Source organism: Sinohyriopsis cumingii, unplaced genomic scaffold, assembly GCF_028554795.1.
Source record: "Sinohyriopsis cumingii isolate HCF-2022 unplaced genomic scaffold, ASM2855479v2 utg002136l, whole genome shotgun sequence".
NCBI classification, from domain to species: domain Eukaryota; kingdom Metazoa; phylum Mollusca; class Bivalvia; order Unionida; family Unionidae; genus Sinohyriopsis; species Sinohyriopsis cumingii.
The window spans coordinates 311,913-384,001 of NW_028316138.1; the positions used below are offsets into that span (position 1 = coordinate 311,913).

At 35.0% G+C, this 72,089-nt stretch overlaps 2 protein-coding genes and 1 long non-coding RNA gene across 3 annotated transcripts in view; all 3 read right to left on the bottom strand.

Moving 5' to 3' along the window:
- LOC149771043 (glutamate receptor ionotropic, kainate 3-like) overlaps positions 1–19,369 on the bottom strand; it is a 122,978-nt gene extending 103,609 nt beyond the window's left edge. Inside the window, exon 1 of the mRNA XM_089948888.1 lies at positions 19,240–19,369. Coding sequence (XP_089805014.1) covers positions 19,240–19,369 — 130 coding nt within the window. The remainder of the gene's footprint in view (positions 1–19,239) is intronic.
- Positions 19,370–25,705: 6,336 nt separating this feature from the next.
- Positions 25,706–48,173, bottom strand: LOC149771045 (putative glutamate receptor). The gene is made up of 12 exons (XM_089948891.1): positions 48,156–48,173; positions 46,655–46,895; positions 45,815–46,002; positions 45,206–45,385; positions 43,388–43,492; positions 40,530–40,727; positions 38,945–39,048; positions 36,832–36,922; positions 35,484–35,820; positions 33,150–33,373; positions 29,817–30,082; positions 25,706–26,761 (listed from the first exon to the last, which is right to left on the bottom strand). The coding sequence occupies exons 1-12, from the start codon at positions 48,171–48,173 to the stop codon at positions 26,521–26,523; spliced, it is 2,193 nt and encodes a 730-aa protein (XP_089805017.1). The 3' UTR covers positions 25,706–26,520.
- Positions 48,174–49,280: 1,107 nt separating this feature from the next.
- Positions 49,281–53,233, bottom strand: LOC149771046 (uncharacterized). Its single transcript, XR_016418410.1, has 3 exons — positions 52,947–53,233; positions 49,761–49,886; positions 49,281–49,417 (listed from the first exon to the last, which is right to left on the bottom strand). It is a non-coding gene; the product is annotated as an uncharacterized LOC149771046 (long non-coding RNA).
- Between the last annotated feature and the right edge of the window lie 18,856 nt (positions 53,234–72,089).

The window sequence follows — 72,089 nt, forward strand, 5'->3', positions numbered from 1 at the left end:
GCTAAGACCAACCGTAACATCGTGATAGGACATTATTATTTTAGAACGGAACTTGTCTAAATAGAATAAACCTGATTAGTTTCCACAGATACGCTAATGCTATTTATTTGAGCACCCGCGAATGTCAGAAGCTGAGTATTGTCGGAGACGATTATAACATAGCACCTGTAGCACTTACACATGCTAGAAAGTTAATGTCGATCACGGACTGCCTAAACAACTCTAGGTGTTGCAATGAAATGTAATAACTCGGATATAACGTAATGCATATCGTTGTCAGTGTTTTTATGCCTGTCGCAATTCGGGCGTACGTTGCCTCAGACATGTACGTTCAATACACTCAATCACAAATTCCCAAGAGAAATCTTTTATGTTAATGTTGACAGCTCAACTTTACCAGCAGTGGTATCTCCATCTTACCTAATCAAATTGCAATGTTGGCGTCGTTCTTACCGGTTAACGTAATTTTGTGTTGGGATCTGAATATAGCAAAACAAAACTATATGACTGAGACGAATTGCACACAAAAACTTCAATGATGTTGACGATATTGCTGCTCGATTCCACCACTGAAAGCATTATTAATGCCCATGGCTATAGCTTCTCCATCAGCGGTATTAGCCGGGTTATTGTGTGCGCATTGCGGCCTCATTGCACACGGTTGTCAATCAGAATTCTCTTTCATTAAAGTCCTAGTTGGACCATCATATTTCACGTAATCATCGCTGTATATGTCGTGTCCAGTACTCTTCGTGGCAATATCATCATCGCCACAGTTTACTTTATGTCGATGGAATATTGAGCGGTGTTGAACAGCCTGATAATGCCACTGATACCTAATCTAACTGTATTACAAAATAATCGGTCCTGGGGACTTCATTGTGTATACGTTTTCCCTCGGTTTCTAAGACATATTCGCATCGAAGGAAGCGACCTAGATACACACCCACACACAAACACACACGCATATATACATATACATTGCCTCGATTTAATATCACAAGGCAATACTTTATCTTACGTATTCTGAATTGGGTCCTTGTGACAAATATGCAATCACCGTGTCAACCTTGAATATCGAGAACGAATGGTCGTTGTCGACTTTGAGTAGCCGATATTAGGTCGATCGACAGCAACGTTTCTAATGATATCACGACTTACATTGCAACTACTTTAGCGATTGGTATAGAGCGCGGCGACAAGGTCACATAGTCTTTTGGTGCAATTGCAAATAATCAGCGAACAACAACACATCATTGGTACATTTATCGCATAGAGTCGCCTCGCTTGCTTCGTGCTAATTCAATAATGTTTCTTGAACTTTTCACGGTTGGTTACTTTGTATGCAATCGTAATGGTAATACTAAAAACATCAATCCAATTTATTTAGCTTTGACTACCATATTTGCTGGAATATCATCATTCACTTGATTCGTTCGTTTCGGATGGTTCAGTCAATAAAAGCAATTTAAAATGTTTTCTATACAATACCAAATAATGACTTTCATGTTCTTCTGACAATATTAAACAAGTTTACATTGTTGCTGTTCTCAGAAAATTCCTAAGTTGATTAATTTGTCAATAAGCTTCGGACATGAGTTCAAAGCGTCATAACAATTTGTTAGGCCTCCTTGACAAAATCTAAGTGATGCTTTCAAATGATGCATTTATACATACATAACCTTAGATAAGCCCCTTGCGTACCAAAATGCACAATAAATGGCCAAGAGGTTAGAATCCATTTGCTTCTCAAATTTCTTATATGTGCCTTTTCTTTGTAATTGAAATGAACCTGACATCATCAAATTAGACTGTATTTTTCATGTATAACTAAAAAACGTATCGACGTCACCTCAGTTATTAAGAAAAGTATTATTTTTCGAAAGGTTGACTTTACTGGTGATATTTGGTCATCAGGTTAAAGCTTTAACTAAATCTGCCTCAGTAAGCTTAGAATGGAAAGTGACCCCCTTATCCCCAAAACCAAACAAGCCTTCATACTTAAAGTTGAGGGGTTGATAGGAAACTATGAATGCTGTGTCCCTAAAACCGAGCCAATATAAAAGCTACGCTATTTTGAATGGCTCTTTCATGGTTTATTATAAACGCATCAACGAAAAGTTAGCATTGGAGTATTAAATTCATATCTCTCAAATATTTGTTAGCGCTTTGAATGGCCCACAATTAGAGAAGATTTATACTGGAGAGGGTCGATTTCAACAGGTTGTTGCCTAAGGACCATAATTTGCTTTGTTATGTATAGCTTGGTAAGATCATTAGTACTAGCAAATAACAGAGACGTAGCTAGCATTTGCAAATATTCATCAGTACAAGCATTGCACAAATATTGATAGGTCATAAGAACAATATATTGTCTATAATCATGTAATACATTCCCAGACTCATATCTAAAGACTTCTTTTTGTAATACATTCCCACACTCATATATAAAGTCTTCTTTTTGTAATACATTCCCATTCCCACACTCATAGCAAAAGACTGCGAACATGAATTGATGTATGTACTTGTCACAATCTAAAGATGTGTATACATAGTAGAGTGATAATAGCGGTTTCCTTGGTTACTGATATAGGTCAACAGTCTTTTACTACCCATGCCTAAATTCTTACGGGGACACATTTTGTAACTTTTACACGTCCATGGGTTCGAATGCATACATGTGATTTTTATCTTACCAGGGCAAAGGCATAGAAGGAGTGATGACTTTCATCAATACCAAAAATCAAAAACTCTCATTGTCATTCTACTTACTAAACATAGTATGATATTGCTAAGCGTCCAATATCACAAGTGATAATATAATGTTGTTATACAAAAACCTTTTATTTAAAGCTAATACAAGATATTATTTTGAAAGCTGTACCTTTCTATACCCTGGTGGTTTGATGGTCCAGCGAATGAGCGGTTTGTTCATATTGGCTGTAATGTTTGCAATGATAGAGTGCCTGCTGTCATACTTTTGTACAACCATGGCGTCAACATCAGACTGGATGTCAAAGTGTCGAACTGGTATTAAAAACGAAACCAATAAATGGATTCATAGACTGGATATCACAGTGTCGAAGTGGTATCAAAAACGAAACTATGAAATGAAGTCAAACAAAACAAACCAACCTACGACCCATCTAACTACCTCCACACATCCATACGTATACAACAGGTAGATGCTACATTTTCATGAGTGTAAATATTACATAACCGGAAACAAATTAATTCCGATTATTAAAGCCTTACACTACTCCTTTCCCCTTCATTAAACTCACCATCGTTTTATTCTTCTTTAAATGTGTCCTCTTTCGTTTTTGAAATATATTTGAGATTACTTAAGTATTTTCGAAAATTTTGCCCTACCTACTTTGAGAATTTCAAAAGCTTCGTTCATATCATTATGACGCCATTGAATGTTTAATCTATATATGTTCAATGAAAATGTCTCGTTCATGTCTTCCTATCTTGGGTCACCATTGGTTACCGCACCTGTAAGAGAGATACATCCTCTTTTATTTTTTAGCACATATACAGTTGTCTCAGGTTTTTATGTGTCTATATCAAGATCCAAGTATTTAGGATATAATTATGCCTTCTACTTGTTTTTGAACAGTTTATCTTTAATTGCACAGGGAAGGCATTGGCTGGTTATCTACCCATCTTTGTTTCGAAACGTATAAGAGTATTGCATGAGAGAGAGAAACAGAGATAGAGAGAGAGAGGGGGGATGAATCAGACATCTCTACGCAAAAACAATTATTTTATACATCCGAATAGAAGATGATTATTTGAAACTTCCTGAATATCGTGTAGTAGATGCTTTATTACTTTCAACCTGTCATTAAATTTAGTACCTATAAAAATAGACAAAATTACGTTGTATGAAAAGATCTGGAGCTATGAATGCAATTGTTCTGACATAGATATAGGCGTACGAAGCAACATATGTAATTGACAATGTCGGTAAAGAAGAAGTAATTATATTAATAATGAGCTGACAGTAAAATCTATGTGCTCTCAAGGTACTCTCCGAATAAAGCGAGTGCAAGTGATGATGTGAAATATCTAATGCAGGTACAAGTGCCATTTGCAAGGGTATTAGCAATATGCCTAAAATTGAATTCAAACATACATTTCAGGATTATGTGTGTGGACGTGCATCGGGAGTACCGTGAGGGAATGGACTAATTAACTGTTCACTAATAAAGAGCCTTGATTTACAGCGTCATAGCATTCAGAACCTTATTGATTCCCCTTGTGTTTGAGAAGAATTACGATTACCATTAATAAATGAAAGATGAACATTACGAAAGCAATAAATTTATATAATGAAACTTAATGATATAAACTCTAAAACGAAAACTGACATAGGAGATCAAGATTGTGTAGCCATGTATTTTCAGTTTATATGTATAGTGAAGGCAGAAGATTACATGACGACCGATGATTGTATCGAGTTGCTTTAAAGATGCATACACCAGTTGTTTTAGAACAGAAATCTGAGAGAGAGAGAGAGAGAGAGAGAGAGAGAAGAGAGAGAGAGGAGAGAGGAGAGAGAGAAGAAGAAGGGAGAGAGAGTATCACTTTTATAGGAAACATGTTATTTTATTTATTTATTGATTTTAAGAACAAGTAACGATTAATAACAATTTGACGAGGATTACTAACATAAAACAGTTGTTCTGTATAATTTATTTTGAATACTTGTTAATTTTTAATTCATTAGATGCAGTGGGCTATGTCAATCTGTATCTTGTAGATGTCATTGTCCAAAATCAATTTCATTGCATAGCTGACCTTGCCCAAAATCAATTTCATTGTTTAGCTGACCTTGTCCAAAATCAATTTAATTGTTTAGCTGAACAAACTCATTGATGTTTTTCATATTCTGTAAACATCTAATATATAGCTAATATTTTCTCCATCAGTATGGTTTAATATTAGGATCAGTATTAAAAGAAGTAAACATGTTATTTTAGTAACCGATTCTATCTCGTAAACGTTTGGAAAAGTGTTTTAATATATTCATTGAAAGAGAAATTAACCGGGAATAACAGCGAATTCAATTAAGGAAACCTTGTATTATAATACTGTGATTCAACAAAAGACTGTTGGCACATCTCCACGACACAGGCCATCACAGGCACATCAACATTTCCAGCGTTGGAGATTTTTGGAATACCACTAGTTGCTATTCAGACCTTTAAGCATATGAACATGCGCTAGTAATTTTAAGATTATTTGGAATTAGCTTCGCAATACCGTACGTTCTTTAACCTTTTAGCTTGGTATTCTAAGGAAATAGATTATTTTTTGTATTTTACAAAAGACTTGTTGGCTTGCACTTTGTTTAAGACCAAAGAGTCACAACACTATATGCTCGATATTGGAGATCTACGTCTTAAATCACGAAGAATGAAAAAGATATAGTTTCAAAACTAGAGATAAAGACCCAAGGAAGTCAAAGTCACGAAAGTATCGTTGATAAATGATACGGATGATAGGACAAGTACGGAGGCAATTATATGCTAAGAGAGATCTGGAATACAGTAACCGCATTTAGACCTTTTGAATGGAACACAAACAAATTTCATGCAGGTGTTTAAATAATTGCGTATTATCAATACAAATGAAGAAAACGTGTGCGAAAGTGTAGTATGAGTCTATTCAGCGCATTTATTTTCTGCTGAGCAGTATGAATTCAGTGCAAATGTAGCTAATTGGAAATAATTGTAAAACGATTCAGGAAGTAATAAAGGAACCAAAGGACGGATCATCACAAAGCGAAGATAGATAATCCCAATCATAATAACATTAATAATGACTTAGTACAACGCCAAATCTTTAAAAACTCTAAGATCAAACGACAATATTACAAGAAAGCAAACATCATGAAATTACAAAACAAAAACATGCTGACAGTAATTAAGGAATCAAACATGACTAAGTCTATAACTCTGCTCATTGTAGTCGAAATAGGTGAGTTTTAAGAGCGATAAGTAAATGCGATGGCCTTTATTGTAGAAAATGGGAAATAAGATCCGATAACCAAAACAAAAACTATTTTGATAAGAAAAAGAAATTTATGAAGATCCCAATGAATCACAAATGATATCTTTCCTTATGATGAATTTTAGACATTGAATTGTCATCTCTGTCGACCCCCATCTAGGTCAGTTGCCATGCAAAAGTTCATATATTCCCTTGTGAATTTGAAGACGGTATCTTATGAAACTGGCAGACACACATTCATATACATTATAGACACAATGTCCCTATGACATTTCCTTCTACTACACCAGAGAACGAGTACTTCAACAGTGGTCATTCTTCGTGGAACTCATAATTTCTAATGATTTTTCTGATTTAATTACCCTTGTTAACGTTCATATGCAAACCAAAATACACTCTCTGGCATGCATGCTTATTTCAAATACAATTGTTAAATCAACTGTAAAAGCTGTAACGAACAGGACTGAACTGTTTGACGGGTATTTTTTGCTTATTTACAATGCGTGCCAATGTTAAATAATATTTATTTTTATTTTATACTTCGCCAATGGAGTGAAAAGCGTACTGCCTTGGATCGTTCATTGAAAATTATTTTAATATTATTTTATAATTCGTGGCAAATATCTCCTTGCTTCCATTTTTCTTTAAAGTTGAATACTCATGATCTCTATAGATCTGGTATATTTTGATACCAAATGGATGTTAACAAATGAATTTAAATTACCTTTAAGCTAGCCTTGTATCAATCTCTTCAACCGTTTTCTTAGTACTTTTATATTCTATAGAATACAAATTATTTTAGTTTATATAAATTTTACAAATATGACCTTATATCTGTTTGTTTATAAATGCGTTTAAAATGCCATATCCTACAGCTTTGTAAGCCTCCGTCAAACACTGATTTGAGCTCGAGTTTAATGTAAGACCTAGATACTTGGTTTGTCAAGTGACATGCATTGCTATGTTTAAGACTTCACTGATAAAGTAAAAGTATTCTGATAAAGGATAATTCACTACATAATACAACTTTTAGCACAATTATCTCAAAAGCTGAAAACAATCCTTAGAAACACAAGAATAAATTACTTAATTTTACGGATTGGATGATACGCTCAGCGTCAAGATTTTGTAGAACGTTAATTCTCTAAATAGCTAAGTGACATTTGATATATTTATTTTAAACGATTGATTGATAACATACAATATTATAATAATGAACATTTAATAAAATACTATTTTTCATTTACTAAGTGTGAGGCGTGTCTTTGCTGATACATCCCTTAATTGGTAAGTATTTATTGTGTTTCATCAATATTTACACATGCTACCTGTATTGTACATTGCACTAACATTCCTATCGTTTGCAATACATCTCGCATTAAATTCTGATACAATGAAATCTCTTCTAAAATTATACCTGCAATTTTTTTTATTGAAATGCAATATTCAGCTCATTGTAAAGACAAAGCAGCAATGACGATAGACTTATGCCCTGAAGAAACCCCAGTGAGCAATCGAAATAATCCAAATGTTAGTTTAAGTGCTTTCCACATTGCTGTGTCGTCAGGAAATATAATTCATTGCCATTAACATTTCCCAGTCACTTCTTATGTCAACACTTTTGGCCATATATTTGTCTTTTTTACATATTCAAATGCTTATATCTATCTATATATCTATCTATCAATATATATATATATATATAATTTTTCTTATATTATCCCTGTGATTTGATGATCAGTGAAGAATGTTAGGAGAACGGAAATAAAATGTTTATCAAGATGAGGCTTTTGTTGAGGATGACAAAGCAAACATGTGTGATCTGCTCGATTCCAGAAAGGTCACGCGCACTAAAAATTCAGGTCATTTAATTCACATTAAACTAACTCCAGAAAATGAAACATGATCTATGCTGATGTTGTATGCTTTGTCCAGGTTAACATCCAATACAAGTTCGGTAGTTCTGATATATCTAATCTTATAACAGATGCTGTGAATATCATCAAAAATGTGACAAAATTAAAGAACTTATCTAGTGTGGCGGTGCATTGAACAGTTGAAATGGGTACATTCAAGGTGAACTATGTTGCTTTCATCATTAATCATCGAATCATGGCTAATTTTTATATGACTGTAAATTAATAGGTGAACAAATTAGTTGTCAAGAGAATGGACCCAGGTCGCATTCCCAAGGACCTGTTATATGGGGAGTTAGCAGAAGGTGCACGACCAACTGGACGACCACATCTGCGCTACAAAGATGTTTGCAAGAAGGATATGAAGACAGCAAACATCAATGTCAACGACTGGGAGAGCTGTGCAAACAACCGTTCCAGCTGGCGTCTAGATGTCAGGCAGGGAGTTCAAAACGCAGAGGAAAAGAGAAGAATAAAGCAAGCTGAAAAGAGAGCTAAAAAGAAGGATAAGCAAAAGCGTACTTTGGAGCTATGCCATCGTCTCTCGTAGACGGACGGATGCCAAGAAACAAATTAGTAATTTCATGCATATGTTAAGAATGTATTGTTCATAAACAACATCATTTCCTTTTTAGGCAATATCTTTTCTAACAAAGGCTTTCATGTCAGACACAGGCGAACTATACTAGGGAATATGTAACCAATCCTTAGGTATAAAGCAATATTCGTACAGATATATTAAAAGCAAATTCATGAAATGAACAGTTTTTCATCTCTTCACTCATTGAGAACGATCGTTAAAAAAGTGGACACTTAGAAATAGTAGATATCATAACTTATAAACACAACTGCTCTTTTGTAGGTACATAAATCATAGAAAATCTTCCCAATAAAATTTCCTTTTCTTATAAAAGACTGTAGCAAAATATTAGCGTATCTCCTCTTAAGTTGGTGACATATTTAGAATGCAATGCTCAGAAACTATCAGATAAAATAACGCGTAAACCTTTGCTCAATTCAATTTTTAATATAATAATGCACCTGATATTTAATGACTGAGTTTGGCCCTAGTGTGGAAATGTTTTTGAATGAAAGCAGGACTCAACATAAACTAAAGCAAAATAAAGGTCGAAAGTATAATACTAAGTTTTAAAACAATAGTTTTGGGAAACAAATTCTTACTCCAAACTCATTGTTAGTTTGCATGGTGTGCGAAGCAGAAATGAATAGTATTCATATATAAAATACAGGGGTGGAGAATATTGACTAAAAGCTCAATTCCGTATGGATGCCTATTCCAGATTTTCAAAACAAACTTAATTCACCTCCGGTTTTGAGTGATATACATGTATATATAGTATAATGTATCAATGACGTATCACGACATGTATAAAACGATGCTTTCCGAATTTTCTTTTAATGAAAGATTTATACTATGAGTTGTATATCATTGATACAGTGTACATATTATACATATATTTTACTTATATCACATACAAATACACATATTTGCCCTTCGAACGGAGTTAAGACTGACCACATGCAACAGTGTATTGACCGAGTGAATGAATTCCTCACATCCCTGCCGAGTGTGTCCGCTACAAAATGTAGTTCTTTCCATTTTATGGCTATTCACAAGCATCACTGGATATTGATCAGTTGTTTCGCTTATTTTTTTGAGTTTCTATTTTTATTCTTATTGATTAAATCAATATAAGGCACTTATGATGAAAACATGAAAGATAGTTTTAATGAAGAAAGGAGCGCACCACAATCATTGAAAGCTTAGCCATATACCCACCGGTGCATGGAAATAAGTGTGACGCAGAAACTACGCGAAATGATGAAACAACAAGCGGTAAATAAAATATCTGATATATATGCTTTTGATCTAAGTTCTTATTCTGCTTTAATTAACATTAACACCGACCATAATCCGATCGAAAATCCTCTCGTCTTTCCATGGATTTTCGCCCGCATCTTGCTACGACGTTCGATCGATGGATCAATGGAGAGAGAGGGGGGGGGGATCGGCCCTGGGTTATTGTCAAATTAAATAATAATAATTTATTTTTAGAACATTTAATAAATTTAATAAACAACAAGAACAATAAAGCCTTAAATACATTACAGTATGTTTGCCTTATAACCAAGAAATTTATCGTATAGGCTTTGACAACTTTGCATGATTGATTATATAAAAACTTACGATAAATCACAGGAAAGTGTATGTGTGGTGATAGTATTGTTTTGATGTTCTAGTTGGTTCGTTTTATTGGTGAGAGCTTTGATGATAAAATGTTTGGCTATTATTATTGACCTACACAAGGACAATCGGTAGCCCCCATTTTCTTCGTACTATGAGTGTAGTGGAACTGTAGATTGTATACCGAATGATTAATATGTCTTCAATAATAATAATAATAACAATATAATAATAATAACAAGAGATAAGCAGCAGGGAAGTTCTACAGACCAGGTGGCTCAGATAAAATAAACCTTCCTACGAGAACTTTCTCCGTAGAAGCCTCAGAAAGCAGAAATAAACCTTCCCACGAAAAACAATTTGCGTAAATTCGACCCAGAGTGCAATTTTTGTGTGCAAATTATATCATTCTGGACAAGGAAAAAATACAACTTTTCGGGGTGGGGGGTGGGAAAATGATCGGGTGTCGATGAAGTTTGCAAGGGAAAGGCTGCGGATGCTAATTTTATCTCGCATTAAAACAATATAGTTGAAAATAAGATGAGTCGAAAAGCTAGTACAGTTGGAGAACCTCATTCTGCTAGATTAGCGCGAGAACAATTAGCGGCAGTAAAGAAGCTTATTCCGACAAAACGATTATTTAAGAAAAAAGTTCGTGAGTACGATGATGTACAACATGGAATTTCTGAGGTATCGTCAAAATGGCTGAGTCCAGTCACTGGAGCGTTTGAAGAATTCGCATACGGTAAACAAGGGAAGAAAGATAAGGAACTTAGGGATATCGGGGCTATTCCTATGATGAGAGATATCGAGCAACACTCTCGAGTTGTTCCGGGTCAACTTGAACAAATTAAGCATGAGCAAGAACAAGCACGAACGCAAGCGCAAGTACGAGCACAAACGAAGGCGGCGGAGAAACGATTAATTCAAGCACAAACAAGAGCAAGAGAACGAACACAAGCAGGATCACCACAAATATCACGATCACCAACACCACAAACATCACGAGCGCCAACACCACAAGCAGAATTGCCACAAATACCAACATTACAAACATCACCAAAACATTGGCGAAAACAACTTTGGGAAGAATTAAAAGAAGAACAAACACAAGAACAAGAAGAACAACCAAGTGTGAAAGAAGAAGAACAAACACAAGAAGAAGAACAAGAAGAAGAAGAACAAGAAGAAGAACAACAACTGAAAAAAGAAGAAGAAGAACAACTAAAAAAAGAAGAAGAAGAACAATTAAGAAAGAAGAGAGAGGAGGGAGAGAAAAAAAGGAAAACAAAGCCCGATCCTCTCGAGAATATGAAAACTAAATATTTTAAAATAGAAGGTTTTATTTCGATAAGAAAAGATTTAGAAAGTATTAATCCTAATAATCTTGATGAACTTGGATACTATGCAGGAAAAAAATTTTATGATAGAGATCCGTATTTAACGAATGAGGGATTAAAATATTTTGACCGAGATAAATGGAATAAGGCAATATTTCGGATAAAGTTTAATTTACCTCGAGTTATGAGCAAAGATGAGAGATTCAAAGCATTTGATAAATTTGCAAATGAACCGGTTCCTACAGGACCAATGGAGTTTTTAAGAATCACTAGATTGTCTCCCAAGGACGATTTTACACCGCAAGGTTTTAAAAAATTATATCACGGCGAATTGACTGATATTGCAAGAAAATACAGTGAGAGAAGTAAATATTTACATATTGATAAAATAGATAAATATACCTCCGATGAATGGGTCCCTGTTGTGTATTTTGCTGCTAGGGGGGAAAAAATAGACCCTAATCATCCTGGTTTCAAATCTTTTCAAGAAAAAGTAAGAAAATTAGGTGAAAAAGAAGAAGTAAAAAAATTAGGTGAAGAAGAAGAAGAAGAAAAATTCGAGGATGTATTATCGCCGTCGTCATTTTCAAAACCAAAAAAAGGAAGTGGATATACAATTTGCCCCGACAGTGTTGTCAACGATGTATCTCGCCTTGAAGTATTAATCGGAGGAAAACGAGCTGGAAATAACTCCCGTGAAGTAGTCAACGAAGCATCAGATATTTGTCAGCGATTATTCCGTGGTGGTGTAATTGATTCTCACATTTACAAGGAACTCGTCGATGAACTCATCGATTAAATCAATACAATTGAAATAACATGATTGTTCACAAACATCAACGCAGACCTAAGCAGGTCCGCATAGTAAACTCTCGATTGCCAGTGTACAAATATATTCACGGTAATGGATTCGGCGATATCATTGGAAGTCTCGTAACACGAATAGTACCTAAAATCGGACCCGTGATTAAGCAACTAGGATTGAAAGCAATAGGAAAGATCGGCGAGACTGCCATTTCTGGTATTGGTAATTTGGCCAGTAAGGGATTCAACGCTGTCAAAAATAAAATATTAAATTTAATACGTAAAAAGCAACCCGTCAAATTACCTATCACCAGAGAAATGCCACCCGAAGTCAGTAAGGCCATAAATGATGCGGCAAATAAAAAAATAAATGATCTAGCGCAGGAAGTTGTTAAAACAAATATAGCGCAGGATGTTGCTAAGACAAATCTAGCGCAGGAAGTTGCTAATACAAATCTAGCAAATACAAGTTTCATTTCAGGTGATGGTCTTCGTTTTAGACGATATTATTAATAATAAATGTTCGCACAAGTGTCAAATGAAGTATTTGACATGGATGAACCCGTAGGTAGGGATACATCAGTGCGAGATTTCCAGTATTTCTCGTACGATGTAGTTGAGCCCGATTCAAGAAATCGAAAGGAAATTCAAGTCCACGATACAACAAGATATTTTCTTCCATCTGAGGCATATATCGAATTTGTTGGGAAAATTGTAAAGGCAGCTGATGGTACCAACTTTGGACAAAATTTTAAAATTGGATTTGTCAACAACGGTATTATGGCATTATTCAAGAGCGCCACTTACATGATCGATGGAAAAGAGATCGAATCAATCACGAACAACGTTGATTTAGCAACGACGATTGTGGGCCTAGCAAGATACTCGGATGATTTTACCAGATCAGCCGGCCCTAGTATGATGTTTGTCAAGGATAACACTGATGATGCTGAGCATCTTTCTTTTAATATCGGTGTACCGACAAATAACGCTGCTACTGCCGCCGCCGATACTTCACCTATAATGATCGCCCCTATGAACAATTACAACCTTGGATTTCACACACGAAGGAAAATGCTAAAAGATGACGATCGAAAATTTTCCTGTGCAATTCCATTATCTCACATTTTTGGATTTTGCAGACATTTTAGAAAAGTTATTTACGGAGCAAAACATACGATAATTTTCGTTCGAGATACCAATGATGATAGAGCCATCTGGCGAGAAATTGGTCCAGATGCTGGTAAAGTTGTCCTTGAAAAATTTACTTTGTGGATGCCTGCGATAACACCATCAATGATCATAGAAGAAAAATTATTATCATTCATGAATCAAGGAGGAAAGTCCATCATGTCCTGGTTGACAACGATGACCGACTCCCTCGATGTTAATATTAACGGAATATTTACCTGGCGAATTGCTTCACAGCAGGGCTCTTCCGCACCTAGACATATCTTTGTTGCTCTCCAAAACATGAATAGATACGATCAATTACATAGTCACATGATATTTGATCAATTCGAGGCAACAAACGTTTCGTTGAGAATAAATGGCCAACAGGAGCCATCCGAAGAAATAGCTATCAATTTTGAAAATTATTCCACGGCACGCGCGTATCATCGATTACTAAGTTTTATGGGTCGCGATCAAAATATTGATACTGGATTGCAAATATCACAACTGGATTTTAATAATCTCTATCCCATCTATTACTTTTCTTTGGAACATCTCGATTTGGTAAAGCAGTCGGTCGTCGATATTCATTTCAAAGCAAGAATTAACACAGGTGGAAATGCAAGGGCAATTGCAGTTATTCTCAGTGATAGAACAATGATCCTGGAAGGCATCAGTGGAAGAATGAGAGTCATCGACGCACCCGTAGAAAACATGTGATAAATTCTAAATTTAGATTAAGTGATTATTAATATGCCATACGATCACGTCAGCGTAACTCTGACCCCGGGTCAGATAAAAAAACTTCAATCAGCAACAACGGCGCGAAGAGGTTTGAATTTAATTTTGAAAAATAATCAGATTCACGGTGGGCCTAACAAACTATCGCTAACTAAAAATCAACATGGACATTTTAACAGAGCCAGATCAGCGAATACTGGTATTCACCTGAGTCTCTCAATAGGGGCAATCAGAGATATGGTAAAGGTAGGCGGATTTCTTCCTCTGTTATTGCCATTAATATCCGCGATTGCATCGCCTTTATTAGGATTTGCAGGTAAAAAAATAATAGAAAAAGCTACCGGAGGAGGATATCGTAAAAAAAAGGGAGGATTTATCACTCCCCTTCTAGCCATGGGATTGTTAAAGAGAGCAGCACAAAGAAGAGCAGAACAAAGACTACTGCAAGCACAAACACAAGGATCCGGTCTTTATCTGAGACGACCCCTATACGGATCCGGGTTAAGTCGAGCCTACCAGCCTCAAATTTAGATTTAATAAGTGAAGCAAAAAAAAGGAAAATAAAATTTTTCAGAGGCGTATTTATGCGAGATCAACTACCGGATAAACCGAATCGTACCGAGACAGGAATAATAAATCTCGATGATAATACCGGCCCTGGCACACACTGGGTTGCTTACGCGATTAATCCTCGCGAAGTTGTCTATTTTGACTCATACGGATTAGCACCACCAAACGAATTTATCAAATATGTATCCTCGTTGAAACTTCCGGTTTGGTATTCAACACTTCCAACACAAACGTTAACGGATCCACCAATATGCGGTCCAGAGTCAATTAATGTCCTTGATGCAATTTCAAAATCATCCAACCCTTATCGTAAAATTTTATTTGAATATACCGTAGATAAATATCATGGTTGACATTTACGGTAGATCTCTCTTTAGGAAAGAAAAAAGAGAAACAGTAGGCGACATCGATACATCAAAGTTTGCAACAAAGAGTGATATTAACAATCTTCTATCGTTATCAGAGGTGGATCCTGGCGAAGTTGCTGTTTTTCAAAATACCGAAGGGCGATTACAAACTAGCAATATCAAAATAGCTGATATAATTAAGCGAGAAGAATATAATGATCATATCAGTCAATTTACCCGTCAATCGAATTTGGTATTAAAATCTATATCTGATATTACCGATATCATTGCAGAGTTTCCACCAAAGGCCGATCTCGCGAATATAAAACAAAAAAATAATGAGTTATCAGCGGCGTTACTTCTAAAAACTGATAAAACATTACATGACGATCTTCAGGACAAAGTGACAAAAAGATTTAACAAATTAACTAACGACCTTAGAAGACTCGACGAAACATCAAGTAAACTTGGAAAAAAACTCGACGAGGACATAAAAAAATTCATTGATACTTCGTCAACTACACACAACGATCTCATCGAGAGAGTAAAATCCATCAACGAGGAAATTAACGTGGTACATGAATTGGCGCGTCAAAAGTTAGACACATCAACGTACGACGTAGAATCTCGAAATTTAAACACGAAACTTCTTGCTGCAACAGCAAAGATTGACCAATCCGTCGATAAAACTAGTCACGCCACTGACGTAAATAAATTAAGTAGGGAAATTGAAAAAAATCAACACAAAAACATCGTCAATGAACCTTGGAAAATTATCGCGAATTTCGATACCAGAGGAAGTAGAAACAAAAAATCTTACCTGTAATGTACCATTCGTGTTTAAGACATACAATTATGATTGGGAACCTGAAAACGGTAGTGTCGGATTTTATTTCACCGTACCAATTACCGGCATATATCGAGTATATGTTATTTCCAAGATAAAATTCAATATAATAATGGAACGTGGCAGTAGAATTCATGAATTCCACCCTGGATTTTTTATTATTTCACTAAACAAAGATGTCGGTACAGCATGCGATCTAGAACCGCCGGATAGAACCACCACAGGACCGATTCCCTATTTTGTAATTTTCGAATATTTATCGGGATTGGAAACAGTTGGTATTCCAGGATAAACAGTAATTCCGCAATTGTTATCGTAAGATACTAATAAATGACCGCATCGGATTACCGATACAATCAGGCGCGATCATGGCAGGATTCGTTAAAAAAACTCCTCGACGATTATCAGATAAAAATAAAGAAATACCAACGAAGGTTAGTTACCATTGATGTTGCTGTGTACGCGGTATCTGCGGTAGTCGCCGGCGCAGGAATAATTTTATCCGCAGTAACAACAATCGCGCCAATTGTAGCAACGATAATAATCTCGTCAACAACGACAATCGCGGGTGTTCTCAATATCATTGCGAAAAAAATATCTTCGTGCACAAGTGAGAAATTATCATCGTACAAAAGTAAACTAACTAAGGTCAATGACGCGTATTCGAAGTTATCATCGTTACTTTCGGAGAGTCTCAACGACGGTATTATATCCGATCTAGAATTTTGTACGATGATAAGAATCTACTCGGAGATTGAACAAATGAATATTAATAATGTCCGAGCTAGCCCAGATCGTGACAAACACGACGCCGCCGACAACAACGTTAATATCGTTAAGTTCAACGAAACCAGAATTTAGCATTAATTTCTCAACACCAATCAGCGTCAACGAAATTGCATTAACACAGTTGCGCGTCTACAACAGCTGGCCTAATGTTAGATCAAAATCATTCGGTAATTTGATGTCAAATAATTCACTTGTTTTTGCAAATAAAAATAAACCCGATGGAACACCTGATTGGATACCTGTCGGTATACCAACGGGTAGTTATGAAATTGATCAGCTGAATAATGAATTTACCACTAGAATATCAAATTTAACCGGCGATGCTACTCCGGGAATAAAGATATCTTCACATGATCCAACGTTGTCATCAATGATAGAAGTAAAATCACCGTATATTGTTGATATTTACCAATCATCGATTAGAAATATATTAGGTTGGCCCGAGGTCGCACCTCTGATAAAACCAAAAAAATCGGATGTTATTATTCCAGGTTGGTATGAGGAAGTCCTTCCAGAACTACCGGAACCAAAAAAAGAAGATTTTACCACCAACGAAGGATGGTATGGAGATATCAAACACAAGCCTCTGATCCACAGCGCCATCAATCTCATGAATAACCACAAATTTAACCTAGTAATGTTCGCTTTCACCACCTTTATTAACGACAATTTTCTCTCGTGGCTGCCTCTTCCTAAAATCCCCCCCGATGTGAAAATCTTCGACGCTACCCACATTAACAGGATAATAACCCCCATACACGGTTTTTGGTAGCAGGAACACTAGAGGAGTTTATTCAAGAACACAAATTACAATTAAATTTATTGCGGAGATTATTTCATGAATGCATCCTAAATAAATCTGGTTCATGTAACGAAATTATAAAGCACGTGAAAATTTTAAATCAGCTTGCGAATGATGTTGAATATTATCATGGTATGTTTATTCAGGCGATAGTCGACGATATATCAATTGCCGACTATGTTCTTCCTATCAGCAAATTCGAGTTGATCAGAAATTCAGGAGAAAAACAAAAATTCATGAAATTACTCGGACTAACCGAGGTAACATTACCAAAATTCAAATTTCCCGGTTATGATGTTGATGCGATGAGAAAATCCGTCACTGATACCATCGATGATTTATTTCCGAAGTTACATGCCGCGTGGACTAAAAAAATACAATCGGAATTGATTCTCAAACACAATAACGATCCTAACAAAGGTGGACGGCATATCTCGCCAGGTATCGTTAACATAACGGAGGTTATCGCGATTTATCTTCACGCGGATGTTGTCGAGGGTAGTTACAATGTTGATTCGTCAGAGTCAAGTCAAGCGCATCAGGGATTTGTCTTGTATTCGTTTTCACCTAGCGCATCTCCTGGTTATTTGATAATAAAGGAGCCAGTAAATCCGTTCTACCTGCGATGTCATAATCGATTTTTGTCAAGGATAAATTTCAAACTAACGGATCAGAAAGGAAATTTACTTGATATACGAGGAGAAACTGTTAGTATCAATCTCCTAGCAAGATCGTGAGTAAAATCAGAGATTTTTAAATCTATATCCCAGGGAAAAATGGGCGAAAAAAATAAATAAAAACCAGGGGAATTTTCAAAATTAATCTTTTTTTTTTTGTTTTGTGGAGATATTCAGGAATTGGAAGATTCCCTAATTTTACTCTCATCGACAAGTCTTTTCAACTGCCTGACACGCGAACTTGTAATTTTTCGTGATTCATATGCGTCAGATAAAATCAACCTAGCATTCTCCACCAACATCGATAATTTAACAAAATCCTCGACGCGATCATCACTGACTGTCGAAAGTGATTGATATATCGCAATCTGGATCTTTTTTATTAATTTATATTCTGACGGTAGCGTATATTTGTATTCAAGTTTTCCTTGAACAATCGTCTCGAATTCGGATCGAATTTTATTCGTGTCTAGATCCGATGAAAGATTTATCTTTTTCTTCAGATCATCAATCGCTCCAATGATGTCGTTTATAGTTTCCTCATTCATTATATTAATTTTGTAATATTCAATTATTCTTCGTCATTTTTCTGAATCAAATATTATTCGAGTATAGGAGAATTTAATCCACGCATCAGCATCATAAGAAAATGTTGCATTATATTTTCCTTCTGCTACAAATTGTATTGATCGTGATTTAATAACGAAATGTTTTGCTGCTGCAGACATCGACGTAAACACAAGTTCCTCACCTGTTACCTGATTTACTGATTTGACGGCCCTCGCATATTTCGGATAATTGCCAGTATTACCAAATCTATTATTATCACTCGGAGTTACAGCCCGGAGATTGGAAGGTTTGTTATTTAATTTATTTCCGTCGATATGATCGATGACAAGTCCAATTTCTATTGGTCCCTTGTAGCATTCGTATACGAATCTATGATTCAAGTACGCAATTTTTCTCTTTTCTGGACCGACTGTAAATTTGAAATATCCCGTATTACCAATACATCCAACACGATGTTTTGTTCTGGCATTTCTGACGTTACCATCTTCAGATGCCTCGTAAGCCTCAATAGTTGGATGAGATCTATATTTGTTCGTGATTTTCATTACAGGAATCGTCAATTTCATTTCCATATACAATATTCTGTTTGTTTAAATCGTAATTTGCTTTGAATCGATTAATATAATCTTCTTCGCATTTTATTATCGAGGAAGATTTCTTTTCATAATATCTGCGCAATTCTCGATATTTTTTCCCTCCACAGGAGAAACACAATCGTGTCTTTCCTCGAATGCCAATTTGGCAAACTAAACATCGCTGTGGTCCCTTGTTACCTCGTCGAATTGCATATATATGAGCGCCACAATAATCTCCTCTGCAGGATTTGTCACATGATTTTGTTGATCCAACCGTTATCCATTTGCATTGATTCATTATAATTTAGATATTTGTCTAAAATATAATAATGGATGCATTTGATCTCGACGAGGCAGAATATATCGTTCCAGAGGTAGATCGTGCAAAGAAAGAATTCTTCGATGATGGAGCGATTCATGTTTGGTCAACCTGGAAAACTAACTTTGTTGATGCTACGATGAATTTAGAGCGAGCGAAAAAGATAATCGAGCATATAAAATCTGAACACAAAGAAGAACGATTTATCTTCGGAATAAAATTTATTGCACAAATGCCTGATGATACTTGGATCATTCGCGATAAACGAGATCCAGTACGCGGCGGTAAGAAAAACGTTGTTCTTGATAAAAATTCGAAACCAGGATTGTTATTGGGGATAGACGGTCCTTATTATGCTAGAGCTTATCCTTCTAGTGCTGTTGTTTATGGAATTTATCGGCTGAATAATAATCCTGACATGAAAAATCTACCTGCGATGAAGGAATCACCGATGATAAATTGTGTTGCTGAGCGCGTCATCGAGCACATGAAAAATACCCGTCGAGGATCTGGTCTGACTCAATTGAGATTGGATAAAATTAACACGTGGGCAAAGACAGTTGTTGATGGTGCATCGATTGACGATGTTGCTGCGTTGAGCAAGAAACTTAAATTTCCTATCATGGTTAAAACACTATCGGGAGAAATATTATATTCATCGCCGTATAGTTCTCGAGGAACACCAATCGAAATTGTTGATCATAATTCGCACGCATGGGCACAGTCGGTTATGATATTTCCACGAGATCGTGTTGTTAAATTTTATCCCGTAGATAGCGCAAAAGACAATTCCGATGCCATGTTCAGGTATATCAAAATATTAGCCGCGTCTGATCCAATATCGGTCTGGTTATTTTCTAGCGAAGAAAAATACGATCAGTTTATCCTGCCGCGAGGAGATATTTACCGTGATGAAATATTACACGAATCGATGAAAAATATCGCGGTGAAATATTCGTCAAATCCAGATCAGTTATTAACGAACTGCTTTACTGTTCCATCTGTTGCTGCTCATGCTGCCAGAGAAAGAAATTCGTGGAAACCTACAAGGAACGAATTTCTCAATGATATTCAACTTAGTTGTATCGAATACGGTCATGGAGGATTATGGAATACCAAGTATTATTTCGAAGATATGATTTCCGTTGACATGAGCGCATGCTATCCTGGAAGTTTCCTCGGATATGGTGATTGTGCAGATTACTTTGCTAAATTTGGCCATCCAACCAGCGAGATGACGAGAGTTGCAATCAACGGACCGTTACCTGAATTTGTCATGACAGGATTCGCTTATGTTACTTCATTCGAGTTTGCTGAAAATTTACATAAGATTTGTTATATTTGGTTTGGTCGGCATTTATCTCAGCGAAGATGGGTCCCTACGGTATTGTTGAGATATATGTTGGATTCGTCGATGTTAATATCGTTGACGGTTAGCGAGGCGATTATATCGTATAGAAAACAAACCGAAGTGTGGTTGCCGACAGATTGTGAAAATGCGAAAGATATTGGAAGAAAAATTATTGGCAAATTTACTCAAGGAGGATCAGTTGATCATAAACATCGCCACGCTAGATTATTTATCAATGATGCCGAGATGGACTTTATTATTGCCGATACAGTATCGCGTGGAATATTCTGCAACAGAGAAAAAATTATTATTGATGGAACGAAGTTAGGTACCGTGATTAGTTATCTCGATGGAGAATCAGCGCAATATACGCATTTGAGGTCGTCAATGCTCGCCTATGTAAGTATAAATTTGTTATCGATGATAAATAAATTTTCTGATATCGCGGTAAGAGTTGCAACGGACTCGTTTTATATCGATAAGAAATATCAGTGTAGATTGGAAAATTTAATCACCGATGGTTCTTGGGGAACTTGGAGAATAAAAAACGAAGATATTCTAGATTACTGCGAAGACGCTGATGTCGAAGATTGCGATAAGTTTCATCGAGATAAATGCGATGAAGTATCAACGGCCGCATCTGCGTTCGATCCAATTTCGCGTAACAAATTCGTTTACATGAACGGTCCTGGCGGTAGCGGTAAAACAACACGAGTGATAAATTTATTTTCAAAATCCGATATGGTTGTGTTGACTCCAACTCACAGATTAGCGCGAGAAATAAGACAACGCGGCGTCAATTCTGGCACTTATCACAGTTATTTCAAATACAGCGGTGGATTGTGGGATTCGGCTCGCATGGGAAACAAATACATCAACAAGATTATAATATTTGATGAAATTTGTACGGTAAATTTAGTTGTATTAAAATCATTCCTGGGTTGGCTGGAAGAAAAAAATACCGCTGTGATAATGTGCGGAGATCATGGCCAACCTGATCCTATTGATGGCGAATCTCCTCATGAATGGCTTAGAAACTTCGTTGATTATTATGAAGAAATTGACGCTGATTATAGATCCAATGATAATTTACTGACTGAGTTTAAAAAAATAATTCGATTGCAACCTAATAAATTTCAATGCGATGTAATGAGAAAAATAATCGACGAGACTCCGATGGATATTTTTCTAAATTCGTGGCGTCCAGATCATCTGATTGTTGCTAGCAGAAAGATTGTTCGCGATGTTATTCAGGAAATGTTATTCAAACTTCATTGTGAGAAATTTTCAACGTTGCAAGTACCGTTGTGCTACAGGCCCGCTGATACCAGAAAACAAAATATTAATGTTATTTTACCATGCGGAGAAGAAAAAATATTAGTTTTGAATGATATTATTTTCGTTGATATTAATCTTGTCAATGATACGATAAACGCAGAAAGATCACCATGGAAACTTGGATACGCAGCAACGATACATTCATCGCAGGGATTAACAGTAGATGGCCAAGTTTGGATTATCGATGATAGAATTTCCTGGTCAAATTTAGTTTATTTAGCTGTGTCTCGAGTAAGAAAATTATCTCAGTTAGGTAGAATTAAATTTCACATTAACGACGATGGCGGTAGTTGAGTATCCTTCGGTATTATTTGTAATTCCTCCTTGGTAAATCCTCGTTGTGGCGCTAACGAATCTAGAAAATAAATTGCTGGTCTTCCTGATGATCTTGTTACGTCTGATATTTTATGTGTAGTAACGCTCCAAGTTGGATCGGTTGCTCTTTTTCTTCCTCCCTCGGCTTCTCCTTCCTTATATAAATATCTTACAATAACACTACCTAGCACAGGTGGAATTGTGGAACTTCGCTTCAGTGGTATATTTATTTTTGTAATTGCAATTGCGGGCTTCATTGATATTGTTCGCGTTACTTCGTTATTTAGTGCGTTAATCACGTAAGGCAATCTTGTTACCCAATCGTGAGATCGTTTATCCTGGATAAATTCTCTCGCGTACTGATATCCGAATAATCTCTCCGCTAGTGTTTTATTGAATCTTTCAACAATGGCCTGATTACGGTGAACACCAACTATGCCACGTCGGATTTTAACATTATTTTTTTTCATTAATGAAGTAACTGCGCCAAGAAATTCTCGTCCTGGATCAATCTGGAGAAGCTTCGGCCATGTTAACGGAGATCGCGAGTAAATTTTCTCAAATGCCTTTGAAATTTCTGTTGCTGTTTTATTTGATAATGGTTCTGCTTCTTTGTACCTACTAGCAATATCAACAATCGTTAATACATATTTGTATGTAACTCCGTCAACGGTATCGTGAGGAAGAAACATTAAATCAGCCTGATGAACTTCATTAGGGACACTGACGGAGAAACTTGCATACGGTATTTTTTTAGGCGGAGGAAGATATATTTGCCAGGCCGCCTGCCTCGATAGCCATGATGCAGCGGTGGACTGCTTTACTTTTGCTGCCTTAGCAAGTTTGGCAATTGCTGATTTTCCTCGCCAGAATCCTCGCGGAGAATAATATATTTGTTCCATTATTATCTACCAGCACCGAGTACTAATTTACCTTTCATCGCGCCTTTTATCAACCAAGTTGCCAATTTCTCCTTGAAATTTTTATCAGGAATTGCGTCTATTGCGTGAATTAATCTAATATCAGCGAGATGTCTTTGTTGTAAATCCCCGCTACGATACGCAAGATCGTGGTAGTAGCATGCGTTATCAATGGCGTTTACTGGATCCTCACCGGGATTTGGTTGATCATTATTGTTGAGTCTCATATCTAGCCTCGTACCGGGTCCGCAGTAATTATATCCTGGTAGATGCTTCTCTCCGGGATATTTCGCCCAAGGAGCTCCAGGTAGATTTGTTAGGGAGGCGGCGATGTCTCCTCCGGTTCTATTTTTTTTTTACAAATCTAAACTTGATTGTCTTGCAAACTTCACATTCACCCTTAATTGCATTCCTGTTATTACGTGTAACGATTTCGATTGGATTTAGCGTAGCAGTACGAGTGCGACACTTAATACAATATAGATCCATGTATTCTAGTAACATGAATGTAATTGATTTTTCGGCCACGAAGAAACGCGAGCAAATAAAACACACCGCGGCATTACCAAATTCGATAAGAATGATAATCATTGGCCCGTCAGGATCTGGAAAGACGCAGTTGTTGTTAAATTTGATAATGCGATGGTTGAAATGGGATAAGTTGTATTTGGTTGCGCCATCTGTTGACGATCAGCGATGTTATCAAGTATTAAAAGAATTTAGCGATAATACTGATGAGGGCACAATAGAATTTATAACGGATATCAATGAAGCTCCATCGGTGGAAAATTTAGACGGCGATGTTAATAATCTTGTTGTTTTCGATGATGTGATGCTGGATAAGCAGACCAACCCAGCTAGGATATTTTCGCGTGGCCGACACAAGAATACCGATGTGATTTACGTGACTCAGCGATATACGCAGATTCCAAAGGTGATTAGAGACAATTGTAATATTTTATCAGTGTTCAATGGCGTTGATACTCACACGTTGAGAAATATTCATCAGACTTGGTGTAACGGCGATATGGATATAAATAAATTCAAAAATTTCTTCAGTCACGCTCAGGCAACACCGCACGGATTTATCACGATTAATCTTCATGATCCGCGTAGTAGGTATCGAATCGGTCTTGATCAAATTTATTCATGAAATTGCAGCCCCAATCTTGCATGCACACTCGACACCCGATCATTTTCCCACCCACCCACCCCCCGAAAAGTTGTATTTTTTCCTTGTCCAGAATGATATAATTTGCACACAAAAATTGCACTCTGGGTCGAATTTACGCAAATTGTTTTTCGTGGGAAGGTTTATTTCTGCTTTCTGAGGCTTCTACGGAGAAAGTTCTCGTAGGAGGCTTTATTTTGCTGGAACCGTCTGGTCTGTAGAACTTCCCTGCTGCTAGAGATAAAAACCAATAGCATTTGAATACAAGTGAATGAATAACGAACTAAATGAACGAGATGTTTTTATAAAAATGTGGGCTGCAAACACATACTGACTTTTTTATCTGCGTGTGGGTATTAGGTTTAGAGAGAAGCATTATGACTTCGAACGAAGCGATACCGTTTTGGAGGTTAGAGAATGTAATCTTGATTTGCTAAACTTAACGTGTGTGTGTGTGTGTGTGTGTGTGTGTCGCAGACGAAATTCAGGCTCAGAAATGCTCCAAAGTATTGTCTCAGTTGCATAAAAGATATGTTCATTGATGTACGGTTTGTAATTATTTGTTGAATTTATTCATTTTATATTCATACTTCAATATATCCTTGTCTTCAGAAATTTATCGTAATTTCATATCATTCATGTGTTGTAAGAGTGTTAGACAATATTTTGTTGGTATGAATGAGTTCGGATTTAGTTGTATTTTATGTAATAGAAATCACGTGTCATAAATATTTCATGCATTTCCCCTGATACGAATTGTGAGAAGTATAGTATATGTATTAAAATGATTTGTATTAGTTATATCTGTAAATCTATGTCAATCAATCGCTAAGTAGCAAAGTATCATATTGATAAGGAGTTGAGTCCATTAATTGGTTCTGTAATTATGTTGTGAATTCTTTTCAACCGAGAATCGACGGTGTTAGCATTAGGAGCGTGTGTCAACAGGCATGGTTCACTTGGTAATTTATATTCAGAGGAAGGCAGTAATAGTTATCTGCGAGGTCTAGCTATGTCATGATTTTCAGTTAGGAATGCGTGTGTCAGCTGGAATAAGAATTGATTTATGGTAATAGGGTGATGAGTGTGTATTAGGTGGCCAACCGACCGCAATAGCTTAGTTAAGTTGACTGGGAACAGTAATGACACCATTAGAGGGAAAAAAATTACACGTGTTTAATTTGGGTGCTATGGTGTTTTATTCTGAAGGAAAAAGACGCTACATAGTGTATTCCACAGTGGGAAAAGATAACAGTCGACAGCAAGGACGGTTGTTGACTCCATGCGGGCAGGAGAGAGAGAGAGAGAGAGAGAGAGAGAGAGAGAGCTATGCCGACCGATCACAAACAGTGATATGGAAAAGACCGGAAGAACCAGGTGATGTAGACACGCCACCATTTTGAGTCGTAACAGTCACTCGATTATATGATATAATTTGTTAGATCAATATAACAGAATGGCTATTTGAATTTAGCATACACTTTTTTAAATATATTTCCGAAAGAAATCATTCCATGTCATGTTCAATTTCATTTTGTTCATGTTACTGTTTAAAATGTTATTTTAAATACAGGGTCACGTGTTATTCTATTCGTTATCCCTGGTCAGATCTATGTTTTTCCATACATTAACTTCATATTTTATTTTATTGATTACTCTATCTGTGCAATAACACTGTGGGTGATCATCTCCTAGACAACGATAACCAAACCCACAAGGAGCTGGTAATCATGTCACCACCTCCTGATGCGGTGTTTTCCTTTTCTGGTAGAAATGAACACACAGTTCTATCACAAACACAAAAGAAGAAAATAAAATCCCAATAACGGCTAGATAAAAACAGCCTTGAACATCAACCGTTCGAATAGGTCGTGCAAACGTCGAAACTTCTTCTGGACAAATGCTTGATTTAGGCCACCATCTCTGTTTCCAAACCCGAAGAATGCCCGTCTCATGCATGGACAGGATCCTAAAAAGACGGTTGGGAAAAATTTAATTACATTATCATTACTAGTCTAAAATGTTGGTCAGAAATAAAAAGCTTCAGACAACCTATTTTTAAAATCCCAGGCTGGGGTAGACACTCATGTTACAAATGGTAAAGGGTACATTAATTATTTTGGATGTCTGTCCCTTTCAGAATAGGATTTGGCATCTCAGACAGAAGCTTTGGCTTTGAATGCTTGGTGCCATTAAGATATAAATGAAGTTGGCAGGGACACAAGGGAATACTAATTAATGTTGCGTTATCGTTTTGTTTTGTCATTTCGATTTATGGATTCAATTTTCCTGCTTAAAAGACGTCATACCAATATGTGACTGTGTATAATTTGTATAGTGAGTGCCACAACCCCAACTGCCCAAGTCTATATAAGTGCAGCCTCCTCGAAGATAATATAATTACAAATGTAGACAGTGACATACGAGATATCAAAGAGAGAGAGAGAGAGAGAGAGGGTATCGAATGTGTTTAGACGCAGCTTGGAAATGAAAACCCGTAAATTAGACAAACAAATATATAATTGCGGTATTGAATATTTACATAAAATTAAAAAGCATAAACGTACGACAGCTCTATCATTGGGAAACATGTCCCGGTCGAGACTATACTACAACACGGCAAGACAATTTATATTTTTGCAGCAATGGATAATAGTACTTCGATGTTGGTAAGTCAATATCCCTCTACATGTATTGGTCGATGTGGCAATATTGATAGATGTTTCACAGATAGTTCTTTTTTATACTTGCATCTGATAGTAAACAGCAATTTTGGCAATCTATCTATCTATCTATCTATGGCTCTATCTATCTTTACATACATACATACATACATACATACATACATACATACATACATACATACATAAAGAGAGAGAGAGAGAGAGAGAGAGAGAGAGAGAGAGAGAGAGAGAGAGTTCATTTTCTTCCATGATTGTAACTTACTTTTTAAGATAAAGATCATTTTGTAAGTAACGTGTTGACTTGCATCTGAGATCAGGATATCAGTTTTTCTCTTATAAAAGAAAACATGATCAACCTGATGTTTGTCAAGTTATTTGCTTCAGCTGAAGTAAATAGACATAACCTTGTTTACGAATTTGGTAGAAAATTCCATTCTAAATAGCATGGGTCCTACGTTTAAAATATTCCTGATTCCTAACTAAACCGCAGTTGTTGTGGAATCAATTTTAGTTGTACAAAGCTATAATTTGAGAGGATTTATATATTGGAATTATTTATCAGAATTACCAAGTGCACATCGTCTTTTTGATTGATTAAAAGCATATTTTGCAATTATTGTGAATTTATTTCAAAGACAATTTTTGATTACGTTTTTTTTTTTTAAATAGCAAGATTATTGGTACGTCAGAGCATTCAAGATCATTGTTGCATTGGCACATTTAAGACTGGAATTCATTCGGAGTACTATACGTTTCGACATGTGATAAAACGTTTCGGGTTTTTGGAAATTTAATTCACAATAGTATCAGTTTTTCTTAAAAGTTAACCTTAGAACTTAGAAAACTGAATCATTTGATGAATTTCACAATTTTACAAAATTATTACTTTACTTTTTCTGTTAGTAGTTATATATATATATATATATATATATATATATATATATATATATATATATATATATATATATATATATATATAACTGTACCTCTTCTGTGCAAGAAGAAATATATATTCGTCCTGTACTTATAATGGACGGAGCATATATGTTGTTTCGTTTGATTGGTGGGAAACATTTTTTTTTAAATTACTGTAAGGAAATATACATGTTTGCATTTTGGCTAACCACTCCTCCAGCAGACCAGAGGTAGAAGCCAGTGCCGGAGCCGGCGTGCGCAACAACAATATTCCAACGTATCTTCACTTTATTCCCGGATATTTCACCTCATCAAAAGATAAACCTTTTCCTATTCAGTACGACAAATGTAATGTCCCATCATTTGGTTAGGCATATGTGACATTTGGACGAGTACGGCTAAGTCAGCAGAATTGTACTATAATTTCAGACGCTGATCTCTGCAAATTTCATCAACGTCAAAACGAAATCTTCCCAGATCTCAATGACGCAATCTGTTTAGCGCGTTTGATCGTTAACTGGAGGACTTATCGTTCGAGTCCATACAATGACTTACTGTAATTTTGCATAGTTTAATATTTTAATTCTGGGAATCCGTTAAACAAACAACAAAGATATGAAACATATTCAGCAATCTTTTGCATGCAATGATGTAGAAAGGACGAGGAAACAAAACAAAGTGTTGATAATAACGAAAATGTTGAAGGTAGAAATGATGCTAGTAAAAGTGACAAGGAATATTTAACCAGCGGCTCTGATGAGGAATGAATACGTTAGCAATAGAATTTACGAACATCCATTGAGAGTCAAGTCCGACTTTGAGCGATCATGATATATAAAACATCAAACCAATGTGTTGATTACGTCCATTTAAGTTGGTTATATATAATCTTATGTTGCCAATTATTTGTATTCACTGATCATGTACCTATCATATAATGAAACAATTTCACAATATATGATATTATTGGCATTTCTGATTTTGTACTGATGTTTGATTTTCACATTCTGATATGCACTAAAACGTAATACATGCATACATACATCTAGACAAATAAAATAATTCTTCTCAAACAATGTTTTCCCTACTTACTTCTCTTTATATTCAACCGTGTTGTGTGTGTGTGTGTTTGTGTGCATCGAAAGAGAGAATGAATGAATGAATGAATGAATGAACGAATGGCATGGTACGTTGCGGTACGAAATGGAACAGTGACGAAGGGAAGACTAGTCGCCGCTAGAACAGTATGAAACATGAACAGTACGGTATGCGACCTAAAGGATCAAGAACGGCAGGGAAAAGAAGCGGTATGCACAAATGGTTCCACAAAATGGTGCAATGACTATATTAACCGAGACATAATTAAAATCATACTCATGTGAAAATACGAATCACTGTAGAATAATAACAATATCAAATACGTACTTCTCTGACATAATATTGGTATGGGGAGAGTTCTTCGGTAGGCCGAATGCGAATTTCAAGGGAAGGAACTCTTCCTTTATTTTCATCATGGAACATTCCTTTGCTATAACAATATCGATAATAGATTTGTGCACTATAAATGCGTAGCCTCCAGAACGGACTTTCTCAACATGGGAATCTATGCTGGTGGACAAAACTGAAGGGTCTGATCTGTTGAACTCCTTTATGCCTTTACCAATGTCACTGAATTCTTTTGTCGCTGACGTCTAAAATATAGACTTCAATCAAAATATACATACATATACAGAAAACGACTTCAGAGACACAAAATAATTGCAAGCCGTTGGAACACTGATGTTAACTAATGCTGTTATTGATAACATAAATAATCAAAACTGTCGATCCACAAAAGCTTTGACGATGTCAAGGCTGATCGATGTTCGACAAATTGTTCATCGTCTACACACACACACACACACACAAATGTATATATATATATATATATATATATATATATATATATATATATATATATATATATATATATATAAGCATCATTTCACGAGGTCAAGGCTGATCGATGTTCGACAAATTGTTCATCGTCTATACACACACACACAACACAAACACACAAATGTACATATATATATATATATATATATATATATATATATATATATATATATATATATATATATATATATATAAGCATCATTGTATGGTAATGTGTAATTACTAGATATGGAATATGAACTGGTGAATGAAGGCAAGGCGATGGGTGTATTTTACCCGCAAGCCTGGTTTCCAATCTCCGTATAATACGAATTAAACATTCTTTGACTTGTATAATTTAATTATTTGTAATATATATTAATTTTGCCTAGTATTATCAAGCATTCTCCTATAGAATTCAGGCATAACACTTTCTGTGTGCGTGTGTCTGTTTGTATGAGCCGGTTCCTTGGAAAACCAGTCTTATAAAATAAAATGTGGATATCTATTAATTTTCATTTTCTGATTGGTTAATGTTTTTAAACCATAATAGTATGATTTTGTTAGTACAGTAGTGTGTCATTGTTTATGTTGACGGGATCGAGAGGGAATGCATACCACTTTCACAGTTCAACGTAACGACGTTAATGCACAGTTGGACAGAATGTAACGTAATAGCTGAATTGGTTACATAGATATAACCATTCGTAGTTTTTTATTAAAATTTATTTCACTGTAAGGAATGGCGATTACATGGACCTCTGCAACATTTGTTGCATAACCGGCTTGATTATAACATCAAAAGGATACACACGATAATTTTTATAATCTTCTATAATTTTAAAATTGCAATTTTCACAAACATACATTTCGCCTTAAGGTTTAATGATAAATGATGGGGAAGAGAGCGTCAATGGGATTCGATCGAATTTTTCTTTGAAGGCCGTGCAAAAATCTAAAAAATATTCCACCAGTTTTACCAGTTGTGCCACCGAATCTACACCGTAGCAAAGTAGATATGTTTTAGTCCTACATAAATTCTTTTACACTCACGGAAATTAAAACCACGACTATCTGTTTTCTAACAAAGGTCATATAAACTGTAAGTAATAAAAATATATGAAATTATTTTTAGATTTAATATTTCGAAATATTTTTTAATATTTTTAATATTAATATTTCGAAACATACTGAGGACACACACACACACACACATTCATTCATCGATCAGCAAAGAATAATTAAATGATCTTAATACATTAATAATTATATTATATACATTTATTTGCTTTGCCATTGTTTTGAAATAATGCAATAATATTCGGGATTACATACTAAATAAATTGTCATCTCCAGAGTGTATATTTGCAGAGAGCTTCTCTTGCGTCCAGTGTTGGTCACTCTTGGAAATGGCAACTCACTTCCGCGTTATAATTATGACGTGCGTCATACATTATATATTCATGTACGCTGTACGAGATGGATACATTTTTAATATTAAATTAAACAATTCTTGTTAAGTTTTATTTTAATGAAGAATTTATTCAACATGTGGTATATCAATTATACAAGTATACAGCGTGCATGCTATACACATATTTCATTATATTACATCCAAATACATAAAGGGTATTTTCTTTTCCTATGTTAATACCTTATATGTTTGATCGCGTGGTACCAGAAACATGATATTTTCACATGCACGAAGCCACGAGTTACAATATATAGTTTTTGGTATCATATGAGAAATGCAACCTGTACTAACGTAGTAAAATGCTTTTTTAAAATAATATTCCAAACTTCTCTCAATATAGAAGTTTAGAAGAATAACCAATCTTCAGCAAAATACACTAACCCCATCTCCTCTTCGTAAATTCACATAACTTACATAGCCTGATGATATACATACATGTGATTTAAGAAAGCGGTAAAATGGGGTTGACATTATCTGTCGAAATAAATTACATTTTAATCATTTTGTTTTCTGTTTGACCCGATCTGAAAACAGTGTAAGTACGATTCAGCAATGTATGGCATCGGGTTTGTCGTTTGTGTCAAGTAAGCAGGGGAAAATCTTTAGAGATACCCGAACTGAGTCTGGTCAAATTCATTATCGAAGATTAATTTCAATGCCTGAAATGTAAAGCAATTTCTATTTATTTGTTCTAGCTCAAAAGGAACTAGCTTGTGATGGTGCGTGTTCAACGTTTGTAGTCACACGCAATCAAGCGTCGCATGACATGATGGGAAATACTCTATTTTCACATGTGAAAAATTAAGGATATATTTGTCACATGGGGAAATATAAGGATATATGTTTTCAGCATGTGAAAATATAAAAATAAATAGGAATGAAAAAATAATAAACATATTGCGCCAATACATCGCCATATTACACACTTAGGTACAAAAAATATATTTACCTTTGAACGGAGTAAAGACTGACTACAAACAATTGTGTATTGAATGACTGAAAAAACTCTTCACATCTCTGCCCAGTGTGTCCGCTACCAAATGTAATTCTGTGCCTTTAGTAGCGACTCACAATCCCCTTTGTGATTTGATTAGTTGCTTGTTTCCTTTTTTGAGCTTCTATTTTTATTCATATTGATTAAAGAAATATAAGAAACTTATGATTTGAATATGAATGATGGTTTAATTGAAGAAAGTAGGGCACTACATACACTCTATTAGCTTTTTGAAATATATACGTATATATGGACATTCGTTACTAATATATATAACGTAAATTCCTGATAGTAAGGAAGATCCATGTTTAGTATATTTGACTTTAGCATTCACATTAAATTTTCCTTTTCTTATAATGGCTGAATACATTACCTGAATGTAAAATTCTAAATAAGTTCCACCTAGAATGCCCCATTTCCATTCATCCTTCAGTTGTACCAATTGCTTGATCGTGTTAAATGGTGGTGGTTGGTTAATCATAACAGTGAGAAAGGCTGTCAAGTTTCCGCAGTAAATTCCAACAACCACTAGAGAAAACATACCCCAGAAAATGATCATGGTCTTTCCCGCTAACGAATCAGGAAGGTGAACTCCTCCTGAAAATTATAAATCAGTTCCAGTTTTAAAACCCGTCTTACCCAAAGACGCATCAGTGATATTTTAATGTCACAAACCTCTCCAACTCTCAACCCGTCTCGTTCTGCTGCCTACGACGTTATTTGGTCCCACGCGATTTCCCTGTATTTTATTTAACTTTTTAATTGCATTTTGGGAAATTTAGAGAGGGTTTCGTGCCTTTATATATTTCTCCCAGGTTATGTTTTCCGGGTATTGTTACATTTGTTTTAAATGCACAACAAATTCAAAATAAAAAGATGTTATGTAAAAATAACATTGAAAATGAAAACAAGTGTATGTAGAGGGCTTTGAGATATACTGTTGTACACCATGGAATATACCATTAATCTATATTTAAATGTCTGAAAGAAACAAGCTTGAATAGCTCGTATAATGTAGGTCATACATATTCGTTAGAAAGAGTTGTTTTCTAAAAATAGGATAAATTGTACTGTTTATTTTATCGTGAGCATCTGACAAGTAGCTAAGTTCAACACAATTGCATCCGTAGCTTCCGTATAATGTGAGTAATGGCAAGCATGTGTATTCCCAACTTTGCCATGAAATTGAAGGAACATTATACATTTTAAATGTCTCAACATACAATATTAATTCCTTGATTTTTTAATTAGAATTTTCAGAATAATTTCGCATCAACATCGTCGCTCGAGAAATGATCACTAGACGCATGGCCAACTCTTTAGGAAGAGAATTAGTTTTCATTGATGCTTTTGACACATTTCATTGATAGCAGTATTGATAATGTTTTGAGAATAAGTTTTAATCTACATTTTCCTTGGGATGGTTTTAAAACTAATGTAGCTATTGAAGCTGCTTTTAACACATTATCGGCAAGGTAATATGAAGACTAAATAAAAGCTAAGTGCTTTGCACAAAGACAGCTGAATTAGGCCTGTATGTGCTGATAGCTAACCGGCGAAATTTGGATTACACGCCTGACGTTCTAACAAGTGAGCTACCGCGATTGCCTTGTTGGCACTAAACTTTAGCAAACCAATGACATCTTAATATGGGCTTCCAAATGAGTTATCGCCTGTTCGCAACACACGGTAGACACTCTCTATGTTCGTTTGTCATCAATGACTGCCAGTGCAGAGGTTTCCTCTTTTAAAAAAATAAAACAAATACATTCTTAAGATATCACTGTAAGAATCCCCAAAATATAAATGAAAATGCCCGTTTTCTCGATGATGTTTGAAAAAGAAACTTGAATACTATGAGCTCATTCCAGCAGCGCGAACGGTAACAATGACGAGACGAGTTTGCACGCCCTTCCACTGATTCAAGATATACAGATTTATGCATGTTTATTTGAAACAGAAACAAATACACAAAGAGCGTCACGGGTGAAAAGGAGCGTAGCATACTGTCTCCTGTTGCTTGCGACGATGGAGATTCTGCGAATCCATTTACTTTGGAATAGTCAAGATATTTTGAAATATGTTTAATATTATTATAAGAACGTATATGACGAAACCTCGCTTTCCACGAACGTACTTATTTAATATTTTCAATGAAAACATATTCGTTGATACAGTCAGAAACTATTATGACAAAAGTAAATATGGATGCCATGGAGATAAAAGTAAATAAAGGAACATTTAGATATCACAAACCTTTCAAACTGAACATAAATTATGACGTTTTCATTACAAAGAGAACATTTGATTGAAGAAGACGAAACTGTCATGGAAATAAGAAGAATCCCGATTACATACATTATATTGTTATATATATATGGGAAAGGAATTTAAAATCATGTTTTGACTGACTCAGGGTTGAGTAGGAAAATAGTTCATTGTATATGGTGTCTGAGTTGTTTTTATATTTCCACTGTGTGAAGTGCTGATGCTACTTTAGAAGAAACCATTCAGTTGTGAGGATGATATGCAATTTTGGACTTGTGATGCGAATGTGTAGGTTTGATATTTTGTGGTCATTCATTGATTAGAGGAAAACTATTTATATTCTTGGCGTGTTATAAGTTCCAGTAGATATATAAATGTACCTCTTTGAAAATATCATCCTACATATCAGATCTATCAAGTTTTACTGTTTTAGACCTACCTTTAGAGATTAGCGCCCCATACATGTACCACAGTGCAGCAGAGAATGAATTGAGTCCATAGTTAACCTCCCGTGCTTTATGATAATCTGGATGGCTGTAATACGGGTTGTACTTCTCCATGAGAAAAAGCACAAATGTTGCAACAATTAGTGCCACACAAATTGAGACAAGAACTTGCCATTGCAAGGGTTTTATAAGAGTCATCCATTTGTTTTCGCCTGGATCTGGCTTCTTCAAAAGGACTGTTGTGTAATCGTAGTGAAACGGATAAGTGAAGTCCATTACTTCTTTCCTTTCTGATTGAATTGACAGCGCAGCCGCTACCATGTCAACCTCCTATATTGATAATATAGATTGTTCAAAGGTTCCATTGCGTACATACATACATACATACATACATACATACATACATACATATCAATTGTTTCTATTTTAGTATTTTCTTTATATTCATGCCCATTAGCGATATATACTCTCTCGCTCCTTACGTTTTTAATCCCGCTCATTAATTTGCTTCCTTTTCGTCTCTGTTTAAATTAATAATATACCGCAGCCGTGCGTGCGATATGTATATTTATAATATTAGGCGTGTTGGTTATAAATGAAATAATCAAACAAGTTTGTAGCCGCTCCGGTTTGGGTAATCCACAAATGTCTTAACTGGTGACGGCTCTTTTGTACCTTAAAATGCATGAAATGTCAGGACATCTACTGAAGATAAGTTCCGCAAGTTACCTTTGATGTTCAGCTCATCCTCCAATTCATCTTTCGAGGAAATAAAAGCTAGCCCGATCTCTCGACGTTTGGTGTACAACATTATCTAATACCCATGTAATTTTACATGGTTCATCTGTATTTGAAACGGATCATCAATCAAGATCTCATGTCACACTCATTAGGTGATTTGAGTAGCATGCGAATTCAAATCTCAGTTTGCTTTGAACTCCATTCAAAAGACCAGATAATTCAGTTTTAAAAATCTCAGCAATTATTTTTTTTCTTCCGAATCTCATACGTTGAAACCGTTAGACCATAACAAAGCAAGTTCATTCCCTATTCTGAGATATATCAAACGAGTTATATCCACTGACGCAGAATAATACACCATGGATGTTTTAGTTTATTTGAAATATTTCGTCTTTTACGTTGAATGGATGAAATCTGCTCTCTCTGTCTCTCTCTGTCTCTCTCTCTCTCTCTCAATCTCTCTTACACACACATACAAACAAAAATGAAACTGTACTGTGACATTTGTTTGTAGAAAATAGTAGCTGAATTATGTTGAATGAAATAAAAAAAATAGTAATTATACTCCTGAATGCCAGACGTAAATGCAATGACATTAACCTGTCTTTCCAGTTGTCCAACCAGTCCATTCCATCTTCCATCTGAACTTTTCATTCCAAATTTACCATCTGGTGGTCCAATCAATTCATACCTGTTATTAAACAAATGATAATAAAAATACAGGATATTCTGATTTTCAAAACTGCCAATATATCATACAATTTATAATGTGAATTGGCTAGCCCACTCAATTGGAAGTGTTATAATACAATGATATATTAAGAATGCAAACAAAGAAACAACGAAACGAAACAAACATACGTGATACTTGCTGATAAGCTTTACGCAATAGTCTCGGTACAGTTATGTTGTTCTTGTTTGCTAACCGTCCACGAACTGGGCAATGGTTAGAACCCAGCAAAAATTACGTTCTAATAGTTATCGAAATTTTGTGATATCTTGTAGCTTGTGTTTTCTTATTCTTTGAATTGTGTATTGGTGGTCATGGACGACAAGAGGGTGAGCAACCGGTTATGAATCCCTGGGGCCCGGGTCGAACAACACTTTTTAATTTTATAAAATAAATATTTTGTTTGAACAAGAACTAGGAGAGGTCCTAGTGTTTCGAACCCCAAGGAGACGAGGGCTTTCCATTCTAAAATACTTTAAAACGAATAAATTGAGTATTTGCTCGTTTAATGGATGAAATCTGTACACCTACCCATCCACCAACACACATACATCCACCACACACACACAAACAGATATATATATATATATATATATATATATATATATATATATATATATATATATATATATATATATATATATGTGTGTGTGTGTGTGTGTGTGTGTGTGTGCGTGTGTGTGTGTGTGTGTGGTTGTGCTCATTTGTTTCAAATTCGTACGAAACAATTATAAACATTATTAAAAGCCATTAAGGTGCATGCTCCAAGTAAATATCCAGGAAAACAATTTCTTCATTATCTATGAATCATCCATTTGTTTGTTTTATAGATAAAAATTGAATGTCTACATATTCACAAGTATAGATCCCTTTACATATATACACCTCCACTTGCATACGTACACCTCCACTTTCATATATACACCTCCACGTCCATATATACACCTTCATTTAAATACGTACACTCCACTTACATACAAACACCTCCAATTGTATATATACAACTCCACTTACATATATACACCTCACTTACATATATACACCTCACTTACATATATACACATCCATGAACATACATACACCACGATTTACATACATACATACACCTCCATTTACATACATAGACCTATACTTAAATACATGCACATCCACTTATATGGATACACCTCATTTAAATATATACACGTCCACTTACATACGTAAACCTCCATTTACATACAAAAACCTCCACTTACAAATATACACGTCCACCTACATATATACACCTCCACTTACATACATAAACCTCCACTTACATACATACACCTCCACGTCCATACATACATATACCTCCACTTACATATATACACCTCCACTAACATACATACACCTCCACTTACATATATACACCTCCACTTACATAAATACACCTCCACGTCCATACATACATATACTTCCACTTACATATATACACCTCCACTTACATACATACACCTCCACTTACATACATACACCTCCACTTACATACATACACCTCCACTTACATATATACGCCTCCACTTACTTATATACACCTCCACTTTCATATATACACCTCCATTTAGATACATAAACCTCCATTTAGATATATAAACCTCCACTTACATACATACACCTCCACGTACATAAATACACCTCCAGTTACAGAGATTACAATAATTCGAAGTTGAAAGTTTAAAGAAAAATAATACGACATAAACAGTAGTAAAAATAACTCTGTTGAAAATACGCTTTAACGTTAATTAAAGTAACTGCATATTCTCACTTTTTATCACTTATTTTAACCTACATATCTGCTTGCCCACAAAATTGGCAGTATTTTCAACACACATAAATTTTACATAGATATGAAACTCGTGATAATAGATTGCTACATGCACGCTGCGTTACGATGACCAAATATTCGCAACAGAATCTGTGTATATTGCAGCAATGGGAATGTCATCTTTTAAAAGCAATACTTACGTGAAATTAAGTATGTTGGCTAATTCGTTCAATAGATCAATACACAATCCATCATAAGCAATTTTGCCGTTGGGGTCAGTCGTTTTGAATACAAAAGGATATTGCTAAAAGAGAAGAATGAATGAACTATTTTACTGTTTTAAGTTGGAATAATTATATTTTTTACTTCGGGTTCCCAAGTCTGATTCAATCTCTGAATGCATGTGCGATCGATTTATTTCATTCGTAGCCTCTATAAAAGTCACGGTATTGTGAAAAACAAATAAAATTTGAGAGTAATCACTTGGATATGTTTAATTTAATCAACATGAAGTGTGTTCCAAAGTTATGGAAATAGATAACAGAAGCTATTTCTTACTCCCAACATAATTTTCTAACTCTTTCCTGCTACACTCAGTTACATCTCACGTTTTTCTTGTGGTCACTTCTCTCAAGGAGGTCTCACTTCAAGAATATAGTAGTCAAATATTCTTTCGACTGGCATGTTAATAATATTTATAAGAGCAGAAAGGTCATTTGCTCATAAAATAACACATTTTGCAACTCTGTTAGGATTACTTTTACAGACTGTTTTTAATATTGTTACGAAGAAGTTGTTTCTTTTTTTACCTGACCGAGCGGTGTCAAACCCTGGCGCAATTACGCTAGAGCATATCAGTTTCACATAATTCCAAAGACTTCCATACAACATCAGTCGTAAATTAGAAAGCCTAATGTGTCCATTCTATAAATAATTTTACTGTAATCAAGATCTCAACTTTCCAATTGTAAATCAACCGCATATCCATATGGCGTATCTTTTTCAACTTTCCCTACCGTCAGTGTTTCACGCCGTAAAACTATACAACTCCCCTAACACAAGGAACTATGTTACTACACTACCTTAGGCCAGTCCAAGCATCACATTTGCCACCATGGTGACATAAACGGTACCCGCCGACGACGGAACAGTCCCTTCTTCATTATTACATTAATTTACCAGTCTCCAATCATAATTACTGCACCTGGAGTCACACAACCAATGTACACCATTAGATTTTAATAGGGACTATTGAACGACAGGGACACTCATGTGGCTCTGACCTGAAATCACGAAACGTAAACCATGGCATCATGGAAACTCACTAACACTTCACTCCGTGACGTTTGCTCCTAGTAACTGGCTAATTATTTCGGGCTAAGGAATATTTACAAATGATCGAGTTCCCACAACCAGACAAGTACTCACAAAAAGGTAAGAATTCTTTAAAACTGGGCGATATAATCAAATGCGCATGCTCTAGATTTATTCCAATATATTTCCCACATGTTCAGCAACCTTCTTGCCCCTGTCCCTGCAAACGAAAGACCTAAATTTATTATATAGTCTCTCCCATTTGCGCAATACTTCAGTAATATTACAGGGCTGAAAGCTGTAAGATGTAAATACACTTTAAGGTCTCTTAATGGGATATGTGTTTTCTTTATGACAAATATTAATGCGACACTGTATAAGAACGAACTCATTGACGGACTGTGTCTTAAAGATATTTGGTCTATAATAATCTCATTGACAATAGATTACATATCAAAGCTCATTACATACCTCTAGCGTAGACACAGTCAACTTTCTCTTGTTGAATTTATACTTTATATTGGGAAAAATGTCTGAATATATGGTCACGTTTCCATCAAAGTCTATGTAGCCAACTGGACCGAACGTTCTGTACATTGGCTGAATCCATAATAAGGTCTCTATTTTAAAACTTGTGTAGTTAAATGGGTTATTCCATGCTTCAGATTTCTAGAAAGATAAAAGATCGGTACGACAACATGTATATAACGCAAATTTGTTATTAAACTGTGCCAATCGATGAAGCTTGCTACATATTACTAACATAATTATCCTAACAAGTATTTGCTGTTTAGGCACTTTTATAAGTTATCATTGGTGCATGATAGTAGATTGCAATGGGCTGTACATAGGTGTTGACCGGTTTTAAACTTAATTTAATAATGAGTCTCTTTACAAGTTTGGGGTAATTTCCCTTTGGATGATTAAGTCAGGTGGATTCTGTTACGATGTGATGATGTATTTTAAAACATTCACGTGGGAAATATTGTGAAATAGATCGAGAAGAAAATATTGTGTGTATAAGATCAAAGGATTGCAGAATTAACCGATTGATATTTCCTACGCTATTGTTTCAACATCAGTCTCCATATATATTTAATGTTGTGTTCAGAAATAATTTGAGATGATTCGTTTATTTTAAATATTTATTGAAATTTCTAAGTTTTTATTGACATTGCACTCATTGTTATTCTGGACTTATTGTTAATTCATTCAAAAGAGTTTTTGGGCAATAACATTGTGATACAACAAAACGTTTGACTTGTGATAACGTGTTAAAATTATTTTGTATTTAAATCCCAATACTGTAAGTTCCTATTAAATGTTCGTTTTGTAAATAAGATAATTGAATAAATATTTGTTACCGTTACATACTTGTTGGTTTTGATTATTTACTTAGTTTAAGTCCATATAGTCATAAAATAAATTATTTCTAAAAATATTTCAGAGAAACTCAATATATTCCTAAGCCTAAATTTATTTTGCTTTGGTGTTTCCTTAGTCCCTGGTATTTAAATGTTACATATTAGAGACATCTTTAGCCAAGCCAACAAAATTTCACAATGTCATCTAAAGTGGAACAATTTCTTTCTAATCCGATCCAAGAATGGCAAGAGTTTTTAAAGAAATATGAATTGATGGAGCTTGTCAGACATTATTTTATTTCGGAAGTAAAAGCATCTTTGGTAAAACAAGAAATAAGGAGCAATATAAGTGTTCGGTCAAGCAAAATGTAAACCAAATGAGGCCTTGCTAGTGACGAGTGGTCAGTAAGCTATCAAAGTATTGTTTTTAGTCATGCAGAGCGGAAATGCTTAGTTTAGCCGTTGACACTCCCTTGGCTGGTTTAGGACTCAGTTAAACTTATCGGAAAATCTTGAATCATTCTTAATGGACGAAAATTAAAAGTGGGTTGTTTTTTTTTTTAATCTAGATCTTTTCACATTATTTGCAAACAGTAGAAAACCAAATCAGACGATATCTAAGACTCATCTACAACACATTCTTGAATCTGACGACCGATTTGAAAAACTAATGGTAGACTGTAAGGATCCTTTACCAAAACTAAGTCAGGCAACCAATACTTGTTGACCAGACAATGTGTGCATCCACAAGATTTCCAGAGGTAGGTCCTTTTATGCATGTTTATACCAAAACCATAGTAACAGTTTAGACCAATTTCCTTTTTAAAAACTATTTAGCTTTCAGAAATATGTCCAATCTGATCAAGGGTCGACTTTTATGTTGGAAATTTTCCAACAAGTTATGCACGAGTTAAGTAGTCAACAATTTAAATCTGCCTATAACCCCGACAGTCAAGGTACTTTAAAAGACTACATCAGACTTTAAAGAAATTGATTCGATTATATTCCTTGAAACATGTCTTATTGGTATGAGAGTGTTAAATTGCTGTTATTTGTTGTTATAAGGTCAGTACAAGAATTATTCGGTTTTAGTCCTTTTGAACTAGGTTTCAGACATACTGTTTATAGACCATTAAAGTTATTAAAAGCGAAACTTCTTTGAACCAAAGATTTGGAGATTAATCTTCTTGTTTATGTCTCTTATTTCAAGCAAACATTGTCAAAGACTTGTGAAGTAGCAAGAACTAATATTCAATCTAATCGAACCAAAATGATGTTAAGGAATGATAGAACTATAAGCGAAAGTAGCTTTAAAGCTGGTGACAAAGTGTTGGCTCACTTTCCCATACCTCGAAGTCCTCTTCAGACTAAGTAGTATGGTCATTTTACAATTAAGAGGAAAGTATGCGACTTAAATTATACAATTAACCTTCCTTGGAGGCGAGAATAGAACCGACTTTGCCAAACAAATTTGTTAAAGGGTTATCTTAATAGAGATAGCCCTCTTAATCGGTCAGTTATTTCTTGTACCTGACCCACATAGTGAGGATTTAATTCACAATATTGTACATTCTTCTAAACTTTTCCTTTTATAACTGAGGGAAATAAATTAATTCTTAAGTTTTAGACATCGTATTATTGTTGCTCTATATGCTACTTTGTTTCAGACAATGTAAAAATTGGGAGGGTGCTTGTCCGAGGTTTCAGTGGCGAAAAATATGTCATACTACCCTTCAATTTGTTACTGCATCATTAAATGTTTAAGATAATAAAAGGCCCTTCAAAGATCCTATCCCAAATTTTACACCGACTTTGCGACATACCGTCTATACACACGTACAAGTATGATCCAACTGCACACTGGTTATATCCTGTTTCTGAAGAGCATTTTGAGACTACATGTCAATATTTATGTTATTTGGTTCAACGTATAAGCGAGTATGGGTGGTAATTATAAACACAAACCGCTTTCAGATAATCTACAGCTTGCAATGTAAGACTGTTTCCATTAATGGCACCGCCTGGTTTCTGCAAATCGTTCAGCATTTGAAACATTGCCTCCCTTATGTCCTGAAATATTATTATTAAATGTTGTTATCAAAACTATTTTATTAACCTCTATTGTTTTCGAAGCGTTTAAATTTTTTTTCCTATTGACTGAGATTATATTTGCAAACCTTTTTCCACTGGTAATAGTTTCAGCCTACTATCTTAAGGGATGAAAACAGTCTTGCAGAATTGAAAACTACGAGCACAATGAGACATTTATTATCTGCCATTTAATAATATACCAAGATGAGGATTATTAACTGAGGACATATCAATGTTTTTTTTTATCTGCGACTACTGAGTTATTTTAGATTGTTATACTAAACATAAGGTTTCTACCTGAAACACATAATACCAACACCATTTTGTTTCGCAGTTGACGTCATGTAGTGTCATTATGAGTAATACAGGTAGAAAATGAAAGTCTTAGACTGTATACCAATAATCGTGGTCTCACTAACTATACAAGTTGTGTTGTACATATTCTTGCTTTCGAGTAATTTCAAATTGTTCCAATCAAAATAAAGAAATCTAAGATTGTTTCGGATAACACAATTTATATACATAGACGCAACACTGACAGGCTAGAAACTGTGTGATCGTATTGCTATCTAAGGATAACATTTTAAAATAATAAGTGACTTTGTCTAGCTATGTATAATTGCATTATTGACCGTATGTATTATAGTTCTGCTCACAATGTTTTGAAATAAGGTGAGAAATCATTATTACAATATATGTGCTGCCCCTATGTCGCCTATCATTTAGTTTGCTGAATCGCCGACATTGCAAAATCTAAATGTATATCGTATATGATGGTGCAACTGAAGACCAATTTCATTAATACTCTCTTACGATAAATTAAATGTCATATAATTGAGTCCGAAACACAATAAGGTTCTGCATGTGAAGAGTATTTTTAATTCTGGAGTTCATGGATCAAAAGGTTGTAAATTATGTCTGAGTAACCATACGCCTTCTGGTTTACGAAATATCTTTGACAATGTTAATGTCAACCACGTTAACAGTACCTTCCCAAGATAATATTTTGTTAACACTCTTTATCAGTGGGTGTGGGTTAATGGTATTTGTTTATTAACTGGCTTTTCACCATAACCCTTTAATTTAAATTCGTTTTCTTCCATTAAATATTTTATTGCCATTTGCATATTACGGCGTAAATACCGTAGGGATAAGAATATATTTATAAATCATTTCATTACAGTTTTGTGCGGTTTTGACTAATAGATTCAGCGTTTATCGCCGTGTGATAACCTCTTGCTGAATCTAAAAATTGTGATCATTTGAAACAAAATGCATGTAAATCTTGAAATAATTTAGATATTATGTACACAAAAATTCGCAAAAGAAATAAATTATTCAACTCGTTTCAAAGATTTCATTATGAATGGTCACTTAAGTTTGATCATCTGTCGACATAATATTGGTTGGGAACAAACACATTGCTTATTCGATTATATTTAGTTTTTACCTTATGAAAATAGGAATGGAATTTATGTAAAATAAAATACTTTAAATTGTCTCATATGTATAAAGGTATATTAGTTCCTTTTTACTTTATTTTAGTGTTAAATGATCATATCATCCAGATGTTAATAATTCAAAACATCACCATGTACATATCATTTTAAAAATGAAATATTATAACATATAGAGTAAATAGAAACTTAATGAATAAAGTCAATTTAAATTGTTGAAACTATTTTTAAGAACCTTGTCACGTTTCTCCTGTAGTTCTGGAAAGGAAAATACGGCAACATTATACAGATCTTCTGCGCAGTGTTTCAGTCCTCTGGAAGACTCCGTTGATATTCCATACGTCGCAATCAGCCACACAGAAATTTCCTTCAATACCGTGTTCTTTGATTTGTTTTTCGCATCATACTCTGCAGCCTTAAAAGTTGTATATAACAATGTACTTTAATTTCGAAAACACACAAATTGCTCACATTGCTGAATTCATATAATTTTTCTCAAGACACTTATGAACTTTTAATCACTTTGAAAGCACAGTCCCGTAATTATATAATGACAACAACTTTATTTTCATGATATTAGTAAGCAGAAAGGCTTGACATTTTAGCTTACGTAAACAAGACAAGGAGCAAAGAATTTAGAAATAAAAAATACTTTATTAAAATGTTATATGCGTGCAATTAATCAATAATAAATTTCATACAACTTGTAAAGTGGTAGTTACATAATAGTGAGTAGTTTTTAACATTTAGGATATTATATATCTAAAGATTTGATACGAAATCCTATTTCTAAATCTTCTATGGAAGAAAGGTATCAAATATAGACACCAGTCTTATTACCTACCTGTCTCAATGTTCTCCTTGCACAACTAAGTCTGCAAAATACCATAAAATTGAGGCGGTCTCCAGTGGTCAATGAAAGTATATATGCTTGCTGTAACCGTTCTTTGAGTTCCTCCATATCGATATTGTACATTATCACTAGTATTCCATTTGCTGACAATACGTCAGTCAGTATATATGTCTCCTTCTCTGAAGGAAAAAAATACCTGGCGATAATGCACAGTTCCCTAGATAGGATGGCATGGCTGTTGTATTAATGTTGAATGCATAAAATATGTAAATGTATACCTTGTTTGACTTCACGTTTTTCAGTTTATGCATTAGCATCATGTCCCACCCAATCACATTTTCGTGACACCAGTCCTAACATTAACCTCTGAATACTGAGCTCCAAGCGAGACAGATGCTAGAACCATTCTATACATTTGAACTGCGACCTCCTGTATCTGAGGTTCTAACCGCTTAGTCCAGCATTAAAGTTTAACACAGGGCTATATTCAATGCATGAAACACGTGTGAGGTGTCAGATCTTTACATACGAACCTATTAATCATAGAGACAAGCAGGATGTGGATATAGTATTCTGTATATTCAGTTTATATTCGGTGCGTAACTATTGTACATGGCTGTCCGATGGAAACCATTTTGATTTAGACTACATAACCTATTAACCCGCAAGGTGTGTTGTTCATTGATGCATTTGTCAATCCCAATGTATCAGTAAGTGACATCCAAACAGGTGGTGTATGTAAGCTAATGGTGTAGGTGTTGACGTTGCCGGTCCTGAAAGTTGCACTGACATTCAGATGCAGTAAAAAACATAGTTACGAAAGTCAGTTACCTGTGAAGTTTTCGTAGATGATGATGACATTTGTCCATCCCAATGTATCAATAAGTGACATCAGAACAGGTGGTGTATGTAAGCTAATGGTGTAGGTGTTGACGTTGCTGGTCATAAAAGGTGCACTGACATTCTGATCGATAAAACAGAACGGATCATCTGCCACAAAGGTGGTGATATTGTCCTCGCTTTTGCAAACTTCCTCTTCCTCTAGTGGCCTCTGACAGTTAATGTTTACATTCTATTAGAAGTAGAAATGACTAGGATATCCAAAACATAAATAAATGACATCAGCAATGTTGGATTAGAACTATCAACCTAGAAGTTTACGCATCAACGACCCCCCCCCCCTTCCTCAGCCCAAACAAGATCGCACAGCACCCCAGGCACACGTAAATCATGTATAGCAGGAAGAAATCTTCAGATTATACTTTACAGAACGTCACACTTATTTGTGTGCTCAATAAAGTGATATGGCAGTACAAGTTACATCATATTTTTGTGAATAATCGCCACTAATCGACATTGTCTTCTATAGCAATGCTAGCACTTCCTGTTGTGGAATTAGAAGAAAAAGAAACAATTTTCAAGCAGCATGCTTAGATATTCTGTAATTTCAAAGTAGAATTTTGATACAACCATAATTAACATAAAGAGAACGAACTGGCTGTATAATTGTGTGCTTATTTTTAATAAATATTTGTTTATAAATCTGACCTCAGAGATTCATATTTTGAGTTAAACACGACGAGAAAAACAACACATTGAAAACGTTGAGGATATAACTTGGTGTCTTCTTTTTGCACTAATTACAAGCGGATATAGCTACAAACGAAATCATAATAATACTGAATATTTCATTTTACAGCATTTGCAACTGACGCTTGATGTAAAACCTGGCTTCAAGGAGTAGCTTGACATATAACGAACATACATTATTTGCGGAACATACACAAGATGAACTTCTACCTACTTAACAATTGCCAAAAGATTTTGTTTTTTAATCTGATCTGTGTTTTTTGCCAGTATTCAGCGGTCAGGTATACACATGTGAAAAAATAATAGTATGTGTTCATTAGCTATTTTTCGTTTAAAAATTACATTTCTTGCTCATATAACTTGGACACCAAATCCCAACTACGATGGCAAATGATCCATAAATAGTCAAATAAATTGAAGAAAAAAAATCCAATTATATTCGATGTTGGAAAATCAGTAACTTCGTAAAAATGTAAACAAAGGTGAAAAGGCGCAAATATGTAGTTACGTCAAACGGTTCTGCATTTAACTAGAAATAACAGAGTGATAATGAATTTTCATGTCTTAGTTATGAGCGATATAAAAAAACGATAGTCCAGAAGATATCGTCAGAACAGCATAGCATTTGCTGCATATGGACAACGTTTGCTGCAATAAGAACAAGTACAAAAGCCATTACTAAATCCTAACTTAAATACAGCTCTTATAAGGCAAAAACAGTATGTTCATTAAGAAATGTTACCTGCCTTGTAACCGCCATTTTCACAGATTCAATCAAGCCTACATAAATTTACAGTGAAAGAACACCCCTTCTTCAGAAACACCTATTCCAACATTAAAATTACTAAATCAATGAGCGAACTTATCTATGTTATCTTTGATTTAGACGAAATTTCTGCTACATGAATATACTGTATATAACAACTTCGGAATTCAGTGGACACGAACAATGTGCAAGTGCTTGTAATCAAATGGCAATATATGCGTATGTTCTCATGATGTAACGCAGTTTCATGTGCTTCTGTCATGATGTTTAGAGAACTATTTGAGCGCCACCATAAAAGGTCCCCATATGAACCGATGGATTTCGCATATATCGGTGCGGACACGAAATTCATTACATGGAAATTAAGACTCTAAGTTTCAAAATATGAACCTTTATTACGGACTGTATCTGTATAATAAAAGGGTTTGTACATTTTTTATTATCTATGGGCTATGAGTTTCTTTATGGTGTCTTTGCTGTAATTATACAGGACAAAAAATAGTACACGGTTTGGTGGAAACGACGAGTTATGTGCGTGACTAATATTTCTGGGTCTTAAAGTTTGTAAACTTTTAGAGCTATATTTGTCTGGCCGTTGCTTATATATTATTTAGTCTTTAATAATTTCATAATTCTGCATATTGTTGCTCTTAACGTTACTAAAATTACATTGAGCTACTCCAAGGAAAGAGATGATGATGTAATAAAAAATGGCGGTATAAGATCAATTTTCGAATTATTTTGCTTTCATCAACGGTTGCGAAAATTATCATAGCTGATCATGCATGCTGGAGGTATTTACAATTACTACTGCATTTATATATCTACATTTGGCTGCTCTAAGATAAACTTTTATTATAAGTATTTCACTATAAAATCACTCAGTAGCAGAAGTGCCCATGATCTCGGTCAATATCGTTAGGTTTCAACCAATCACAAATGATCCACGTTCGACATGCAACATGTCCGGTTTAATTTATATTATGGAATACTAATATAGTCACAACTGCTGGGTATTAGTAAATATCAGAAACCATAAATGGAAAGGGAAGATGTGGGTAAAAAGAACAATTTAATGTACTTAGAAAGTAGTACCAGCTTTTTTCCTGGTGGTGTGTCGCTCCATCGAATGACCGATTTCTTCGTACTGGCTGTAATTTGTCCAAGGACAGAGTTTGTGTTGTCATAATTGAGTAGTAGCATGGCATCAATGTCAGACTGGGTATCAAACTGTCGAACTGGTATTAAAATAAAAATAAAATGAAACAAAATAAAATTAACCTACCTACCTACCTAGCTACATACATACATACATACATACATACATACATACATAAATACATGGATACATGCATGCATACATACATGCATGCATACATACATTCACGGCGTGTATATATTATACCATTCCAGAATGTATGTGTTCCATACCCTGAAGCGACATTCGTTCCTATCACATTATCCTTTCCACACTTTTCTCCTTCACACTATCCAAAAGCCCTTTATTCTACTTTAAAACTGTTCTGTCTGTTTTAGGAATGTATTCTGAGATAAGATAAATGCTTGCGAAAATTATCCTACCTGCTTTGAGAATTTTAAAAGGTTCTTTCATGTCAACATAACGCCATGTTATTTTTGTACTATATATATTGAATGAAAATGTTTCATTCATGTCCTCCTGTCTTGGGTCACCGTTGGTTATCGCACCTGTAAGAAAGATAGATGTTTTTGTAATTTGTTCTATATATACAGAGGTTTCAGTAATGCTAATTTTCTAATTAAGAATTAAGAACATTGGTGTACAGCACAATAGAATTGAGAACCTTTTTTTTAAAATTCCCCTCAAATTTAAGAAGCACAACAAGTAAGAAATGAAATAAGAATAATACAGGAGCAGTGAGAAGCAATAATTAGAAGTAATGAAAGAAAAGTCATGAAATCTGAAGGGGATACAATCGATAGATATGCAGGTAGGCATGCATTTTCTCTTTTAGATATAGTGAATCGTCTTTCAAGCCGGCATTGAAAAATCACGAGTTCGATTAAACAAGATACGTTTAGTATTGCATGCTATTAATTATATGTATGTTCATCTGCTGTATACGAGTTATGGATACTCAGTATTGTGACTGACGTGTTCCGATGAAAGAACTAAACCAGGTAAAAAATTTTAGATTGAGGTCATTATTTTCTTCTTAAATTGAGAATTTAATATTATTCGAAAGATCGCTCTTGCCTTCATTTACCAGCGTGTGCCTATTTCGATTGCTAGCCAGTTTAGGCATGAAAGACACAATATTTTACATGATGTGACTGTACTAATTAGATTACATAATTGGTATTTAAAAACCGTTGTTAAATTATCATAAAATTTATTTTCACACAAATTATGTTAAGCTTCCTTGATATGTGTTTCAATATTTTAGGAAAATATATTCTTGCTTCCTTTTTATTTTATTATAAAGGTTACTATTCATGGTCAAATAGGGTATGTACATATTGATACCAAAATTTAAAAAGAAGACACCCGTATTGTCTTCTCCTGTGCCTGACTGAATTGTTATAAAATAAAACAACAACAACAACAATATGTAGCAAAAGAACATTCACTCATAAAGCAACTTAAGGTCTCTCCAACTTTGATAACACACCATGCAAAACATTTAGTGAGCCAGACTCTTACTCGAAGTTCAGCTACTTGGTATTATGCTAGAAAACACACACATCATGGAGAATTTTATCCTATATGTAACTTAATACATTTTCAGGTCAGCGTCATTAAATATTACGAAAGGTATCTGAATAGTTATAAATACTTCGTGTGGAACGAATTATGTACTTTTTCCAAGATTCATTGACGCTGACCTGAAAATTGACTGAGATAAAATATGCATTGCTGTGTGGTGCGAACTATAACTGAAAACCAAGTTCTAGACAAGCAGGCAATAAACATTATTATCTACAAAACTCCTAAGGCTCTCAAGAGCATCCGCAAATCCAGCAACAGCCAGAAAAGAAGAATTTCAAGAAATATAGTGAATTAGAAATCTCCTCACAGTCGTTTCACATTTAGTTACAACAATATACTTTATCGTACCGTTGCCTACTATATAAACTTTTTTCCAGATTAGAACTGATGAAAGCTAAAAGTTATCCGTACAAAGGATATTAATTACTTTTTCTTATTTTCATATGATAGCCGTCGATTTAATGTGACATTGTAGTAATAACAACATATGATTTTATGTTTCTATTTTCTTATGCGTAGAAATTGTGTACATCGAGTCGACTGGGCATGCCATTGACATCATTAACACAATCATATTAATGCTCCCTTAGAAAAGCACGTGGCTCGAGAAGCTCATGATTCAATACTTGCAACACGTATCAATTATAACTTTTTCTTTATTTTTTGTTTCTTTCCTATGAGAGGCACATATAGCTAGATTCTACTTAGATAATTATTCAGATTTTCATAAAAGAGTACACAACCTGATGACCTTTATATTGAAATTAAATATTGCAAATGCATCGTTTCATATCATGACCATTAGAAGTAAGGTGCGCAAAGTCAGAAAATTCAAGGAACCACGACATTTGTGCAAAATAATTGTATACAAGTAAGTCATATACTTGTAATGAAGTGTGCTTTCAATTTACGTATATCTCTGTGGAAGTCCCACTTTGGCAGTCTGTCATACGTATATAGCTTCCAATTAACTGAACCATGGACGATACTGCATATTGCCTTCAATGTATTTTTTCCCAATTATTCGATTGTTTTGGCTTAATTGTCTGAAACATATCAATTTATAAACCACAGCATGTAAGATATGTTTGTACTAGAACATAACGCAGCGCCATGTCTAACACTATAACGATGAAGATTTAATCTTTGTTGTGTCTTTCAAAGCAATCAAATGTATATGTGAAGAAAAAGGTTACACACATTACAGAAATTGCAAATATTAGATACAATAAACGTGATCAACAGCCTTGAAAAATCGATGGTACCCTTATTTGAGTTATTGAAAATGAACTAGCATGCATGATGATGTACAGAATGAAGAGCAGTAAAAGCATCACTCATTTAACGGGCGTAATAATTAATTCAAGATTCGCTTCGTCACAAAATTCCGAGATGAATGGACACCATAATGTATAATGACATACAAGACTAAAGGGCAACATTGCTGGTGGGGCAAAGGAGCCATTGCCTTCGTCATCAACATCATCATCATCAGTGACATGTGGAAAGGAAAAGTAAATATTTAAATACTAGGTCAGGCTGATAGTTGATGCTGGTTTAATGTTCCTCGAGTACGAATGACATAGGAGAATTAAATAATCAACGAAGCATAGTAATATAAAATCCGAAAAAAATTTCGTCAACTTTGCCTGGAACAAAATTGATCTACATTCTAAAATATCTGAGGCAGTGGCCTCTAAAAATCTCGCCAAATATTTTATCCGTCGATAATCAATTTAGATAACTAATTTGCCACTTTGCTAGTTAGATAGAAGAAATTGATTATAATATATGAATTGGTGTTGGAGCTGTACAGAAAGATACCGTATCAGCATCCAATTCAGTCTATGCACAATTTGGAAGTGACCTGTAATGGTACCATAATGTATAGTTTCAACTCGTATCGTAGGCTGTACATCAAAAGGAGAGGTCACAATGTATAATGACCTCTTGTTCATAGACGAGCATTTAGCATACCAGATAAAGAAGATATATAGATCATGTTATGGTCCACTTACCGAGTGAGATTACGCGTTGTGTCGTTTCGTTTTGCAAAGATACAGCATGCTTCCAGAACAAAATCAAAGGTACTATCCACATCCTCTTTTTACTGGTATACAGTTTAGGTCAGCAAATGCAAGTTCAACAGTGCACTGTAAAAAAAAAAAAAATAAAAAAAAAAAAAAAAAAAAAGACAGAAAAGGCGCATCTTAAAATTATGCTAAATTCTTCAAAAGGTTTATTTCTAAATATTATTTATTCCTATAAATCTTTGAATTTTTCCATTTAGCTTGATTTTTCTCCATTGTTGCTTCTACTTCTGAGTATTGAGTTTTGCTCTTTTAGTTTTTATAGAACCTGTCAATAAATCCATAGCCGATCATAGAAATAAAGCATTTAAAAGTTTCTGAGCTGCACATGCAATATTCTGAAGACTTGCAAATATATACCTTTAACTGAACTTAAGTACATGACAGTATTTACAATTGTCAACACAATTTTGTTAACTGAGCAAAGAGCATACTATAACATCCAAACACTCTTACGTAACTCTCTGAAGGATATCAAAAGTGAAGATCCGGTACTTATAATATTTTATATTTGCTTTACAGCTAAGCTAAGATTTGACATTGTAATTGTATTATCTAACTTTGCAAAATTCGGATCGCTTAAGTACTCAGTTCTACCTATGTCTTGTAAGTTTATGCCCTGCTATAACAGACCAGTATGTACTTGGGATAAGGCTCTTGAAAGTTTCTTAAAATGTTAATAAAAGTCACAACAATTATTAGATATTTTTGAAAATTGTTGGATCTTATGCGCAGATTTGAAAGCTAACCAGAATTTCCTGTTTGTAAATCTTGGAATTATGGCCCTCATGTCTGTTTTATACCAATTTACATGCATAACTTAATTTTTTGTATTTGTTTTCTTCATTATGTAATTACTTCTATTCACATCGGATTTGAAAGAAGTGTTACCAATCAAATCAAATTCATATAGCTTCCATTTTTCTGTACATTCACCATGAAGTGAAGGACCAGTATCTTTAACACAAACATTACATTTACCATCCTGAAAATGCACCTTTTTCTTTTCAAAACTATTTGCCTTTATTGGAATAAACAACGTCAATGCCAACCAAATCCTTCTTGCATTTTTGAGCGGTTTTCTCCACACTCCACACCTGTTTTCCTTTTCAGATTTCATAAGTTTGATATTAGCGATACGGTATTATTAGCTTATTTGCACAAGAGCAATGATCTTAAGTATTTCATCAGTATTCTCCGTGAATTTAAGTTTTTCATGCTTCCAAATTTCATGCATGCGCATCAAAGAGAAATGGAAACGAGGTCTTCAGGCTAGATTAGTATCCGATAAACTCTGTCGAACGGCAATAAATTAGCGAATTTTATTTACTGAACTTTATTTTCATGAAAATAAAGGAACCTCATTGTCAGGCACATGGACCATTCTACACGACAACAGTAAACCAAAATAGACTCGCATGAATACCTTGCAAACGAGCATTTACTACTTTTTCTATGTCAGTGATGAAAGTGCTTGAAATCCTTGGTAATGACTTTTATGCAAACATGTAATGGGAAATATAGCAACATAGGCATATGTAACTCTGATGGAAAATTATAACGACCGCACAGCAAAATGTCTAACATTTTAGTTTCCAACTTTTATCTGATTTAGCATTTCTCTGCTTTGGTAGAAAACGAATAATTTAAATAAAGAGAAAACTGAAAATGTGTATAAGGTATATATAAGATTGGATAATGCAAAAATCAAAAGCGCTGTAAATAAATTTGACGACACAAACATTTGACTTATTGAAGATTTAATAAACGATTTACTAGGTGTTGAATTTCCTGATCAAAAGATTGTTGATAAAATTGATGCTATGGATTCCTGTTGTATTTAAAATACTGACAGTCGGAAGATTTTTTTGTTGAGAAAAATCAGTTTAAGTTAGAGACACCCAATTATATTGGTTTGGTAAAGAATATTAACCACTTAGTACTAAGACTGCATCCCTTGATACGAACATGATAGTCAGGAACTGAAGTATAGCAAGAAAAACATGCGTTACAAATAACCAACATATGACTACAATTAGCGATAAAATAAGAAAATATTGAAAGTCGTACCTAAATTAGAGATTAGAAAAATACCCCGGATATAGTCAATAATCTATTAATGAATTTATAAACATTTTACAGACTTTAGGATGTTTTTTGATTGATATGGAACACTATCTATTGACAATGAGATATTGTATAGGTCTATTACTGCTGATAAAATAATTAGAAAGATGCAGGTTTATAAGACATCATAAAGGAGTTCGTAAAATCTATTGAAATAAAGGTTTATAGATTTATATACTTTTGAATCTAGTTATATATCATAGCATTAACCCGGAGTCTTGGCTATACGTTTAATATAACATTGTATGACTGACAGGGTTTTGGGATAAAATAAAAACAATGGATTCTAAATCATGTTAGGCTAATTGCTGAATGTAAATATACATAGATACCATCAAACTAAGTCGTATCTATATCAGTGAAGACGTCTAATGTATTTACTTCATTGTGTCATATAAAGCAAATTGATAACATTCCACAGATCTTATTCTCGTTACATTTAATGATTCAAAACAAATTTGCATCTTGAATATGTAACATCACAGAATATCCTGAAAATGAAAATGAAAGAACACCTTGAGCTGAAAGAATGATGTTAAAATTCTTTTTCGCACTTTCCTCGCACTGGATATTGATCCATAGCGGCTCAAGACGTTTACAGTTACTCCGGGCCTCGTTACCAGACCATTAAAAAGTAAATCTAGTTTATAAACTGGATGGAGTGATTTCACCAAACTGTACATGTTATTTAGAGTTAGTATGTATACCAGGAGTCTCAAACTCAAAACACCTTGAAGGCCGCATAAGGACATTTTCGAGGGCCCAAGGGCCGCACCACCTACTTTATCTTTCATGACACCTTGTGACACCACCTTTCTAATCTTCATGGCACCTTGTGATACCGATCGTTTGGCAGGCCACATGATACGACTTTTCGGGCCGCCCGCGGGAAGCGTGTTTGAGACCCCTGATGCATACGATATGCGGATGTTTCAGCAATATAGCTTGTTTAAATTTTTTTCAGTACCAGTGTCTGTGAACCACTGGATCATTCCGGAAATCAAGTAATTTCACACGCAGCATACCAGCTGAAATGACAGCATCTTTGTACAAATGGTTTACTTCTGTATTTACCTGGATAATACCTTGTACACTTCTCTATTTTCCTGAAAAGATGATAAAATAATAACATTTTGTGGGATTAAAAGCACCTTAAACTGAAACCCTCAGAGATCCTTTGATCTTATACCTGCGAAATTCAAGCAGCCCAGTATAGCTGGTGAACTTCCATCAGATTCCAGGTATATGTTACAACCATCTTGAAGACAGGACAGGAATATAATACTACTAACAAACACGAGGTGTCACTCCATTGTAATGTAAATCATTATATACAGTATAACCTATAAATTCATTGTCAGCATGGTTTAAGGAAAACTCATTTTTGCAAACCACAGCTCTTAACCACTGTAAAAGACTGAATTGTTGCAGAATAAATAATATTTTGATGATGGTTTGATAATTGACATCTCCAGAGCATTTGAAGCTATCCCTTGTCGTCGGTTGTTTACAAAAACTTTCTCGAAATCTGGCCTAGGTGGCATATCAAAGAGATTCATCGGGGTGTGGCCTTGCAACCGGTACGTTAAGTTCCTGACGGTTGATTCTTATTATCATCTCGAGTGATTTCTCACGTTTCTGAATTAAAAGTGATGTGTCCACATATGTTTCTGAGATACATATATATATATATATATATATATATATATATATATATATATATATATATATATATATATACATGTTAACGGTAAGAAGATATTTTTCGGACTTCCTCTTCACCAACCAGTGTCTTCCCTATGGAACCATCCATACAAATTGTGACTTACCATGAACAAAAAGACATAGCTCGACATGGCCAACAAAAGGTTCATGGGGTTTCATTTGGACAAATGACAACAACTGAACGTCACTGGTCATTGATCATTCCAAGAAACATCAATTAATATTAATTGAGAATATCTGCATAGGTGCATTACCGTTATTTCCTAACGTTAGAGCCAACATCTAACAAATCCTTGAAAACTAAAATGCCAGGTGCAGTACCATTCATTCCTGATGTTAGAGCTAACATCTGATCAATCTTTGAAAACTAGCACTGCCAGAATGACTGGGAAAGCCCCATCGTTCTCAACCATCCTTGCAAATACCTATTCAACTCTAAAGAAAACCGATGCTGAAGACAAAAATATATCACTAGTAAAACGCCAGTACGCGATCCCTGTATGAATATATGTGAGGTCTGGAAAGTCAGATGGAACGTAACTAGATTAGTTGGGGGCCGACAGAGCCTGAAAGACAGCGTGCGGTACACTCCGTATAAATTGCAGTGGCCCCGCCTCATGGCTCTACCAGAAACAAAGGACATATCCTCAGTTACATGCAGCAATTAGCCTCCTTTCAGCCGGCTATATAATGTTGAACTCAGACAAAGCCCCATATAGAACCTGACAAACTTTAAGAACTCTAAGTAAATAGTATGCGTAATATACGAGATTGTATTGCCTCAATCTGGCGATGAGGTCAGATTCTGTAGAATCTTTTACTATCCATATATATCCCTACACGCACAAATAATCGGAGTTTAGTTTAAAAAAATTACAAAAAGGAATGAGATCTCTCTAGTGCAAAGGTTTGGATATGCACATCTACTTTTGACATAAACGATAACGTATGGACATTGTACCAGATTCACAATCATCCTTCATTTTTACTAACCGATTTTAACAGGGTGGTTCAAGCTGGTTTCTCTACCGCACTGTCCGTGTTGGAAATACGCTAACGAACCGTTTTGAATAGTGTCCACTGTAATATCATCATCTGAAAGGTGTAAACTGTTTGTAAAGAAGTGTGTGTTAAAGACAAAGACTAGTATTTATATGAGTTTGTATTTTATCACTTACCTTTTGATTTAATAAAATTAATTCCCTTCAACTGGTATAGTTTTATGTATACATGTCAGAATAATTTCACCTACGTTAGTTGCAGCGCTTGTATTCCAGCTACCTATCAATAACAGATATCAATCTGCAAATGATGAGATAATGATTGTAAAGGGCATGAATATTCTCAATCCCCGGATAATGAAATACAAATTATGTTTATACTCCATTGTCAATAATTGATTTGGTTCTTCACCGCACGACAGCTGCAGGAGGAACCTTATAAAGCAATTATGATTCATTTTAGTTTTCACTTCATTCTTCATTCATGTGTTTCAGAGGAAAACCATAAACGTACCCATCATTATCATCAAAAGCTGATCCATTATTAATACCTAATACTGACCCATTACTATTACCAAAAGCCGACCCATCATTATTACTAAAACCTAAAAGACGACCCATTATTATTACTAAAACCTAAAAGCCGACCCATCATTATTAATAAAACCTAAAAGCCGACCCATCATTATTAATAAAACCTAAAAGCCGACCCATCATTATTACTAAAACCTAAAAGCCGACCCATCATTATTACTAAAACTTAAAAGCCGACCCAACAGTATTACCAAAGGATGACCCATCGTTAACTCTATACATAGAACTATCATTAATCCTCCAGCTGATGTTTTCAATAACAGGACTAGGTGGTCACGATTTCGTTTAAAACATTTTAAACTGATTTTATAAATCCACAGGATCATACAAATTTATTTCATGTTCGTCACTCATTATCATGAATCTATAAAATAACACTCAAACGCATTTCATGTTTGTTACGCAATATGCAACGAATCTGTAGGGACTGCTCTGGTGGCCTAGTGGTTAGATCGTCCGACTCGGATACGGGAGGTCGTGGGTTCGATTCTCGTTCGAATCATACCAAAGACTTACAAAAACGGTACTAACAGCTGCCTCGATTGGCGTTCAGCATTAAGAGATTAGTATTAGGACTGGTCGGCCTGGTGTCAGGATAATGTTACTGGGTGGGACATCATGCTACATGTCTGCAGCATGATGCCCCAGTGCTAAACTGTCAAACTGAATCGTAGCGATATGACTGAAAAATTGTTAAAGCCACGTTAAAAATCCAAATCACACACACACACACACACACACACACACACACACACGAATATGTAGGCTGGCACACAAATCGGGTCGTTCATATTTGTATATAATGCTTCTTGTACTATATTTAGATTCTGAAACATTTTTGTTTCTTGGTTCGCTTGCTTAAATATTTACGTCCAGTGAAAATATCTCCTTTATCCTAAGTGTGCTGCTCCATTCTATATTTTGATTAGTTCTATGTGCTTTAGAATTGTCTATAGATTACAAATGGTTTTGAAACACGTCCGACATATCACAATTTCAGCACAAAAATGATATATTTATTACAATGTTTTTAACTGTGACAGATAAGGTTTATGTAACATGTACATTGTAATGACTTGGTCCAAAATGAAACTATTAAACATCAATTGTATCAACTCTAAGATAAGAAATGGCTTGTGTAGTAATCGAGTATGAATTGAAAAATATACCTGTTGCGATAGACTCAAATGTATTGGCGCGCAAGAAAGGAAGTGGAATAAATGCACGTTTGTCTATATTCGCAATCCCAAAAATATCAGTGCCGGAAGTTGAAGTACTCATAACTGACCGTACTCTTCATCTTCTCACTTACGTGTCGTGAAACCACATAAACCCCGATACATACATACATATACATACATACATACATACATACATACATACATACATACATGCATACTGTATCTTCGGAATACATGTACACACACACAAACACACACACAAACACACACACACACATTGATAACGGCACAAATTCAATACGGTTTCGGACTAAGCAAGCTCTTAGTCAAGGGAGACAAATAAAATATACCAACAAACATTTAACACAAAACCTAAGAATACAAAGATGGGCAGAAATGATAGATGAACGGGTTCTTGTGACTATCACGTAACGAACCAGGCAGTTTGCTTTAACCTTAGTTATGAACAAAGGACGGAGTCAAAGATTGGTGAGAGATCAACGACATAAATTATGTCCCGGTATAGTTATGCATTGATGTTATGAGGGATGTTACATATATGATTTAATTAATATTTATTTTAATTTAATTGTTTGTCAGTTTTATTTTTTTAAATTCTATTATATGCTATTATAATGTAAATTTATTCACTGGAGATGATATTTTTCCAAAAAATTAGTTGACCTGAATCATTCTATCGTAAACACCAGGTGTTGATCTAAATCTTGACATTGTTTCAGAATTTGTAGCAACCTTCGTAAACAAGTTCTATTTTATTTTAAAATGATTGGTTTTCGTCAGTGTTATTTTTGGTGTAGTTGACATAAACACGATCACGTGAACCCCGCTTTTGATTTCGCAATTCCGGTTTTTCTATTACTATGCATTTATTAGTTTAATACAGATGCTTTGAGGGAGATTTCTGGGTTTTTTTTGGCTTTTTACACTGATGTAAAGTTAATTTGCATTAACCAGATATTAAGTTATAATTTTCTTCAGATCAGTTGGATTTCAAAAGGATTATTTCTTTTTCTCTGGAAATATTTTGAGGAGTGCTCACACAGAAATTTTGGAAAAACATTGCTTACAAATTTAATTTGGATTTCCAACACCGGAGTGCCATTATTTGTATTTCTACAAGGAATTGTAGATAAGCACAGTACTGACTACAGCATTCGTCATCGTCATCCATATTGGATTTTCTATCAGGATTCGAACTTGAAATTATTAGAACATTTATTACTAGGATATTTACAATTAAATTCGTGGATTATTCTTAGATTATTTTTGGATTTGATTCTTGAAACCGTAAGTTCGTCTCCTTTATTCAGTTTTACAGAATTTTGTCATGGAAAATAAATTATTTGTTAAATTTTAAAAAGCTTGCTGTTTTCACTCTTTTTGTTTTACTGTTTATTCGAGCCTAAACACGTAACAGGGAAATATGATAAATACTTGAGTTTGGGGGCAATTGAGAAGAACTATAATAATAATAATAATAATAATAATAATAATAATAATAATAATAATAATAATAAAGACAATGAAACATAAAATATAATTACTTGGTAGACGTTCGGTGCAAAATTAATGACTGCCTACTGGCTATAATTTTGACTAGGCTGCAAAGTCAAGCTTAGATATTTTCATTTAGGTCAAATTCACCATGAGTGTTTTAACAGTACTATCCAGTATCGTTCCTTACGTGTGCGTTCTGTGTCTGTCTAGCGATTCGACTTAATGCCCGTTCGTGTTGTTGTGGTTGGATACTTTCACGTTGATTTTGTTGTGAATGTAGCTTTTGTGATTATTCATTCGCTTTCTGAAAGCAATGGCTTCGCCAGCATTCTGAATGACGAAGATCTTGCATGTAAGAAGATACATTGTATTACTGGCATCCTAACTTCTGATAGAACGTATAGTCAACTCCTATTGTCGAACTTCTGAACGATTTCGTCTCAAGCATATTTTTGCAAATTAGGCAATGCTTCTCTTAGCAATGACATGTGCCTGAATCTGTGATCTCGTTTGAAGTTACCCTGGCACGTACCAGATGGTCCTTGAGATTTTAAACCAAGGTACGCAACCATTGGAACTTCTTGAAATATATCATTGAGACCTTCTCATGATTCATTATATACCATGATACGAAAGGTCTCTTCAGCGTTTTAACTGTTTTATTTTCCATCATGTTTTCAGACGTTAATAATTTCATTAAGTTCGAAACGTATGTTAGTTTCAACTATAACTCTGGTTTAGGCACATATGTGCATATGGTGTAAACATTAAATTGGTCTCTCATCTACTTCATGTATAACAAGTCAACATACCAGCAGTGGACAAGCCGTGTACGTTAGGAGCTAGGCTTTCGAGAGGACGGGATCTGGAATGTTGGAGGTGGGGTGGGATATATTATTTAAGAAATTAAATTTGGCTGTCAGATAAAAACGAGAAGTCGAAAAACGTCTCATTGTGGAGTGGTTTCATTGCGGTGGAGGTGAAGGTTTTACTATATTTCGTCTGTGTTATATACTTACTTGCTAAACTAGACCGAAACCAGAGTTTAATGAAGTACTCAACGTATATGTAATACGAGCTTATTTCTGACTAAAGGATTTAAGTTTTAAAAGTCAAAGCATTTTTAGTACCGCACTCTGAACAATATTACCAGGTGTTTACTATGAAACACTCAAATAAATGCATTTTCGTGTATACAAATATGTACCCGTTAACAAATTGTAGCATACTGACTTTTATATGACCACATTTTACCGTGAATATAACTATACGTTCTGAAAACATATCATAAAACCTTAATTCAAGCAATTGCATATTTACAGATTTATCCACATGCCGTTCATAATAAATATCGTTCATGAAACAGGTGAAGAAACGTATTAGTTTTTGCAAGTGGAGCAGATAATATCTTTCCATAATCATCTGCATGCACTAAATTGTTTATCAGTCGTGCGCTTATTTTGAAACTGGATAATATATTGATTTGAACACAATTATTATTGGTGCCAAAGTACGCAGCGAAACACAATACACTTCACAGATGATGGCAAACGCGAGTGTGCGTGCCATGAAACATTGAAGCTAATAGGATTTGTCACATGGGACTGTCACAGAAACATCTTAATTGTAATAGAGTAGTGTCCTATGGGACAATCATGGAAATTATAAAACTCCCTCATTGAAAGAAAATCGGGAAATATCATATGTCCGATTTGCTCTGACCAACATCGATTGTGACTGCAAGTTCTACATGTAAAAATTCTTCAAAGGACTGGTGGTAGATATTAGCTATGACCAACAGCGTTTATACAAGGACTGGTGATATATAGTAACATCGTTAATGACTGCAAGTTCTATATATAAAAATAACTCAAACTACTAGTGGAAAATATTATATCGGAACGGTTTTCGTTTCTTGAATGTGTAGGTTTAATGGCACATTAATTCAATATTTGCCATATAATGTCGAAGAAATGGAAGCAAAGTATCTTTCTGAAGGATTCACAGAGGTGACGACCCATGGTAAAAACTTAGAAATAGAACATGTTGAAGTGTAAGCTAACGAGAAGTGATTTCAAAATCAATACTAAGTCTGTTGTCTCTGCTGATTGTCGCTATGCATGCCTTGATTTTCACTTTTGATGTGATATTGTATGACGTGCCCACATATTCCTATTAATATCCACAAGAAAATGGTACGAACCTTTACCCTCTTGTCAACATTGTATCGCCCACTGTAATAACCGAAAGCAAGGTAATTAGATAATGAGATGAGCTATTTTGTCGAGGCCTCCACATTACCCACGGGTTATTGGATCGACAATGCCGCAGAATGAAGGCAAACAATTGAATTCGTGAAAGACATTCACGAACCTCAAGGCCCACAGGTGTATTATATGGCAACTAACAAGACGTTTTGTCAAAGACAAGTATCTTATAAACGTTGTATGTTACCTAAAAGTATTAAATGTTAAAATAAAATGCGCAAATTGTAGCAATTTACATTTAGGAATTGTGCATTACTTCCAAAGGCTTGTTGAAGATACTACCGCCTTAGCCGTCCTCGTGTTAAATCATTGCTTATTACTGGACATAACGCATTTCAGTATCTCATTTATCATGATTGAAGATACGATTATTCATACATGTAATGATCTGAGATTAGTCGACACCTTTTTGCATACTGTATAAAGTAGGTAAAAAAGAATGAAACTTACATCATTGAATTAATGCGATATATATATATATATATATATATATATATATATATAACTTCTATTGCACGTATGTGTATGTGTGTAGGGGACTTTACCAGCACAGGTTTTGAACAATGTAACACATGGTTATAACTTGTCAACAGAAACCAAAGAATGTTGCTTACTGGTAACTAACAAAATCCATGAATGTTTAGATTTTACTAACAATAGTTGGGATAAGGTTTCGTATAAATATGGGAACTTAATTTTGAATAAAGTTCATTTGTGTAGTTTGACACATGATGTTGGCCATTTGGAATGTATTTTTGTCATTAGATAAATGATGTCCAACTTGAGCATAATGTTGAAAACTAATAGTTAATTTCACACTTACTGTTTTGCACTCACTTTTTATTCCTTTCTATGATTTTGTGCACATCAGAAGAGCACCTAGGTAGATTTGCTTAAAATAATTTATCACACAAATTACTGACGAAGCAAGGATCACCTCTTTACGGAATGAAATAATTAAATCAGGGTATGCAGTGTTATTAAACCCTTCTTTGCTGTCACATCATATACCATTGTCTTCTAAGACTTTCCATATTTTCATAAAATATTTCTCCATCTCGCATATTAACCGTATCTATCAAAAAACAATTTCCATCGTTTATATGAAGTCGGTAGATGAGATGATGCCTTCAACCTTCGATTAGGGGCGCCGATAATTTCCATCACACAAGCTCGACCTTACATTTCAGGCAAGTGTATTTGTGAAACACATCTTCCGTAAGGTCGATGCACATTCCTCTGGTTGTTAAACTATTGTTCAAAGCTACCCTGTTTCCACTGAAAATTTTAATTACATAGCAGTTGCCATCCGGAAACATTAACGCTTAAAGCCATATGCTAAAGATCAAACAACAAACTGGACAGTGTTTTAGATTCATGCGAAATGTAAAGGTATATACATGTGGACATTTTTGTGTCTGGAATGTTCATTGTTTTCCCATCTAATTCATTAACAAGTAGAATATATGTTCATACATTACCGTATCAGTTTTCAATCAGGGTGTGTCCATTACACTCCCATATGACAGTTCCATGACAGTTCCATATGACATTCCCTTATTAGCTTTCAATGTGGGTTTTTTAAAATATTTATGATAGTCCCATATAACACTACTTTATTGCAATTAGAATGATTCCGTGACAGTCCCATGTGACATAACCCTATTAACCTGAATGTTTCATGGCACGCACGCTTGCATTTGCCATCAACTGGGATGTGTATTGTGTTCTCTGACATCAATAATAATTGAGTTTAAATCAATAAACAATCCAGTTTCAAAATAAGCGCGCGCTTGATAAATGCCTTCTTGGGTGCAAATGATTATGGAAAGACACCTTATCTTTTCCACTGACCCATACATTTACTGACAAATTTCCTCACATGCCTCACGGAAAATATTTATTATGAGCAGCGTGTGCAGAAATTAGTAAATATGCAATTGTTTGATTTAATATAGATTGATATGTTTTCAAAACATAGTTATATTCACGGAAAAATGTGGTCTTATAAAAGTAAATATGCTACACTTAGTTAATGGATATATAATTTCCTACATGTAAATGAATTATATTAAGTATGTCTAAGTCAAAACTTTGCAATATTGTTCCGTGTGTGGTAATACGAATTTTTAAACACAAATCCTTTGGTCAGAAATAAGCTTTCACTACATTTAATACTATTACTTTATTAAAATCTTGCCTCGTTACATTATATAGTAGAGGATTTACAGTCTATTTGGGCAAGTAAGTGTATATTACTGATGACATAAAGTAAAATCTTCCCCTCCCGCCTCAGTGAGACCACTCCTCAAGGAGACATTGTTCGACATGTCGTTTATATCTGACATCCAAACTTATTTTCTTAACTAATGCATCCCACGGAACCCCCAACATTCCAGATCCCATCCTCCATAAGTACATTATGTGACTAAACCAGAATTTTTTTGAAACTTTGTAACGTACATGCGAATTAGCAGCAGTAGGGGTGAGCAGAAGAAAGAGTTTTAGTTGAAACTAACATACTTTGTAACTTAGATGAAAATAAGGAGCAGTAGGGGTGAGAAGAGGAAATGGTGTCCATAGAGAGAGGAAAAACTGACGTAACAAATACATGGAACCGTGGTATGGCAAATGAACAGCAACATAAACTATGAGTAACACATGGTGATGTTTTTTAAATGTTATAAAATGTGAATAGTTTTGTTAGCAAACAATTAACAACTAATCATAGTCAAGAAAATGAGCAGAGAAAATGGCGTCCAGAGAAGTGTCAAAATGAGGTAAAACATACATGGAACTGTTGGAATGACCAACGAACATTAATATAAACTGTATGTGACATATCATTATGTTTTTATGTGCTATAAAATGTCTTATTTTTACATCATCAGACGCATTTGTTATTTTGATGTATCTTTTCAACGCACGATACGTTCTTCCACCACATACTACACATAATTGTGTTTTTCCGTTAACACTCTGTAAATGAAGAGCACAGTAATTATTACGACATTCGTTCTACGTTGGATAGCTGACCTCATCATCAGCCACTTCAACTATTATATGTCTGATGCAATATTATACTATTAGCAAAAGTCAAATAAGATGGAATTTCAATTAGACATAATGTATAAGACATATTAAAGAAACGTAATTTTATAGCATGTACCGATGGGACGAAAAGTAATTGTATAGCTAGATTACTGCAGCACATATATCAAGATCTCACCAGTAACAAAATCACATTACCAAAATTTAAAACAAATTGAATCTTTTAAAACAAAAATACATTAGATAAATAAAAGCAACACAGTATGAATTTACAAGGTTATTCATAACTGAGCCAGATCACATAACCAAATCAGATTTTGACAGATTACCATGTGACAGAAAACAAATACCATTTGAGTTACAACTTTATGATTTTATCAAACAAGCAAAGAATGAATTATCAACGATGGTGTGTCTCATGTTTTGTCAACATTTAAGATTGATTGCGATGGAACATTTATTGATTCCACAATGATTGGCATTAATTTAATAATCTTTTTGACAGCAAATACATATTTAGGATACAATTTATTACTGAACATGTTATAAAATAGGGTCCAACTTAGATTATTCGTGACAAACTAGACCATGTTAAGGAATCGCGGGGAAATATTGTCGTCATAATAGATAAAAATTCTAAAGGAAGCATTTTCACCGGAATCGACAAACCATACTACAAAAACGCATATCCAGTTTCCGCAGCTGTTTATGCACTTTATATTTTGAATGAACCAGACATAGCTGCTGTTGCTCCGATGAGAACCGGCTCGCTAAATTGAGTTGCTCAATGTATAATTGAACATTTTGTAAACTCAGCACGTGGTATGAAATTGACAGAATCAAGAATATTATAAAAAGATATATCAATACAAGTGGAGCATAAATGATAAATGACATAGCTGAGTTAGAAAAATGACTATTGTTTCCGATAATTGTAAAAAAAATAACAATGAAGTTTTTTATAACTAGAACAAATATAGAACATCCTGCACTCCAATAACCACATCATAGACCATAATTGTCAAGCGTGGACAAAAGCAGTAGCAAGATTTCCATTGGAGAAAATAATACGATTTCATGACGGCAATATCTACGAGGAAATCTAGAACATAAGTAAGCGTGACTCTGTATCGGTCCGACTATTTCACGGAGGTAACTCCGATTCGGATGAATCTACATTTGATCAGTTTCTACTGCCATCTGGCTTTTTTATCGGAAGGAATGGCTCCAACAAAATACGAAGCAAATTTTGGTAAATTATAACATAGACAACGATGATTTACTCGTTAATTGTTTAATAGCGTCGTCATTTGTGGCTAATATAGCCCAGCAACAAGACAAAATGGAGTCGAATTTCTCGAGGATGTTTCGCAATCTTGCGCTGAGTTTGGCTGTGGTGGTCTTTCGAAGACAAAATATAATTTCTCTGACATGATTGGTGTTGACAATGTAACTGCTTATTAGGCGGCCTTTCTTGGACTTGCCGAGTGTCATCGTTATTTTGAATGATTTTGACGTCCAACACATGAAATGATAAGAGTTTCAATAAACGGACCACTACCGAACATCTATCTTACTGGATTTAGCTAGATTGTATCATTCGAGTTTTCATCCTGTGATACCAATTTGGCTTGGTAGACACTTTAATAAACCGGATACCAGTGTCTATCTCAACAATTGTTGCTCGAAAAATCAGAGTCGTTTGGCTCCAATTTTGCTCTTACAACATATACTCGATGTTAAGATTCTAACATCGTTGACTGTAAACTCTACGATAATTACATACAAATCACAACAATATGTCTGGTTAACACAACACGATAAAGATATCTGCAGAACAATTTTCTGTAAGTTCACTCAGCGTTCACTATTTGATAATAAACTTCGTTGCACAAGAATAGTAATAGATCCAACCGAACTAGCTTTTGTTGTCTAGGACGCAGCGGCGCGAGATATTTGTCTGTCACGGATATATGCAGTTATGCTAGATGGAAAAAAGTGGGTACAATAGATATCTTCTACGAATACAATTCTCAGTTTACTCATCTGAGATCACATTTTGGCCTAACCATCAGTAAACTTATTATCGTTGATCAGCAGATTTCCCAATGACGCTGTTAGAGTCACCCAGTTTCTTTTTATATTAATCGTTGTAGCATGAACCTTGTGAAACCATTTATTAAAGAAGACACCCGCTGTGACGGCCACGGAGAGATTAGCAGCTGTGCCGTTAACTCGAGTTCATGGAGAATAACGTGTGCAAACACGTAAACATTCAGAATCGGCTGATGTTAAAAGACCGGATGTTTGTTAACGCAAAGATAATATAACAGAATCATCATCATCACCGTCAGTGAATAATCCAACCATAAGATATTGCACGGCTTATCTGCATGGTCCAGGTGGATCTGGTAATATAACACGTGAGATAAAATTATTTAAAACATAAGCCATGATTGTGTTGACGCTCACTCCTCGGCTTTAAAGAGAGATGTAATTACCTGGTGTCAGCGCATGCACGTATCATAGTTTTCTTAAATGACTAGGTGACGCATGGAATCCCAAACGAATGGGTGAGAAATATATCCAGAGAAAAATTATCTGGGATGAGATTTGTACAGTATCCAAAGATGTTTTAGAAATTTGATTGGTTATTAACAAAATCTACTGCAATTATCATGTGTGGAAATAGTGGAGGGCCTGCACCGTATGCTAGAAGATTCCCACAAGAATGATTGATCAACCACGTTAGCCATTATGAAGATGTTTTGTACGACCATCGATCAAATGATGAACAACCACGACAACTGATATCGTTAATCAGACTACAACAAGATACAATTCAATGTTAAATTATGCGCATCGTAAATTCATAGACTCCAATGTCAAATTTCTGGAACTTATGGCGCCCTAATGATTTAATAGTTGAATCCAGGGAAAATATACGTGATCACGTACAGCGTGAATTATGTCAGCTTCAAGGAAAACATTCCAACTCAGCAAGTCCTGCTATGTTATCAACCAACAGATACACGCCGACTAAATATACTCGTTGACATTTCGGCGGCAAACTGAGTTACCCGGATACAAAAACTAGTTCTTAATGATATCGTCGAGGTTCCACTGGAGACTGTACAACAGGCGTTGTCGTTATACCCTTCGATCTGGACTGGGATATGCAATAAGAAATCTGGATTGTAGATTATCACATAGAACGGTCAAATTTAGTTTATCTGGCTGTGTCTAGAGTAGCAAAAGTATCTCAGTTACTTATGATTGTCTACGTTTAGGCGCTTCAAACAACGTCACAAACAATAACATCACCAGGAATTTTTAACGCAGTGAAAAGAAAATTGACAAATTATGTAAGAGATACATTACAAAAATAAACATCACGCTAGTTTGATCTGGATGTGGAGTTTGCCATGATACTGAAACAGCAACGAAATAATCAATCCTTCTGTTGGAACACAACAATGTTTTGGCAATATTTTCCTAATGATGTACGAAACATTCTCGTGGGGAGAATCGATAATTGTCTCAGCCACACACGCAAAAATGTCGCTCTGACATGTCATGAATGTAACAGACACAGAAGAGCTCCGTTTCGCAGTGTGAGACTCTAGATAACGTTTTTCTTTGTCGCGTGTGGGAGTGTTGCGATGCTGTATCCACCCTGGTGGTCACTCCGTGTTTTCGGGAATTACTGTAATTGTTCATGCACAAATCCACGTTGAGAAGGTGTTGAATCTAGCCCATAGATTGGTGGTAGATCTTACCAGTCTGAAAAGTTTATGTGTTGTTACACTCCACACAGGATATGTTGCCCTCGTTGCACCACCTTCAAGATCACCAGGTTCATATAAATATCTCACTGTGTATGTACTGCCCAGCAATGGCTGTTGTAGCTGATTTGGTGATTTTGGTCGTGATATATGTTTTCTCGCAAATGTATCGATGGGTTTCATATTAATTTCACTCGTGACTTCAACCTTTAACGCAGCCACCACTCGAGTTAGTCTCGCAACCCATTCACTAGATCTGTATTTTACGAGTAGTAATTCTTGGTCATATCGTTATCCAAAGAGTCGCTGTGGACGTGTTTCATTAAATCGTTCATTGAATTTCTGATCGCGATGTGTCGCAGTGTGTCGACGTCTAATCTTAACGTGTTGCTGTTGCAACAACGTCGTTCCAGCACCGATAATTTATGTGCCAGGATCAACCTGTACCGCTTGTGGTCAGCGTAATGGTCCTCGGGCATAAATTCGTTCAAACGCTGGTGCGACCTCATTTGTTGTTTTCGATGATAACGGTTTAGCCTTTTTGAATCTGCTTGCAACATCTACAACAGTCAACTCGTATATGTATGTGCGCCGTATACACATGTCATGTGGTAAAAACAATATATCTGCCTGATGAACTTCGTTTGGTGTGCTGACATCAAACTCTTCATGTCGAATTGTTTTGGGAAGTGGATGATAAAAAAATTGTCATATGACCTGTCATGATAACCAATCGGTGAGATTTTTAATTGCTGCTGTACCTCTCCGGTATCCGACTAGACTAAAAACAAATCGACTCTCTTATATAATTGTTTTCGTCTAATTACCCGCTCGCAGCGCTTATGTGATTTTTATCGCTGATTTTAACTACCGATGAGCGAGTGATTCTCGTATGCTTTTATTTTGTATCGCCGTCAGCGTGTGAATTAACATTTGACATCCACGATATGTCGTTCTTGTAGATATGGATTTTTATACGTGACATCATGAACATTCCACGCTTGATCAATCGCATTTACAGGAATAGCGCCTGGGTTTTTGTTTTGTTTATTTTTCGTCAAGGCTAATGTCAAGGCGAGTTCAAGAACCACACTAATTATATTCTGGAAGATATTTTTTCACCAGGATAATTAGCTGATGGCGCTCCAGGTATTTTCCTGAGTGCCATAGCAATATCACCACCCGCTTTTCAACAGGAATACTCATTCATTTATATTTGTGTGTGCCGCAACTATCTTGCATCGAACATACTATAAACTCATGAATATAAATAAGATTATATCTGTACAATATGAACCTGATTGACGTCTCAGCAACACGTGAAAACGTACCCGGTCAATCATCATCCAGTGTTACCAAATTCCATTCGAGCTATTATGATTGATCCACCTGGGTTGGATAAAACCAAGTTGTTGTTCAACCTGATAATGAGGTGGGTCAACTGGGATACATTTTATTTAGTTGCGCCATCCGTGGATGACCAACGATGGTATAATGTTCTCAAGGAATTTAAAGAATCTGCAGCGCCGTCCGTCGAGGATCTCAACGGGTATATCAACAATCTAGTGGTTTACAATGATGTCGTGCTTGAAAAAACAAGGAAATCCATCCAGAACATTTTCACGTGGCAGACATAAAAACACAGATATCATCTACGTCACCCAGCGGTACACTCAGATTCCCAAGGTAATGAGAGACAACTATAATTATTTTCGTTATTATTAACGGGGTTGATACACATCCACAGCGAAATATTCATGCTACATTGTGTTCCGGCGATATGGATATAGGTAAGTTTAAAGACTGTTTCGCTCATGCTCAG

Coding starts and splice junctions, on each gene's coding strand:
- LOC149771045 (XM_089948891.1), bottom strand. Junction 43,493..45,205: donor TACAGGAGAAACGTGACAAG/GTTCTTAAAAAT, acceptor ATAATATTTCAG/GACATAAGGGAGGCAATGTT. Junction 33,374..35,483: donor TGGGGCGCTAATCTCTAAAG/GTAGGTCTAAAA, acceptor TATAATTTTCAG/GAGGAGTTCACCTTCCTGAT.